At 35.4% G+C, this 72,089-nt stretch overlaps 3 protein-coding genes and 1 non-coding gene across 6 annotated transcripts in view; 3 read left to right on the top strand and 1 right to left on the bottom strand.

Moving 5' to 3' along the window:
* LOC105248624 overlaps positions 1–1,658 on the top strand; it is a 6,754-nt gene extending 5,096 nt beyond the window's left edge. The window contains exon 4 of the mRNA XM_011253512.3: positions 339–1,658. Within this exon, the coding sequence (XP_011251814.1) occupies positions 339–1,211 (873 nt within the window). The 3' untranslated portion in view covers positions 1,212–1,658. The remainder of the gene's footprint in view (positions 1–338) is intronic.
* Positions 1,659–12,626: 10,968 nt separating this feature from the next.
* On the top strand, positions 12,627–55,059 carry LOC105248623 (putative GPI-anchored protein pfl2). Of its 3 annotated transcripts, XM_011253511.2 has the most exons (8): positions 12,627–12,994; positions 39,189–39,244; positions 42,806–42,846; positions 45,673–45,826; positions 45,923–45,970; positions 47,123–47,238; positions 47,501–51,896; positions 52,996–55,059. In XM_011253511.2, exons 2-8 carry the CDS (start codon positions 39,214–39,216, stop codon positions 53,277–53,279), a joined length of 5,070 nt encoding a protein of 1,689 aa, XP_011251813.1. In that variant the 5' UTR covers positions 12,627–12,994; positions 39,189–39,213; the 3' UTR covers positions 53,280–55,059. The 3 variants fall into 3 exon arrangements, with proteins under 3 accessions (XP_011251813.1, XP_025269983.1, XP_025269982.1); XM_025414198.1 differs by lacking the exon at positions 45,923–45,970 and having other exon boundaries at positions 45,673–45,805; XM_025414197.1 differs by lacking the exon at positions 45,923–45,970.
* On the top strand, positions 37,411–37,483 carry Trnaf-gaa. The gene has a single exon. It is a non-coding gene; the product is annotated as a tRNA-Phe (tRNA).
* Positions 55,060–70,903: 15,844 nt separating the features above from the next.
* Positions 70,904–72,089, bottom strand: part of LOC105248622 (collagen alpha-1(I) chain) — an 8,245-nt gene continuing 7,059 nt past the window's right edge. Inside the window, exon 4 of the mRNA XM_011253510.3 lies at positions 70,904–72,089. This exon is cut by the window's right edge and continues 1,305 nt beyond it. Coding sequence (XP_011251812.2) covers positions 71,190–72,089 — 900 coding nt within the window. The 3' untranslated portion in view covers positions 70,904–71,189.

Here is a 72,089-nt window from a genome sequence, read left to right as displayed (position 1 = left end):
TTAATATATAATAATATTATTGTAATTTAATATTTAATATTAATATTAATATTAATATTATAATATATTAATGTATTAATTATTATTATGTATTAATTATATATAAATTTCTATCTTTATTTATTTACAACGGTTATAAAAAATTTTTAATTTTTAATTTTTATCAACGTTATTTAATTTAATTTTTATCATATTAATCAGCATGTTATCATTTCTCGGCTTATCACTTCGTTAGAAATCTGTCAATAATTGTAGAAAGATAATTGTAGAAAGATCCATGAGTAAAATAATCGATATTTGACAATGTGCATATATATTTTTTAATATTTTCTCTTCAGAAACTTGCCAAATTTCACGCGTCGGCTTTAACAGTAAAGATCAAGGATCCGCAATTGTTCGGCGAATTAACCGAGTCTTTGGAAGAAGTAATTTACAAAGACAATTTTGAGACGACGCCAATGAGAATGTGTTCCAATATGTCTATGCAGTCGTCGCTAAAATCATTAGAATTAATAGAACCGCGAACGCAAGAACTGCAAGCTGTCATAGATCACATTGCCGATTATGTTGGTAAAACTTACGATATAATGTACCGGATATTCAATGGGCCGAAGGAGAAATATCACACAATCTGCCATGGCGATCCGTGGATGAACAATATGTTGTTTTTGCACGATAACGACGGCAAAATAATCGATCTAAAATTCGTCGACTACCAGATATGCAGGCATACCTCGATAGCCACCGACATCCATTACTTTATATACTCTAGCGTACAGTCGTCGTTAATCAAGGAAAGCTACGAGAGTCTTATTAGGATTTATCACACCGAGTTTCTCAAAGAACTCCGTCGATCAAACATAGACGAACAGATTTTAGCCGAACTCGACAAGGAATGGCTGGAGAAGGAACTGCAAACTTACTCACTTTACGGGGCGCTTATCGGATGTTTCATGGTGAACCCGATATTGGCCGAAGAGGAGGACGTGTTACAATTTGAAACAATCGGATTCAGCTCAGATAATCCAATGTACAGCTCCGATAAGCGTGTGATGAACGTAAGCCAGAAGAAACTCGACCGGATCGAAAGCGTCACATCCCACTATTACAGAAGGTATGTCTTGGGTATTATTAATGACGACCTCGAACCGATTTCTGCGACTCATAATGGATACGATGGAATTTATAATAGATATACTAAAAGTGTGTAAATACGAAATAAAAAATTGTTCATAACGATGAACTTATGAACAAATAAACTCTAGTGTTTCGAATACATCGAAACGGAAAAGAGGATATATAGTTTTTTAGAAGATTGTATATTTTGTGTATATATACACACGAGAAAATGATTGGAGTTGCTGTGTAATATTATAATAATATTTGAGCTATTTTTATAAAGTCTTTCAACGCGAAATATCTTTCCTACGTTTGCTTTGAAGTCGTAGATGCAATGTATTTCGAATAAAATGTATAATTAACTTTCATATCATATAAATGTGAATATATTATTATTTAAAAGAAATATCTTCAAATTTAAATCACCACCAGAATATTTCAACCCAACAAATATCTATTTTTGAAGTTAAATATTGTAATATATTGTACAAAAATAAACTGTAAAATAAACTTATTGCAATTACGTGTTATCTACAAAATATACTGTTTATATTTAATAATTTGTAATAGTATATAATCTATGTAAATGTATTTTTTTAGTAAAAAATATTTCCTTTTAACGCGACGGCATACATAAGGTGAAGAGGTATAATTTACATTGATTCCACGTTGCTTAAACTATTTCTTAACGATGTTCCGTAACGATGATTGAGTAACAATGTTCCATAAATGGTGATTTCTGCAAACGGCATGTTTCTCACAATACAATTTTGCCGAAATCTATTCGCAATGCCCATCTATTTCACATCGCTCTGCGGCATTATTTCATTATTTCAAAGTGCATATCGCCCTATGATTATTGTTGCCGGCGAGACCGCATTATAATGATGTAATCTTAGATGTTTATTAAGTCTCATCATTTTATATTGCGCGGATAAAGCTTTAATTAATAGCGCTTCACTTGACTAATTTCTTCAAAAGATTGTAAAAATAGATCATGATCAGATGATATCATCTTCATTCAGATCATTTATGCAGAAATGCATTTCTATATTATAAATATAAATGTCAATTAATAATAATTCAGCATTTGCGTCGATCGTACCATTGTACATTTGTAGTGCACGGTTAATACATTTACGTCATGTGTGTTATATGCAATTTAATTGTCACCTTTCTCACGTTCTTCGAAGTACGCTTATAAGAAAAGATGAAGATAGAATATATTTTAATATTTAAAACATGATATACCATAGTTTTACTTTATATATATGTAGCTTATTACGTACAGGAAGTGATAATTGATCGTAGATGATTTCATTAAATATGACGTCTGCAAGTGTTGTTAAAGGTATGTAAGAAATCAAGTAATTGTTTAGTTTATATTTTTAACTACGCATGAAGTAAAGTAAAAGAGCTCTATTAATCGGAAAACAAGATGTTTGGATATAATCGCGAACAATTTAATCATATTAAAGTATATCAAAAAAATTATTTATTAGCGAAATTTAATATAAAAAATTAAACAAAAGTTAATATAACAATATAATGCATATTTAACTATTATATCTATTATTTACTATCTATCCTATTTTTGATCTCCGATATTTTTGATATGATAAGAATATACATATACATATATATATATATATATATATCACAATACACAATATATTAAAAAATAAATAAAATTTTACCCTCTATGCTATCATTTTTATTATAAAGAAATATGTTAGCGTATATTTTAATAAATATATTTATAAATTAATAAACATACTTATATATTTAATAAATATATTTATTAAATATATAAATTAATAAATAATTAATAAATATATTTATTATTAGCCCAATTGACGTATGGTAATCGAACATCCGATTAAAGCGTTGTTCGAGTACTGGAGATTATTTTGCGAAGCAAAAACACACAAAAATTGAGCGGTGATTTTTGCGCGATAAGTTAAGATATCAGTTTCGCCGCGTGTGCACGGGCCAATGTCCCGGGGGCGTGGGAGCGCGTGTCTCTTAATTGCCACACTCTTTTCTTCTCGTCCCACTACCACATCCCTCGGCGAGGTGTTGCATTGTCCCGCGCATAGGCACGCGGAAACGCGCGTGTAATACACCGAAAAGAATATTAAGATGCCGGAAGGACGCGTTCTCTCGCGCCTCGACGTTACGTGGTCCTCCTGTCTTTCTATTGTTGTCCTGGAAAGACATCGATAAGGATCCACGATCCCGCGGCAGGATTGAGGCTCTGGCGACGTAATGTTACGTCGTCCCACACACTGAGAAATAGGAACATTTTTAGAAAGTACGAACATTGACATGTTGAGCGACGCGTATTACCTTCGTTTTTTAATCCTTTCGCTCTCGATCGGTGGTTTAAATCTCCATTTATTATTTGTATAAAGTAATGATTGTTAAAGTAATAGATGGTGATTACGAGAACAATAGCAAGTGAAATATGTAAAATTGAAGAATAATATTTTATTTATTGATAAGCAAATTTTTTAATTATTAAGAAATTTTAATTATTCTATTCATATTTAATTACTGACGAATATTCTGATTACTATATATATTTTTATATTATCTAATTTTTTCTTTTTAAAATATCAATTTTAATTTAATATTAATTTATTGCCATACTTATATAAATTCTAATGACATAAGATGTACATACATATAACATATGCACTTTAATCTCTTTATCAAAATTGTAATTATTCATACCTGAGAATCGCTATATGAATATAATTGTATTTAGAATTCCATAAATATATGCTTGCTAAAAAGCAATCACATTCTTTGTTGGAATATAATTAAAGTAATACATTCGCGTTGTTTTCAAGGATATGAAATATGTAAGTACAATAAGAGAGAAAGAGAGAGAGGATGAAGTTGTGAAGAGATTCCCAAGAGTTCGTAATTTCCTTTATTTTGAAACCAAACATTGCTGAATTAATTCGCACTTGAAAATTATTTAAAGATATGGACAAAAAGATTGCAACAGATTCTTTTCCTTCATGAATGAGTTTCAGAAAGTGCGCAAAGTCGCGAAGGCGGTCTCACGATTTTCGAAAATTTCATTCCAAGACACTCATTGACAGGAAAAAGGTGTCGTAACTTTTTCGTTCACAACAAACGACTAGTTAGTGGTATAACTATGTACGGCGAAGTTCGAGAGAAGACTAACTAAGAGACTGTTTCGATCTTTAAGGCCGGAGATCACTGTATTGCATCGACATGCATCTTGCAGCGTCTGTGTTTCCGTCTCCCTTTGGCCGATCAAGATCCTCAGTTTCCCCTTCGACGAGACGGATCGACGGTAAGATCGATGTGACGGCGATGAACTTTCGTTGGCGATCGGTCTCTTGTCGGTAATATCACGAAAGGGCGTCCTCTTTTCCGTGACTTAAGGAACACTGGTAGATATAATACGCTCTTTTTTTCTCTCCTCTTTCAACGATGTTATCCAATCTTGTGCTGTCCTCCGAGAATCCTCTCTGGCATAATGGATGTCCTTCCATCTATCGGTGACATTTCGCCTTCGAGGATTTGAGATTGGCTAACAAGTCGTAATAAGTTTCGCGTGGAGATTATTATTCTCTTATTAGACCCCGGCTGATTGTTCTCTACATCGGCAAAGCGACCGCTTCGACGCAGCAAATGTATATAATAATAATAATAATAATATAATATCTCTTCTGCCATTAACATCTTAACTCTTACCGCGAGGTCGGGGAAAATCAATTTATTTTTACGTGAAACGTAATGCAAATAATTCTCGCGTTTATTCTATGGGAACGTCGATTATAATACATCATGAGACAAGCTCAATATATAACTGTCATTCATTACTTATAAATGTGATAAAATAATTTGCGAATCTCTCTTTCAAATTTTCATATTATTACATCTCTTAATATATATAGTTAAATATATAAAAGCCTTTATGTAACGTGGAAGATATATATGATTCCGTATTATATGATTATACTCATGCCTTATTTAAAATTTGAAAATATATGCTTGTTATAATCAGAAAAATTGTTGACAGTTTCAAATTTTTATGTTTTCATATAAAGACATTTTTCATATAATAATATAAATCTGCGTTTTAGAAATATCGTTTTATATGAAAGTTTATTTCACATATATGTGTAAAAAAGTAAAATATTTTCATAAGTTTAATAAAACTTTAGACTACTGCTTAAAAATGGACACAGAATTGTATTGATAGCGCACAGACTTATACTTAAAAGGAGTTGCGGAGAAATATTTAGAATAATTTTGAATTATATATCACATAATTACGTTAAAAAAGGTATCCGCGCAGCAATTATTAATTATTATTTTCTCTTCGTAATCAACGCTTATTATTAAAAATTTCATTGCTTCCGTTGAATTCCGTGGAAAGTACATATTTGAAAGGATTTTATTTGAATTTTATTATTTTTTTTTTTTTACGCTTATGCTTTCTGAAATATGTGCGGATAAAAATATCGTTCTGGTTGACGTAGCAGTATATGGTAAATGAAAAAAATCGAATATTCAACCGTAACCACTTTATCGATGTGCCGTCAAAGTGTTTACGACGATAGGTTTTCCGTGTATTTTTCGAAACTGCTTCTCACATCGATGGAAATATTTAAAAGCCTTTTAAAGCTACCAACCCGAGCTTTCGCCGATGGCTGCTTTGCCATGATATGTATAACGTGTTCGATAAAACGTTTCGGCGCACACAACAAAATATTTATTACATGAAGTTTAATCTTTGCTTAAGGCTGTAGTTCGCTGTAGCCGTTGGATTTTATAAGATCGCGAATGAGATATCGTAGGTAATTTTAGTTCGCGGTGCGAAATAAATGAGTTTTTTTTCGCATACCACACGTCACTCGCTTTCTATAGATTAAACATACAAAATGCGCCGCAAATCCTTTTTTATCCTTTATGTTAATGATTAATAAACAGCCGCGTAATTTATTTCGAACATGCCTTAGGCGACTGAATTCGTCGATAGTCGATTAAATTTTTCAGCTATTTATCCAACCATTTATATAAAATGAAAGAGAAACAAAGAATGTTTTACAAGAATTTATGTTTATTCCATTACAAGAAGAAATTATACATGATTTTTCGCTGCTGATATAGATTCAATAATTGAAGCCCTTAAACTTCCGAGAGGGAATAATAGTTTGAGTCGAGATAATTCTATATTTCCATATATAGTATATTATTGAATCTATGAAATTATTCTGTGTTAATTCGTTTTTCACTTCCTGACTTCGTTATGAAGTAGGTACTATAAATTCCTGTACAAATATGAATATACTTTTTACTGTAAAGTGGAATGAGACATCGCGGCTGTGTAATATTTAAGAAAGTAATCAAGAAAGTTTCAGTCACTCAATGACAGTGAGAATCTCGTTGCACGTTGATTACTTTCCTGAAGACATTGGAGGGGATGCTCCTTTTTACGGGTTACTCCACCGAATAGAGCTGCGTTTCTTACGACCTTTTTATAAGTAAACTGTTGACATTCTGTGAATGCTTTGATATATGTATACGAAATAAAACTCGTGGTTTCAAAGCGTCTTTTTACGACAAACAGGTTCAAAGTATTTCAACAAAATGTTTTAGCTTTATGTGTTATATAAGTACAAAGTATCGACATAAGTCGAGATTCTTTCTTCGTAGAATTTACACAATCTTTTTATTTGTTGATCTGGTAATTATACATAAAGATAAAAAACATTAATGTTTTTTTATTTTTATATAATTAATGTTTATACTTAATACTCTCTTTTTGTCTTTATAATATTAAGTGTTGAGATTGTGAATTTCTGATATTTCGTAAACTTTTCATTTCTGTTATTTTTCGCTTCGAATAAGTGTGAAAGAGAAATTTATTTAAATATAGGTTTTGTCAATATTATAATAATATATACATATATATATATATATATATATAATATATAAATATATAATATATATAATAACACTTAATGGTATAAGATTAATATTAATTTTTTTATTAATTTTACTAATTAACTGATTTAATAAACTTCGAATGCCAAGTGGCGAGGTATTCGTGACGAAAACGTGAAGAAGCGGGAGGACAATGACCGAACAATTAGTTTTCATCATGACAGGGAAGAAAGTAAGTCCTCGGGCTGGCTGACGCGACGTCAGCAAGCTGTCGGCTATAATTTATAGCGCGTGATGAATAATTCCCGATTCTACAATCGCGAAATTGAGATACGCCGCTAGCTTTCCAAAATAGAATTGAATGTTCAAGCAGGTTAATACAATGCAACGGGCGCAGAATTCATCGCCGATAAAATCAAGCCGCGGAATGGAATGGGGGATAGAGGGTGATAATAAATCGAATAATGCATTATTAAACTCGGCTAAATAATATGTGGTTTTTGATCCGCGATAATTTCTGATATAATATTGAAAAAGAGAAATTCTCAAACACATATATTTAAATTTATTAATATTTTAATCGATATGTATTTAATGTATATCGATAGCATATGAAATAAATAGTAATAATATTTTTTAATAATATTGAAAACGGTAAACACAACATATTTATATATCGATTTTATATTATATCAAAATTTCGAATTAATATAACTTTAACGGTATAATTTGCATATCATATATATTGGCAACTTTATTATATACAAATTAATTGCTGTATCCTTCCAATAATATCAAAAGCAATATTTGATAATTATGTTTTTATCTTTTTATAGAAATATGCAATAATGACCGCATGTAGTTTTTAAAAATATTAAATTAAAATGCAGCGAACGCGAGAGTCGTTATCGAATACATCATTACTGAATTTTGCACCGCGAGTTATATATTTCAATTAATCACTGAAAGAAGTTTTAATTTAATCGAAAAGTGTTTATTGGTTTAGTTATTAAATATCAGTTGTGTTTCATTCATTTGACTGTCATATCGAGAAAATAATATCAATTTTGTAAAAAAAAAATCATCCACTGATTCGATTTCCAATTCTCATAGTTCCACAGTTTTCTTGTTTAGCCCAGTGTTGTACATAAGAAGATATATGTTTCAAAATATCCTTTCTCGTACTTCAATGTCTTTTAAGTACCCGGCTTCGTTGTTACGTTGCAGTAACCACGTCCGCATACGTTATTCAAGAAAAGTGCTTGCCGCGAGCAGCTCGGATACCTCTGTAATTGGACTTTTTCACCGGGGTGTATTTTCCCCTTTCTTTTTCCCCAACACGTGCTGCTGTTATTACCGGCACGAAGAGGTGAATCGGGAGACAATGGCAACGTCGTTTCGTTTGCATGTATTACAAGGAGAAAAGTACAATATGGGATTACAAGGGAATAACATATTGGCTCTCGTATCATCGTCGCATTCGCAGATTGTAGTCACGGTGGTTCGGCGTTAAAATACAAAAAAGCATATCTTTAATATCGAAAATTGAGTCGTATTATGCAAATGAGTTAACCAATCGAGTGTAAAGCGGTTTCGACTATATAGATATTAAATTCCCAGAGCAGACTTTTATACCGTCCAATCAGTTGCACCTTTACGTAACATGGGATTGAACGTCGAGGACATGATATAAAAGAGACAACCTTTTTTTTTCGAGTAGAAGAAACTCCTGCGAGCACGGATGCATCTTTCACTTCGCGAAAATATATTTTATCGTCGTTTCTCAGATTCAGATGAAATCTTGTTGAATCTTAGATTATAATGATTATGGTGGAGCATGTAGAGGAGGTCTCAATAACATTTCACCGAGCAGGCACTGGAAGATTCCACTTTTCCTGCTGGCTCGCCCCGGTGTCAAACGCCCTCGGGTTAATCGTCCGAGGACGTTTATGCGAGGACTATTCGCGCAGGCAACTCGAATCGAAAGGCGAATCGCGCCAGGCCTCGGCTCGGTTAATATCGCAGATGAAAGTGAGTTTATACCTGCGAGACGCGTCCGTATCGGTAAAAGGATGCGCTCGTAGATCGCCTCTCTCTTTCTCTCCTCGTGCGCTGCGAGAGGAGCAGCGACTTCCTCTCCGGAGCATGACGAATGGAGAGGCGTGGGAGACCGTGTCTCATTCAACAGACCGGGTAGCAACGTTACTACGGTGTGCTATCGGTGTACGTCGCATCACGATCGAAAGCCATGCCGGGGCCGCGATTACTTTTGCGATTCCTCGATGGCTACGAGTACGACTCACGATGCGACGTGACCCTCGCGGCAATTCGTAAAATGTTCCGGAGTATCCAGCCGTATGATACATCGCATCGCCTCGAGGCCCTCGACGTGCTTCCGCTACGATTCTTCGCTGTATCTAAAGACTGAATAGCTTTTCCCAAGAATGAGAAAAAAACTTGATTTACCATCTTTTCTCTCTTGCAATTCTACGAGAGATTTTTCGATATTTAATTTCGGAAATTAAATCGAGATCCCGCAGTAAATGTAGAAAGACGATCAGATAAGAGGAAGGAAAATCTGATGTACGTGATTGTAAATTTTGAGATTTTAACCTGCCTTTTTATTTCGATTATTCAACTATTGCGTTCCTGCATTGAGACTATTCATGCCTTGACATTGAAACGAGAGAATACGGGCCCCTTTTTATATTGGCCTCCTTTGCTCGGCGAACCGCGAGAGAAAGTGCGCGTTGTCCGAGATAGTAAAGTGTTTCGTAAGATTTGCATCAATCTTTAGAAGCGTCATATCCGAATCGAATTTCGAAGCGATGAAACTTTATGACTTCTCTATTTATTGATAAAGATTTTACTTTACTCATTTTATAAGCGTATTATGCGATTGTATAAGACGACGAAGTTGAATCCTAGCGGGTTAGCGAAGTTAAAGTTAATCTATATTACTGACAATAAGAAGAGGAGAAAGCAGATTAGATTGGAAAGAGACTAGCGCTTCAATCACGAACAGAATGATGAGGATTGAAAAGAATATGATTTCTTTCCACTTCCATTTCCCTCTTCCGCCTCTAGTATTTTCTCTCTTCCTTAGACGTTTGATACTTCGAATTAATTATTTATTACATAGTCATTTTATTATTTCACATTTTTTGTGGAATTTTATATCTCGATCCATACTTTCCAATTTAAGCCTTTCGCACCGTCATTTTTTTTATTATTATAATGACAGGATTAAAAATTAAATTTGAATCAACTTGTATGTTTGTATTTTATACTTGTGTATGTAATAATGACGATACGTAACGGCAAAATCCTGGAGAAGAATCCTAGATAAGAATCAGAGAATCGTGACATCGAAAGTTCATAGCGATGGAACGTACGTCCTGAATGGAGCATCACGGCTAGATATAGTCGATGAAACATAAATTGCCATGGCACAAATACGCTAAGAACAAGTATTACGACACGGTGTTTTATCAGCGAATAAATATTTATCTTGCATGTTTAAGAGTATTTGGCATTACGTACAGTGCATTAAATTTGCGGAAGCAAGACTTATAATATCCGGAGGGTAGTTTCAGAAACTTGAGACAAATACGAGCGAACGATTCACAACATACTCAATGCTAGAACTTCGGTTGCACAATATACGTATATATTCGTACGAATTTAATATTATTGCTCCGGTAATTTAATATTTATGTAGAATGGAAAAATATCTTTTAATAACTCGGTTCAGCTTCGAATTGATATCATGAGAAAATATTGACAGTTAATTTAATTGTAGAATATCCACAGAATATTCACAAAAAATTCGATATCGCGAAAATGTAAAAATATTATTATTACATTTTCGCGATATCGAATTTTTTTGGGGATATTAATATATTGAGTTTTTTTTCTAGAATGGTTAGGGATAGTATTGTATATAAAATATGCTCAAAGTATTATATGCATATATATATATATATATATATATATATATATATATATAATGGTATAATTAATTATGTGTGTGTATATAATATATGTATATATATATATATATATACACACACACACACACACATAATTAATGGCATTACTGGTGTTCTAAGATTTGCTTTTAATTGGTCACTTGAGACAAAGTAAAATTGACGCTAATTACGCTTGCGATATAGACGTCTATACAATCGATATTTCTGTATCGAATTCTTTTAATTACCTATTTCATAATTTTCTACCTTTTTTTAGCATTATACTTACTTAATTATATTTTTGCCATTACTTACACATCTTGTACAAGACATGGTATCATTGAAATAATTAATTCGATTTGTTTAACGTTTAAGTCGGTTATTCCACCTTAATAGTTACTTGAAGATGGTTTAAGTAATTCCAAATAATATGCCTGTATTTTTTTACGGGCGACCACACAACTTTCTCTATTACCTTCCTACTTTAGTCCTAAAGATTGCCTAGTTTTTTCGCCACGATCGCGCAACTTCTAATTCTCTTGATCTTAGCTCATCCATTTGGGTTTGCCATGTTCGTTCACACCGCCCATCTAATCAGTTAGAAGGCACGAAAAATCTAGAGAATAAAAAATAAGATATAATAATGAGAATATTTCGCAAAAATTGAAATATGCTGTTATAAGAGAATAAACCGACTCTTTTATACGGGATATTTCAAAATTAAACGATTAAACTTCGTCAGTATGTTCCATGAACAGAAATAAAATAATGTTATATAATTATATAGATCCCGAAACGCTTCATTAAAACGTTATAATAACGAGGATATCAAATATGAATAGCTGTGTAAGAATAGGTCGGCGATATTTATCTAAGAAGGACCAATTGTTCAGCCAAGATCACCATCTTACATCGGTAGTATTTTATCCGTGAGGAAATGTGTGAAAACGATAGTATACCATACAAGAGTTGATTCGCAGCAAGAACTGATAAACAGATTCAGTGATGCATTCATTAAACTAAAGCAAGATAGATATAAAATTCGTAGGATATTAAATTCAATGATGTCAGTCTTGCATTAGAAATGAAGGTATTTCGAAATGGAAAATTAAAACTTATTTTTATATATATTTTTTATAATGATAATAAAATTTCCGTGTGTACTTATACGTGTATATTACATAACATCTCATAGAACATGGACAAATGTTTGATCGTTCACAATTTTGAAAAAAAAAAAAAACCTTATATATAAAATTATTAACTTATTAAAATTATTATCGAATTATATCAAATCAGACGTTAGCGGATCTATTTATTATCAGAAGACGATTACGTGTTCTATGAGCAATTGAAACTAGCGGAATGCGGCAGTTTGATCCGACAGTCGCGGTTAAGTCGCTACCTGTCTGGTGCAGGGGATGTCGCGGAGGGATTGATGCTCAACCCCGAGACGCAGTTCGCCAGTTTCGGGATCGTGACGACGATCCCGCTGGTTGATCAACCGGCCCTGAATGTCGGACGACCGCTTCGCTCTTCGGCTGCGCCGCGCCGGTGGGGATGGAGATCCTGGCGGCATGAGATTCGCGCGCCCCACGGGCGACTCGTCAGTATCGTGCCGCGACTCCCTCGCGACGAGAGAGCGTCCGCTTCAAGTTCCTCGGCTCTTCTCGCTGTTAACGCGCGCTTTCTCTCTCTCCTTCTCTCTCTCTCTCTCTTTCCTTCTTCCGTCCCTCTCTTTATTTGCCACTTTCTTCGCTCGCGAATTCGCGAACGAGATTCGCGCGACGCTCGCTCGCGCGAGTGTGCGACGACGTGCGTTTTCCCTTCGATCCCCCGGTATCGGAGCCGGTCGCGTGTGTGCTACGATTTTTGGAGATTTCGGGATTCCGCGGGATCCCGAGGATCCAGTGATAGTGTTGTCACCATCGACGATCGTTCTCGGATCCTCACGCGGGGTTTAACACCAGGTATGAGATCGTCGTATATACGCGTATTGTTTTCAATTGAATCTCTCTGGATATACGTTTCATTGAAAACGTGCCGTTGTCATTGATAGTTTATTTTTTTTTTTTATTTCAAAAACTTCACATAGCGATACCCGTATATGTATTTGTATTACATTTATACTCACGTACATATTTTAAATTGCTGGAAATATTCCCTCTTGAAATACAAAAATCAAGAAATACGAAAATTAATTGAAATCGGTAAAAATAAATGTAAAGTTATTAATGTATTTAATTATTATAGTATTTATATACATTGCAGATTTTTTGCAATTAATCTTTTCGCAAAAAGTTTTAACTTTTTGTAAAGAAAGTCGAATTTACGAACAGCATGCAACATATATATATGTTATCATTATCACATTATATTCGATATCATGTGAAAATTTGAATATTGATGAAAGTACGATTTTTTATCTGAACCAAATACTTTATTGATTTGTTCGCTGTTATTATTTATCGCAAAAAGAGATCGAAAAAGCGGTTCTATCTTTAAAGTGACACACCATTTTTAAAGGAAAAGATTTCGCGTCCGAAGCAGCTGATTGCGAAACTTTAAATACCGCGTTTGTACGAAAAAATGTGGCAGTAAATTTAACCAAAATTTTAAAAAATGCACTTGACACGAGAATTTTCTGCTGCGTTTAACTGAAGGGTCATCGTCAAGGCAGAGTATTTTCATAGTCAGAGATGTAACGCGAACTGACGCGGATCGATGAAGCATTAGAAAAACGAAATATTTAACAAGAGTTAATCCGCTAAACTTTTTGATTCGAGCAAATTTTATTTTTAGCAATTTGGATATTTTTGACATTAAATTTTTTCTCAGCGAAAGACGCAAAAAGTATATTTCTGTGCTATTTATTTTATTATTAATTAAATGCGAGATGCACTTTTGATATTGCGTTGTTTTTATGAAATAAAAATAACTTCGGCTATATTTTTTAAAATATTTCTTGTAGGTAAAATGATAGTTTTTGCACAAAATCTCGTAAATGCGAATGCGAGCGGAAAATACATAAATGGAAATTTAATGCAAAACTTTTACCATGCGAAGCTACGATTCTGGTAATTAACTTCCACATCACATGAAAGAGATTTTAATTGAGAATTATGTTGTTGTATGCCGACAATTGTTGTATAATTTCATCGAGTGCTCTTCAACGTTTTACCGCTTAATTACGTTTTACTCTAACTTTTGCCGAGGCTTATAAACGTATCAGCGGGTATTCCTGTTGAATCGAACAAACTTTGGCGCGTTTCCACGCGTCTCCCCACACACACACACACAAACCCCTTTTATTATTCTCGTCGACACCAGGAAAGACGTAGTTTTTCAAACGTGCATTTAAATAACGGCCAACCCTGCGGTCTGACCTCAGGAAGAACATTTATCATGTAACAATTTTTTTTCTATCTCCATCAGATTATTTCCTGTCGTTAATCTTTGCAATATTGTTAAGTATAATAAAGGTAGATGATAGATTATTCAGATTTTGCAATTTGATACGCGCAGATTGTAAGCTTAAGCAAATCGAAAGTTAAGAAATATATTCGAAAGTTACATATTATTAAAAATTAATAATATCATTAAATTATAAAAAATTAAAATATAAAAAATTAAAAAAAATAATACTCGAGAATCATTTTAAATTGCAAAGTGCATTATGTATAATGAATTAATCAACTTAGGAATTTAATTAGATAGTACGAATTTAATTAGAAGTATTCAAGTGTTATTTGTAATATTCGACATCTAACATTTCTCTGAAATACGAGGGAAAATGTCGGGGAAAACTCTCGAATATCGCGGTGTATCGCAAACTAAAATTAAGGGAACGCAATGTGAAGTACGTCAATGCTTTGTACGTACATACGTACATAAGAGCCTCGATATGTACCGTACTCGGAATATCATTACCCGTTTGGAAGTCGTCGTCGACTCAGTGGAAGATTATTTACTGCAAAGGTAGCTGCGCGATGCGAGGGAAATTTCGCTGCTCCATTATCGTACGAACAGCCTGACAGATCCTTCCAAAAGTCCTTAGTATTCGCTTTGCCGCCGAACTTTGTGCTTAAGTTGGATACAATGTTCAATTTGCTATAAACGCAATGCTTGTGCTTTTCCCTTATTAATCGCATGAAACAATATTAATTGGATTTACGTTAGAATCGTACGAGAGTTTACATTTTCCACTTTGTGTTAAATTGCTATAATTATCTGATACTTTATTAATTGTGGCGCGCTACGCGTTTACAATTGACAGGTCAAGATCTCTATTCTTCAACAGACGGAATATAATATACAGGTACACAATAACGTGGAAGGTAGCTGCGATGTTAGAAATTTCACTCCCTTATTATCGAGGTTCTTACATACGTACGAAGCAAATCCAATTTGTGTGCGCGAGCATGTCGACAAGTTCGCCTCTGATAGCTCTTAACTTTATCCTCCAGATTCGCTAAAGGATGAATGAACTCTGCATTCTGTTGTTGACGTCGCATTCAAAAATATTTTTGTACATTTTCGCGACGTTATATTACTTATATGTTTCAAAGTTAAATTTTGATTTCTTTTATTAAAAAAAAAATATTTTATTTTATATTAAAAAACCTGGAAAATTTTATTTAATAAAATATGAGAGACACGATTAATGAACAGTATATAAAGTTTATGTAACAGATATAATAGATATAATAGATATAATAGATATACGTTATTATACATTTTGCATTGCGATACATAAATAGGTCTAATTAGAACCCCGGAGCTTTGATTATGAAAATAAACCCCTTGCTCAATTTGATGTCGAACACACAACACTAAAGCGGGACCCCCTCTCCCTCTTGCACCCCCTCTAGGTCGAACTCGTCGAGGTCGTCGTAATTAATTAATCTTGTCTGGCTAATTAATCCGCGCTCGTCGACCAGGTGAATGAGGCGCGCGTAATGCGAGGTCGGACAAAGTTAGATTGTTAAGCAATACGTCATAACGAAATATGTGTATAACCTATTTTTGCACGCAAACTTTTAGACACGCGAGGTGATTTCTGTGAAAATCTCGCCCGCTTCATTCCATCACGTTCCTCTCTTCTCTCTGTGTTCCTCCTCTTATTTCCCTTCACGTTTCGTCTCGGGCTAACAAAAACATGGCGCAAAAGAGAGTCTCACGCTGTGTGCCCAACATCAGGTGTAATTATACAGTGCGGGCGTAATCGCACGTCGTCCGAATACGCGAAGAACGTGAGCTCCTCTCGCACGAGTGATATTTTTTTTTTATTATTAAAGTAATCAAATTTTTTCGTCTCGTTAATTCCTGCTCGTGTCGATTCCAATGTTTCCATTATTTTGAGAACAAAAAAGCAGCTACGTTGGATTTACTTCACTTACACGTGAATTTCGAATCTTCATACACGTACACAAAATATGAATCTGTTATTTATTAATCATTTTAAACCGCTTGAATTGTTAATTATTTTAAACTGATGAAGTTACGTTTGGAAGCAAAAGCACCGTTTTGATAAAAGTTTAAAACTGCTAGTATCCATGAAACGTAAAGCGAAATTCATTTTGTAATTATTTCGCTAGATTTTTTGCTAATCCCGATCTTTCCTTTTAAAAGATACGTTAAGATAACATGTGTATACAATGAGTTCGCGTGGATTCAGACTTTTAAAATATGACATGTCCTATTTTCTAGGGTAACATGCAAAATGTTTCACTTCTTTATAATTATATTTTACGAATTATGGCTCTGCTAACTCTCACATCTATCCGAGAAACTTTTTGAAACTTACAAAGAATTACAAAGTTACCGAAATGAGGAGTGTTCTACGTAGAGATTTATATTTCGTCCTAAATTAAAATTATAGTTTATAATTAGTTATATATAAAATTATAGTTTAATCGCAAAAGAAAGAGAGAGAGAGAGAGAGAATGCAAAAGAATGTCAGCAAGTGTCCAAGTATCGTGGATCTGTAGTGTACAATTGTTTCTTTCATTTGTCTTTACATCTGTCATTTGATACAAGTAGTTTCCAATTATTATCTCTGATTAATCCTGACAACATCGATTCACTTGCCGCCAGTACGGCTCGGCTCCAGATTAGATCCGGATTACAGTGATTAGTCCCGGATTCGATTGTAACCTAGTTTCAAAGTATATGACATCTACAAAACTACAAATCCTGAAAGGGAGTTATAAGATAACACGATAAATCGATCGTTTAATCAGAAACAGCGAGAAATTGATTGTTCAGAGCTACGATTAATGCGATTAACGAATGAAAATAAATCTGCCGGATATCCATAACATCGATGATAAACCCCGCTTTTCTATATCGAAAGTATTATTCACGAGATATATATATATAACGATGAATCTAATACATCAATTTATTGGATTTTGTTTTAAAGCAAAAATGCGTTGTGACTCGAAATCACGAAAATTTCAAAAATGATGATAAATATGACAAATATGGCAAATGCATACGGTCATACTGTACATCATGAAATGACTTTTTAATGATGAAAATAATGTCCTATGGCGAAACGTGGCAATTAATTTCGCGATTTAATAATTCCTCTCTTTATATATGTATGTAGATTTTTAGTCGTGAATTTTTTTGCAATTTTAGATATAACTAGCGTTCATATGTTTCTATATTACAGTATTATGATGTTGGAATGATGATTACGAATATGCATTTGATGTAATTTAATATGTATTAGATGGATACTAATTCGGGTCACGGCGTAATGACGAGCACTGCATCGTTACATCGAGATTCGATGCATTTGGAGTGCATGCTTTCGCGCAGCGCGCATAATTTGCCTCGCCGAGTGACATTAATCGCGCGCAATGTAAATGCTCTTGTTTAGCATTACGTGTTAAGCTCGGTTTGTGACAGAATAACGGAATATTTGTTCGCAGGAAGATTTATTTAATAGCTTTGTGCGCGAGCTTTTTTCCTAGACCGATAATTGTGGTATGTGAGAAAAAAGAAAGAGAATCGATTTCCTCCCACATACATCCCTATCTTTTCTGGAGACTTGCCACGGCCCTATTTAGGGTCCATCCGGCACCGATATTTGGTACAGTGGGGATTTTATGTACTAGAAGGATTTTGGGGGATCGTGGTCACTCTACGGCGTTGTGTTCGTCGGTGGCGTTTCTTACAGAAGGCCAGTCGAAAGCCAGCGAATATCTCCACCGCACTTATTTGACGAGCGACCTTTTCAAGGATCCTCCATGGCAATCGGCGTTGCATCGAGATACCAACATCGCTCTGGAGTCGATTTAATTCGATCAAATGCGTAATTCTAGATCTTTTATGGAATTCATCTTGCATTTCAATTTCCTCGAAATTAGAGCTTTTTGTTAAAAAAAAAAAAAAATAGGGTAAATGCATAACCATGGACATACAAATTTAAATTATCGATAAATAATTTAAATATGAAAACTAAACTTTACTAATAGGATTAACTTTTATTGTAAACTAGGCTTAATCATAAGCTTGAATATCTGGTTTCACCGAAATTGGTGACATTGTCAATTCGTCTCTGTTTATAATTACATACAAATACATAGTCATTTACCGTTCAGTTAACTGATGTTTACAGTAAAATTTATTCTTTGATTATATTTTGTAAGTATTATTTTTTGACAATTATGTTACTTTATAATTATTTAAAGGATTTTTAAAAATAAAGAAATAGTGACCTTAAAATACACACTGTAAGATTCTTTATATTGTTAATATTGTTTCATATATTATATTATTTTCATATATTATTTCATATATTATTTTAAACAATTTATTTTATTTAAATCATACAATGTCCGATATTAGACAGAAAATTGAAAATTATCTAAACTTGAGCAACCGAATTAAAGAAACAGAAAGATAGGGATGTATGTGGGAGGAGATCGGACGTTTCTTTACGCCCATTTGATTAACGAGCGATAGAATTCATCTGTGAAAATATGTGAGGCGCAAGTGGCTGAATCGGGAATCGAACCCAAGTTTTTCGCTTTCCGAGCAACTGCTCTAGATTACTGAACTATTTAGACCTCACACCTAATGCTGCTTTTTAACACAATGATATGCGACTTCAGAGCGATGTTGATATCTTACTCGGATGCAATGCCGATTGCCATGGAGGATCCTTGAAAAGGTCGCTGATCATAAGTTAAAAAAAGAAAGAGAATCTTATAATCAATGTGGAAATTAAAATTTATAAAATTTGAAACAGCATTTCGTAATTAATAATAAGTCAAACTCTAAATTTACGAGTTTTGTGGAAAATGTCGGTGTATCAACGTTTTAATAGGTTTTGAACAGAAGCTTATAAAGTTGTTCATCAAATTAATGCATTTCGAGTAAATTTATGTCGATATTACAAATTTCCATTAAATAGTAATAAAGCTCTCTTAATTAATAAACTAAAATGATTAAGACAGGCATAGAGAGCTGAAGATCATTATTAGTCGCGAATTATACAGATTAAATATCATTCACCGTTAAGGAAATTAATAGTAAACATTAATAGGTTCAAATTTAATAATACATAGATGTTTAGACAATTTAAGAGCGGATGTTTCGACTTATATTTAAATCATCTTCAGCGCATGTTAATTCTCGGAAAGTAAGCAGATGCTGTACGTAGTAAACATATATAATGAATTTCAAATCGCAGTAAAACGGAAGAGAGATCTTACGGTTATATCCAAGGATGAAACAAACCTTACAAGTTTAGGTTAATAGGCCTAAATTTTGTGTGGTTCTAATGGACGTTTGTCAAACCGCAGATCAAAAAAGATGACTTAAATATAAGTCGAAACGTCCGCTCTTAAATTGTCTAAACATCAATGTATTATTAAATTTGAAGTTTCAACCTATTAATGTTTACTATTAATTTCCTTAACGGTGAATGATATTTAATCTGTATAATTCGCGACTAATAATGATCTTCAGCTCTCTACGCCTGTCATAATCATTTTAGTTTACAAATTTCCAGTTTGATAAATAAATTACGCAGGTATCACATATACCTTTGTTTATTGTATCTCTCTGTCTACAGAGCATGCATTTTATTTATTTATAATCCAGCGAATCATGAAATTCCTGCAGCTTGGAATAGTACATTCCCGCAACGATGTTTATTGTCGAACTTTGCAAACCAAAGAAAAAAAAAATAGCGGATAAAGTTTGTTTGTCAACACAAAATAACTACCGTGCAATGCGGCGGCGAATAATATTGATGTCAGTATCGATATGATCGCACATATCGCGATATCGAAGCAAATACGGAATCCACAGCATGCTCTCTACTCCTATTAGATCAATAACTTTGAACATTCAGCGGCATATACCCTCATCGGCACACAGCTGTCGATCGATTCCGACTTCGTACTGTCGTATCGTCATCCGAATACACGAGATTCAAAGACTGCGGAAAAATAATAACGGCGGACTTTTGTTTTCAGTTCCAACGTTTTTCATTTTGCAATTTTTCTAATAAAGACAAAAATTTTTGTTTGTAGGCAAGATATGGAGTTAAGTCGTATAAGATATTCCAAAAAGCTATGAGACCTTTTTCAATTAAAAATTGCGTACTTTTCTCTAGCAAACTTCTAGTCTTTTTTTTAATTTTCATAAAATGTTTCATTATTAAATGTTTAAAGTAAATTATTTCAAATAAAATAGATATTGTGATAATTAGTCTTTGAACAGAATTTCTATTAAAGTCAATTAAAAATTAGCGAACATCAGTTTATTTTTTTTTGCTCGTTTATATTTCTAAACTGAATAGATTTTAATATATTCGTTTAACAATTTTTCGATTTTTGTTTATTTAAAAATGCATATAGTATATTTTTAAAATAAAATCTTTGCTTATACAATTATTATTCAATAATAGGATATTTGATATTCCGAACAAGTATTTCAAAGGTTTCCGAGCATCTGACCCGTAAATTGAATATTGTTGTAAATATTTGAATTGAAATCAGAGTCGACTACAATAGCGCCGTTTTTTTTCTTTTTAACTATTTCGGAAAATTTTTTATATCACAAGAGAGAGAAATTGAATATATATTAATTTAATTTGAAAACTTTTTTCAAAATATAAGTTACGCATACAAAAAAACACACACACACACGTAAATGTATATGTAAATATATTATAATAACTTTGATTTATGTCAGCAAATAATCTATAAATATTAAAAATTGTATTTTTAAAACTACGATTGATTAAAAATTCAGAAGATTCTCCGAGCATTCTCAAGTAGCTAAGAAAATTTGATTTTAAATAAAATATCATGTAAACTCTATCTCCCTCTGAAGAATTTTAATTGGACATTACCAAGATGTTTGCTTCTGAAATTTGGAAGATACCATTTAAGTTAGAAAAAGTTGACTAATCTATCTTAATAATTTAATTAATAATTTAGCATTCAACTCTTGTTATAAACATATATACTAATCATATATATAATAATATATAACATATATAATAATGTATAATAATATAATAATATATAATAACATATATAATAATCACTATTTTGTCGCGCTTTTAAATGCACGTGATTATTTCGAGAGGAAATAAAGGAGGAAGGATATTATCATAAAGAACCGAAAGGAATTATATCCGTGACGTCCACGTCAAAGCGATTACATTTTATCGATAACAGGATTCGCGTCGAGTCGCGGCTCGTCCGTGGCGAAGTGGTAGCGGGGAGATACCACTTTGATGTGGAAACTGGCCGGACGTCGCTAGTAGTATAGCCAGAAAGCGGGCGTCCGGCGATCGTTTATCGCATTAGCGAACGGTCCACGTTCCGCGCGCTCGGTAAATTGGGAATTACGGCTATATCGAAACTTTGATGTAACTCTACCGTTGGCTCCAGCTCGAAGCCATTCCCCGGTTCAATTTAAGTACGAATACGCGCGCGATCGCCAAGATAACGCCCATCTACCGCGATTATTCAGTAGAGCAAACTCCCGGAAGACCGACGGACAACCAATACTCCGCGTATACATTTCCGTTTGCGTAATCATTTTTGTTTCAAATTATGATATATTCATACTATAATATATCAATATTCAATTATTATTTCCCGCTGCGATAAAATAGGATTCGAAGCAGACAAGAAAATTATCGCATGTAAAAGATGTACTTTTATTTATAATGTCTCCATGATATTTTCCTTTTTAATATTTATAACGAGTAGTTTTTCAATTATTAACTTAACTTATTCATATCAGAATTTAAATTGGATTTTAGAAAATAATTTGTCATTGAAATATTTTATGAAGGATTTATTTAGGAGGAAGAAATTAATCTAGAATTATTAAGAAAATATTCATAATATAATGCATTGATATAAATTAAATATATCGATTTTTAAGAATAAAATGATAGAATACATGGAGAGAAATGGAAGTGATCTATTTACTTTGGATGTATATGTCTCTTTCCTCATACTTCGCTCCATCAATCTCTCTCAGTTAATCCTAAAATCCTGAAATAATTATCGCATTAGCATTACAAAGGAAAGAGAAGATACGTATACGTTTTAAATTAAGATGCCTAGGTTTGCTTCGTTATCTAGCCGCCTTTGTTCCGACATCAGGCTTCCCTCCCGAACGACTATCAGAAACGTGAAACTCATTCTCGTTGTGCCCTAGAGAATCCTCCAGGCCACTGTCGCGTTAATTAAGTACATAGTGTAGTGTGACTCGCTTAAGACGTCGTCACAAGCTGAATCCGAAACTATTTTGAAATGCAGAAATCAAAATCAAGAAATAAGTGATGTCAAATATTTGTTTAAAAATAAATTAATCTAAAATTTCTAGTATATATACATATATATAAGATCTTTAATTAATCTATCGCGAATCCGAGAGTGAAAAACTTGTCGAAGTTAAATTAAGTTACAAGCAAATAGTTAAAAGACAATTAATGGGACATAAGTAAATTAAGAGCCAAGGAGATTAGAATGCAAATTAGTTGCGGAATTTTTTTCTCGTTATATAGGATCTTTCAGATCTATCGGCGTATTTCTTTTCGTACATCAGTATTTTAACAAATTCAAAATCAATTCTCAATGAGAGTATGCTTACTTTTTGCGCATAATATTACATTAGCATAAAATTACACGCATAATGGGGATAATAATGAGAGCAAAAAATCGATGATAAGTGTTATCGCCAATCAATCGCAAGTCACCTCTGTCACATTTTTAATAAAGTTTCTTGGAAGAATTCTGTTGCGAAAGGAGATTTCTTTTTAGAATTTTATTTGCGTAATTTGATGACGTTTAATTTACCGTTAAACTTTAAAAGGGGTGTGTAAAAAAGTCCCTCGAGGTTATACATTGTGAATAGCCGAGTGTACTAAAAGGAAATCGTTGTTGATCTCGAGATTTCCCAAAGCTCTCTGTCGTGGATTATGAGCTTTTGAACTTGAATAATTCAATCCAAAAGAATAATTCGATTTTATTATAAAAGAAAGAGAATAATATTGTTTTGGAAAAAAATATTACAGCGATGTAGCTCAATCTATTACGGTAATATATTTATTTATTATTTAGTTACCAAGTCATCTGACAAATTGATTCGTACCTAAAATCTATTGCAGAATAATCATATTTTAAAGATATTTATATAATCATATTTTTGTAAACACAATTAAGAAAACTATGTTTTTTAAATATATATATTAAATATATTAAATATATTAGAATATTATTTTAATCGTTTAATTAGGAGGATTTATATTTAAAAAAAAGATAAATATTTAATATTCACTTTGTTAGAATTATATCAACCTCAAAAATATACAATAGCTTTACAAATTCCGACATTGACGAAAACCACTATGACAGTCAACAAGTTTAAGGCGGTTTTAGTTTGCGAGAGACTGCGTCGAGAGATCAATAGGCGGCATGTCAAAAGTTGACGTGGAGGGAATTGTAGCCAGCGGGTTTGAAAGGGTTAAGCTTCCCTATTATGGTATACGATACCGTCATGTTACGTGCGTGCGAATGGAACGAAATCAGGGGGGTGACGCGTTGAAACTCGCGGCAGCTGATTAGGCGGCGAATTTTTCGAGGTGCGAATGCGCGAGCGCGTGGGAAAGAAAGTCCTTTATTTCGCCGAGAAAGCGGGAAGGCCGTATCATTATGTGCGATTATGGCACGTTGTCTGCCGCATGTTGACGTCTCCCATTATCATTTCTCCTTGTTTTAGTTGGATCGGTGCACGAAGCTGCGTCTCGTTACACGCACGAGAACGCATAAGCAAGCGCCACGCTATCTAAGGAAATTATTACGCAATCGTGCCTTTTTTCTTCTCTCCACGGATTAGATGAATCAACGCGTCGATTAAATTCAATTTAGCGTCGATCGTTATATCGGTGAATCGATATCGCTTCACCTAAAATACAGCCAGCTAACTAATTAATTATTAATTCGTTACTTTGCGGAAAGCGTAGAGACCGCGTTGCAAAATGTGCGGCTGCGGAAATTAGGTCGCAGGATTAAACTTTGGACCTCGTGTCCTAGCCGCATGTTAAATGTAGCCGTTTTCCCATCTCCACTAGTGTTGTCACTAAACGTTGCCTCTCGTACCAGACGAATAACATTCGAAATCAGGAAACTACGTTAGTAGAGAAATGCATAAATGCATTATGTATCGACGAAGCTTTACTTTCGCAATATTAGTCTAAAAAATTTAGTGGCGAATGATAATTTTATCTTGTGGCGACACACATAGGAATGAAAATTTCCATACGTGTAGAGATAACAAATACAATTTCGAAATTGATTACGTTTAGCGAAAAATGGAGCGTGAATAGAGAGAAAAAAGTTAGATTATATCGCACGATTAAAACAACACGATTGCGCCATCTTTTAAAATTATTTGATTTCACAATTTTCTATAAGAAGTATATCACTCAATAATGGTTATCGAAAACGCAAGAAAAACGTATAATAAAGAAAGCTTTTATTTTATGACTGTATAATTTAATTTCTCAAGATGGTGAAATGGTGGAAAACCATGTTGGAAAACAGAGAAACGAAATATTTTAGCATAATTGCTATGACGCGAAAATATGTAACTGTCATATCGCAAAATGAATTTCACTGTGGTAATTATATCTACACACATGCTAATCTTTTAGCGTATTAACGTTGATATAATTAACGTTACTGAACGTTATAATATAACGTAGAACATTATTATACATACACACACACACACACACACACACACACACACACACACACACACACACACACACACACACACACACTCTCTCTTTCTCTCTCTCTTTTCCTGTTTTATCTTCATATATAATAAGTTAATTTGTTTAATATTTAAATATTTTATAAATATATAATCTCACACAATTTAAAATTTATTATTTAAATTTATTCTATAAAATACGGGAATATATTCTTCCTTTTTATGATCAAAGAAGCGATATTCGACATCATAATTGCAAGCACAGAACTATTCAAAGCGTTACTATCGTCACAAACACAACGATCGTCTTCCCATTCAGGAAAGAGATCTCATCTCTATTGAATAATATAATAATTTCAGAGATGATATCTGTCTTTTCGTTCTATTGATGCGAATTTTTTTCCAAAGGTAAAACTTTCATAATTTCTTTGTAAGACGGTATTTCGAAAAATTTTGTGGCGCGGCCTTCCACCGTCTTTGCAGCGATTGCGTCATTTCCCTTAATTCAAAACATGAGATTACACGAGTCCTCCGCAGCTTGCGACACGGTGACTCAATATGAGAAAATGTAATACCCTGAGAGCGAAAATTGGCAGTTCGAAAAACAACGATCTTTAGACTCGCGTGAATGGCGTTCACATCAGAATGTGAATGGCAGCGCACGCGTTCGAAAAATTTGCGACACACAAGACGCTGATATTTGCATTAAAGCCACTTAGAATACTTTACGCTGATGCGACTAATTAGAGAAAATCCTTACATTGAGAAGAATGAATTATTTTCACTTTGCCAGAAATGTGAAATGCTGATGAATTTAGATAGCGGTACGAAAGTCCAATATTTGACGCATAAATGATACTCACGAAATCGGATTTTGCAGCAGCTCTGAATATTTTATTTCTACATTTCCAGTTGGCAAAGTGACCCACAAAAAACAAGCGTATAACGGGGAGAGATGGGAAAACGAGAGATAGATTTTCTCATAATTATGGCATTTTTTCATACGAGGAAATTGCAGTTTGATACTATCGCATTTCGCCATTTCGGACTTGATTACGAGAATGACTCTTTGATTGAATTGCGGTATCGAAGTATCACCGAAAAATAATACGCGTCATTTTCATTCAGCGAATATAAAATCCGCACGTAGAATCTTTAATCCACGTACCGTAATTTAATATCTTTACAATATTAATAATACGTTGTTTCAAATATTTTCATTTCCAAGATACCTGAGAAAACATTTTCAAACAAAAGAGAAAGCTTCCTCGAAAAAAATACACGCATTGTTTGCTTGACAAGAGTCCGATATCTCGATATTACATTTACAAAATCGATCGGCCAATAATTATTGTGTTTGACAGGAACGTGTTTTCCCCTCAAAATCACCGTATAACTATATCCTCATCCTATTGAGGAGAATGTAAAGAGAGGCGAGGCGAGGCGAGACGCGCATGGAACGGGGGAGAGTGCTGGCATTTGCATAATATGGGAATCGCTCCTGAGGCCAAGCCATTGTTCCGAGCGTCTATGCGCGGTGGTGTAGTATGTGAGAAGATTCGACGAGCGGAAGAACATCCGAATACGTAACCCGGCGATAATAATTACGTTCCTGTTCCACGTAGCGCGCGGTTGCTGCTTGGGCAACGCTCTCTTCCTTTCTCCCACACCGAATTGGTGGTTGCTTCGGAGGGATGGGAGGGGAGGGGGAGATTCGCCCGGTACTCTACTTGTTTGAAGACCTCGTTTCGCCACCGATTGATCCGGCGATCTGAGAAAGAGAGCCGCGGAAAAAGAGCGACGAGGGAAGGGGAAAGGGAGATCGAGAAAGATCCCTCTCAGGCGGCAAAGAACGGGAAAGTGATTCGTTTTGACAAGGATCCCAGCCAACCGAAGACAAACACTCCGGTTTCGTTAGCTCTTCGGACGATCATTCATGAACATCAACTGCATCGACTGGAACTTGCACGAATTTAATGTGAAATTTGATCAATATTTTACGGAATGTTTTGAGAGAAACTTTTTTTCGATCGATTATTCGATGAATTTTGGGGTCGATATTTTTTTAATCAAAGGGAGAACTTTTATTTCTATTGCAAGCGTTATTTGCCATCGTTAATGTATGTTAATGAATGTAATGACAATATCGGGCTCTGATTCGATAAATTTATTATTTCCATTTTTTCAATTTTAAACATTCAGAATCATTATACATGATTAATGATATTTAAATAATATTCATGCACGTATAATTTTCATTTGCTTCATTTTGCATTTACACAGAAACGTTAGGTACACATATCTTTGATAGTAATCTGTATATGTGCATACCTAGATGCGAGATGCTTAGATATGCGAGTCAAGATACATCATCTCTACCGAATCTGACAAGCTGTATCAGTATTAGTTCGATGTTCTATGTTCTGCTGATCGTTGCTAATCGCAACTGATCATCTTGTGTTATTTAACACTGCGTGTACTGTGCATAGTTCATAAGATGATGACAACATGACTTCAACGAAAACGATTGAATCACGTTATTTCCATAGATTAAAATATCGTTAAGTTTTTACCATAAAATTTAAAGGGAAGATGTGTAATCTAAGAGTTCTTTCCATTATTTTGCTGTTGAAGCAAACAAGATTGTGCCATAATATATAATCGATAATATAATTACACGATATAAGAGGCAAATAATCTATTGAATTTTTCAGAGTGAAACTTAATCAGGTATTTAAATGTTAATTTTAAATAATAAAACGGCAACGCATTATCAAAACATTTTACATAACCCGAGATGTTTAAAAAAAATTCCACAAAAACTAATATCGCGAGAACTTCGCGATCTAATTTAACGTTTGAATTAATATTAATATTAGTCCGACTGATCTCTCGGGGGGCATTTGATATTCTAGTCACGCGCATCGCGCACGTAGATGCATCGCGGTCCGCGACATTTGCATGGGTTAATAACATAAGGTAACGTATAACACACGACGCGTCTCCATTAGCGATGCTAGCTACCGGTTGTAGACCATTAGTCGGGAGCTATCGAGATGGGGGAAATTAAAATACTGTTACGATTACGAGCTTAAAGGCGGGTCGTAAGCGGTGGCAGAAGGTCCGTGAACCCCAATTACAGTGACCGGTAGCGCGGTAACATAACGGCTCGTTACGAAAGCGCGCCGATGATTACGGAACGGGCCCGAGGGGGAGGCGCGAGGGATCCCATCGTGACTCGTTGCCCTCGTTGTTGGCTCAGGTGATTTCGGCTCCGATCTTTCGGCTGACCTTTCGCCGTATCATAATCGCGGGCGCGCAAATCGCGACTTTTTATGCTAATCCGCTCGCGACGCGAAGCGAATCTCGTAACAACGGACCCGGGTGTATCGGTCCGTAAGATCGGCGTCCTCCCAACGTCCGCGACAGGCTGAATTACACGGTACGCTTTCGTAAAATTCGGCGCGATAGTGCCTTATTGCCTTGAAACGAGGGGGGGGCATCACTTAAGGCTGGAGCGCGCGATTATCTTCTTTCTCGAACCAACGACGACCAAATGCCATGGCGATCCCAGTAAAGAAAATGCGGCAGTGCGACTTCTTCTTCGGGTCCTTTCGTGAGGAGGTATGGAGGAAGTAATCACCAGCGCTGATTGCGAAAAACCGCCGACCGACGCCAATCTCGTCCTTTTCACGGTTGCTTGCACGCCGCCATCCTCGTCTGCTTTTTCGCTGTGCATCATGTAGAACGGTAATCGATCATTTACACTGTATCGATTAACTCTCCCCCGTGGGATCGAGCTCCGAGTGAATTTCCCTCCGATAAAAATGTGTCGAATATAGAATTTAATACAGTATACATCTTCATCTTATTTCGACACTTTTTCGGAAATAAAATACCTCAGTTATTTAAAGTGCAATTTTTGAAAAGTTATTATTAATTGGAATATATAACATCAAAGAAATAATAATTAGTAAATTATTTATTGGTATTTTATAAAAAATATAATAAAGTCGCTGAAAAAGTGAATAAATAAACATATATTAAAGAAAATATTCCATGAAAACAAATGATTTTTTTCCTGTATATTTTTATATTTTTTTGAAGTATAATAACAAGACATTTTTAGTTATTAATGAATAAATTGCTATAAATTTGAATTAATTAAATTATTTTTACGGAATTTGTCAGTTACATTTGTTTGTATTTATTCAATGATATATTTCCGTATATTTACAGTAAAAACAAATTACAAGAGATCATACATCAAGCTTAAAAATTACTACTATAATTGCGAACTAGTAGACCTCTGTTATTAGTACTAATAATAGAGCAATTACCATTCTTTGCTTTAATTAAATTACTAATTCGATGGTTGTAGCTGTATGATTAGCATTGTTAAGCGATGTTACCGTATAATCAAATCATCATTACGTTATTTTCTTGTTTCGAATTTGTTTTTTAATAGTTAGGAATTTGGTTCAAATAAATAAATCAAAATTAAATCAAAATCGGCACATAAGAGCGGAAGTTGGAGCGCAGGGAAGAAACAACACTTCCTTCTTATTAATTGTTGATTTCAAACTAAAAGCTACAAAAATAACGAACATTTCGTATCGTCTTTTGAATTTGTTTTTCTTTCCTTACGCATAAATATTTTAACTCTTGCAAAAATTTAAACATAAAAATGTGTGCATCGCGATTTATTCACATTTATAACTATTACAATTTTATTTTTTTATCTTGGATCGGTTTCTTTTAATTAATCCTCCTTTTTGCTCTCGGGAAGCTATCGCGAGAGACTCGACGTGTAAAAATAAAAACGCGGGAGGCTGCTGTGACCTACCTGTATTCTTTCCCCATCGTTATTCAGCGCGGAAGACCAGATAGCGAGGATAAGCGAGCGAGTGCATTGCGTCGGAGAAACGCATGGACGAACTCAAGTGTAACCTCGTAAACACGGGAGAAATGTGCCGCGACAAAGAAGAGGAAGATCGTTCGAAAGTAACGCCACGCGGAAACGCCGGCGACGTAACAATTATCTCATCCGCGTCATTACTTTCTAAGTTTCTAATTAACAGCGGCGGCTCCGGCGGAGTATCACTTATTAGAGAGGTGTTAAGTACAGGAACGGCCGTCACGTGTGGAAATCACGAGGCACACCGTAATTGCATTTTGCTCGAGAAAAATCGCCTACGCGTTCGAAGGTTTGCGAGTATTTTCTCGGCAATTTCACATTCGACAATTTTCACTCGTTTTTATTTCATGTGTTTTTAGGATAAATACACGTTTACGAGTTTCCTAGTGTATCCTTCATGTTTATTATTGGATATATACAACGGAGATTATTTCCAACAGATTGTATTCACGTGTAAATCGTTTCTCGTTGAAAGCCAAAAACATATCGTCCGTATTTTTTTCTTTTACGAATTGGTGCTGTGTACAATTTAGAGCTGTGCGAAACAATATTCAGGTCCGAAATCGATGCGTGAAATCGGTTCGAGTTAATCCGAAACAATTGATTTCGAAATCGATGGCGTTACTCGATTTGCAACACTCCGGTAGAATTAATATCGAAGTCAGCGCATGTATTCGGTTTTGTTGCTATTAGTTAGATCGGATTAATTAATTCCGAAATAAGAGGCTGCTCCATCTATTCTCCATTATAAACTTCACTTAATAAAGTAATTTAAGTTACTGAAGAAGTTATGCATAAAATATCAAGATTATTATCTTGACGAAGTAAAGGAAAATAATACCGCAAATTTTCTAGATGTTTCCACAAATTAAAAATTGTTTCGGAAGAGCTTGACTTTTTCTTCAAATTTTTCGGTTTGTCTCGAACGTATTTTTCTCTGTCCTAGATATTCAAACCGCATCATTAAAATGTTGTGATATTGAAACTTGATGTTAAACTTTATACGTTTTTAGATTTTAATTTAATTCTCTATATTTCCAAGAGATTTCCAGGAGAAAGCGCATGACTTCTGAGACATTTTGCATTCACATGCAACTACATCCGTGCATTGCGTGCGCAACATTAAGCGCTTCATTAATGAGCAACGAAGTGCGACGCAGACTCGTAAATCGAGACAGAGCAGCAAATGTCGCACTTTCTCGACTGTTTGTGGACGCTTCTCGCCTCAATGTTCCTCGATAACTGGAGATCAAATTGTTCGCCAAAGTTACTAAAGAGTCTCTCTCTCTCTCTCCCTCATCATAGGAAGGCAAATGCAATCTCCGCTTCATAGTTGAGTTCAAACGCAAAGATCAAAACTGATACAATTATCGACATGTTGAACTCTCGATGTCGCGGAAAATGTGCCTTTACATTAATTGTGTGTGGCATTTCCACTGTCAGGAATAAACGTAGAGGCAATTTTCAGGTGTTTACCGCTTGAAATTTTCAATTCGCGGATATTATGCTGGGGTTACAAACGCCGTCAATGAGCAACGCAATTAGAGTGCCTATACGTGCGCTTAGAGCCCGAATGCTAATAGCGATTCCGAGCAACAGAGAGACGAATTAAAATAATAATCGGCCGTCTGCAAGAGTACCGTCGAGAATTCGAAATTCCAGACCGTCCCTAATGACGGCCCGGTCGCTCGTAGTCGTGACTGCGACAAATGGATTCCCCGCCTTGGCGAGAATCCTATCCGTCATCACCCCCGCTAATCGAGACATCACAACGTGAGATTACGCGAGATTATATGCGGTCGTCGATAATCTTTAATATTTCGAATTAAGTGCTTGCTCAACGTGACTTAGGGTGTCCCGCAGATTTCACTCTCTGCCTGAGAGACTGCTGTTAAGTGATTTTGCATGCCTCGCGATGAACGATTACGAATAGCGCATGCAAAATGTACTGTATACATATATAATAATATATTGCATAAGCACAACAATGATTTAAAACCTGGTAAAATTAGTCTAATTAAAACAAATAGTATATATCTTTCTCTCACGTTGTATATATAATTTTATTAAAATTGTGCAAAAATCGTACATCCTATGTAATTTAAATTTAAAAATATTATTATTCCGCACGCAATAGGCGGTAGTGTGTTCTTAAAAGTGGTAAAATGGAATGTGGAACAAATTAATATTTAAACAATGAATTGTTATTTTAAGTGACTTTGCGCGTAATTTCACATTTTGAGTTTCATAAAAAGAAGATACTTTTTCCATAACATACACTTTACATCTGGACAAACTGGAAGCAAAAAGGTCACATTAAAATCATGTATTGCGTGACTGAAAATACCTCAGTTTTCCTATTTTATACGAAATGCGTGTATTTGGTCGTTGTATTGCGCGCGTATTTGATAATACGATTGAAACGCAAAATTCATGCATTTTGTAGAATGAGTTTCGGAGGTATATTATTCTCTCGTATGTATATATTTCACGCAACGAGAGAGTAATTTTGAAGTTTTCCTCATCTGTCTGTATCTATTATATCCGAGGAGAGTGTGACCAAAAGCATGAAACACATAATGTTACGCATATATTCTCAGAATAATTTAACGCGTAATGTTTCAATTTCACGTTTTTCGATTCCATTCGTTTTTTCATTAATAATTAGTTAATTAAAATCTCATTAATAATTTAGCTATCGGAATTACGATCTTTGCACTCGATCACATAATCGGATTATTATCTTTTCATTAATTGCATACATTAGTATTTAATTACTAGAAATCATTTATTAATCTAATACGAGGCTCTCTTATATAAGAAGTATTCTCTCTGTCTTTTTCTCTCTATGCATATGTAGAGAGAGAGTGAGAAAGACATATTACTGTTACTAGCATAATTCAATAATATGATTAATGATCATAATATTATAAAATTTATCATTTTTATCATATCATACTTTTTATCGTGCAATATCGTGATTATTTTCATGACATTCCAGAACGAAATAATAATAATATTTGACAAATATGCGCGTTAATAGCTTTTCTAGACAATCGCTACAAACGAATCCCGCTTGTTTTCTACGAGCGAGATTTTTGTTGTTATTTTATCGATTAGGTGAATGAACGCACGAATGTCGAGCGTTTGCGCGAGAATGTTGACGAATGCATGTTTCGCAGTCTTGTAGAAAATGGCAATGATCTCATGCCGATATTTCATTTATTCGGTGAAATATGACTGGACTGCGAGTGCACGATATTGAGCCAAAGATACGAAAGTGTTTTTGCTCACGGCAAGGATCGTTCTCAAGGATGATCCCGCGCTCGTGCACGAGCTGGCTCGTCTATGAAAAGGTGAAAGTTGAGCGAAGCATCGTACTGGAGGGGTTTTTCATATTTAAAGGTCAACGCAACTGATGATCGACAATAACTGCGACGTTTCTTCCGCTTACGTGGCAATTTTATGTCAATTTCATCGCTACGTGACGATATCGAGACAAGAATATATATTTTGGAGGGACGTTGCAATTTTTTAATAAAACTACGAAGAAATCAATATCCACGCGCAGAATTAAATTATGCAATATTTCGAATAAAATAATAGTTTTAGGGAAAATCCAGCAAATTTTTAAAACTCTACTATTAATTACAACTTTATAAATTTGTTAATAAAGTTTACAAAAAAATCAATATCCGCGCGTAATGAAATTATGCGATATTTCGCAAATAAAACAATAGCATTAGAGAAAATCCAACTAATTTTTAATCCAAAGCTGCACGTTTGAAATTTCAGTTGTATTGTCAATTAAAAATGAAAGTTTCTTTTAAAAAAACCGATATTTTATAAAATTATTAATTATAATATTTTAAACATGTATTATGAATTACTACTTCATAATTATAGTTTATATTATAATAGAAGATGATTATATTACAAGTAAAAAGTTGATAGACGTTTGTTATGTCACATTTTTACTTTTTGTTATCTTAATTTCCCCAAAAATAACAATTATTATGTTGAACTTTTAGTTTAAAAATCAGATCCCTAATTTTAATAATTAATCTTAGCTCGTAATCTCTCCCGAGTTAGTCTGTCTCGCTAGAAAAGTATAACGTTAAAAAAATCCATTAATTTTTAATCTGAAGCCGCAAGTTTGAAGTCTCAGTTGTATGTATTGTTAATTAAAAGATTAAAGTCTCTTTCAAGCCTCTTTCGTATTTTAATATTAATCGCAACTTCGTGAGTTTCGATCGCGTATTATAATGGAAGATGATATATTGCGAATAAAAAATTGATAGAGTCGTTCATTACTTCAACATACTCCTCGCTTTCCCGAAATCTTGATAATTAGGATCCTTATTCTTAAAAAAATCAGATTCTCGATATTAATAGTTAATCTTAACTCGTAATCTCTCTTGATTCGATCGTTCGTTGCTTCATTATTGTGTTTGCAATTTTACACACAATGTATGCGAAAATTAATTATTGATAAGGGATATATGCGGGTGAAGAAAATCTCGGAAAACGATGCGTGAAAGCGAGACGTCGGGTCGTTCGACGACTTTAGAGACGGGCCTCGACGATTCTGTCGGCAATTGTGCATTTTTCACTTTCTTTCGTGCGAACGGGGTCCATTAATCGTCTGCCATATCCATTCACTGAAAAAGAGAGGGCCGGCTTAAAAGCGCCGCGAGAGCGCGTCCGCTTTTCCTCCCACATCTCGCGCGACTTTTCTCGCCGGAGCGCGGATTTTATAACAACGCATCTCCCGCTTGACTCTGACACTCTCGCACACATGTGGAGGGAAAGGGGAGCTTCTTGTTAATATCGAACGAAAGTAAAAACTTTCATTCGACGTTGAATGGCGGTCGGGCGCGCTTCCTAGGAAGAAGATCTGCGTTACGTATTCGATCGCGTATGTATGTAGCTTGTGGTACCCCAGTGAGGTCGCGACACTTTACGAGAGATACTTGGATAACGCTCTCACAACTTACTTTCAATATGTTTTCAGTGCATTCACATAGAGCGTTATTCTGTGGATGCTACTTACAAGTGTCCTTAAATAATGTTTGTAATAATTACAAGTGGCAAATTAATCCCGATTCTGATACACTGGCTGGCGAAATTAATCAAATTTTTCACAAATTCGAAGAAACTATTATTTATTAAAGATATATTATATTTTAGATATATATTTATATTTCTTCTTGATAATGTAGCTATAGAAATCTCTCTTTCAATCTTAAAAAGAGAGATTTCTATAGCTACATTATCAGGAAAAAATACAAATATACATATATCTAAAATATAATACATCTCTAATAAATAATACTCAACTTTTTTTCTCTCTCTATTATATTATAAACTTTTATAACGTTTTTATAAAAAACTATTTGATCAATTTTGCAAATAGTATTTTAAATCATATAGAACTAGAATGTCGATTTGACTAATGTATTTGAATTCATTTTATAATACAATATTCTTTAATTGAATAACATTGAAAAATATTAAATACGGGAAATATTTTCTAGTTTTAATATTTTTGTTGTTCTTTGATCATGTGCGTTTATAAGCTTTCTATTATTTAGTTAATTGATAACAGAAACGATAAATTGTGTATGAATATTTAAACATGAATGTGAACTTTAAGCACAATTTGATTCGACGAGCGTATCTATAACATAAAAGTTATTATCATTGAGAAAACGATACTGGAAATAACTAATCTTTTTTTATAAATACCTTATGGGAGCCATTTTTCTTTATAATCCCATAAGACTTTCTGGATAGTAGGTTGGAACAGAAATTGATCGGTTGTTGGCCTACATCTTCAATTTCCTTTTGTTCCTTAATGTGCAGGTTCTCGAATCTCTCTGGAGGTTTCCTGCTCAGAGAATTTGATTGATTTGCTACGATTTCCGTGGAATTTCAACGGAGTTCGGCGATGCCGACTAGAAGCTCTTCCCTAGAGTAGATATAGATATTTAAGGATCAAAAGAGAAGATTAGCTCTTGGTCTCGGTGAAAGTACGTCATTACGACGTTCATCGTGATCATTGGACTTTGCTTAAATTGCATTGGAAATAAGACGCCCATCTGTCGATTTCCACAGTAATTATGAGATCTCATCGTGACGAAAATTGTAGGCGGCGAAATCGTGATTGTGGTGACAAAAAGAGAGGAAAATTATTGGATAATTTTACATCCTACAATTCTCAACATTAATCACAAATTATTTCTGACAAATTTGAATGTCACTAAATTATATATTGCTTATCCATTCACTTTGAAACTAAATAAGAGATATCACGTTATGAGATATTTTAATATTTATTAATATTTCGTATATTAATAAATATTAAACCATTAAATATTTTATTAAACCACATTTATTATTATTATGTATTTTGCTTTTGCAAAATTATCATATTTAAGTCAATATTATTTATTTCTGGTAATGAATATTTGTTTTTTAACAAAGTTAAACAAAAATTTATTAAACTTGGATTGTGAAAAACAGGAAATATTGTTTTCGTTGTTTTTAAAATTAATTTTAATATGTACAAACATTACTAATATTTTACACACATACATACATATGTGTGTGTGTGCATACATAAATTATTAAATTTACTATCAGTTTTATTAATAAAATGACAAAAAAGTTATTTTATTTAAAAGCTTATTTAAATGAGTATTATTTATAGTAGATTAACCGCGATCACAATTTTTTCGATATTTTCTCGATATTTTAAATATTCTAATAATTTTTCTTCTCTTTACAGTCTCTTTAAAACCAAGTTTAATAAATGGAACAGAATTCATAATTTTAAAGCTGAGAATATTAATTAGTATTTTTTAAAACTCGTTTATTTTATTTCTCTTTATATAGCGTTGATAACGCAATATTGATAATTAAATTGATAATTAAATGTTGATAATTAAACACTGATAATTAAACATGCACAATTAAACTGAGATAATTAAATATTTCTGATAATATAATACACTATATTAATATTATAAAATAGAACATAATTACAATTCGAAATAACTCAAGAGAGGATTAGATTGAAAATTCCCTTAGTTTGATCTTTAGCAATCTACTTTTGTTGTTAAATTAATTTATATAATTTATGCAATTCACAAAAAGAAACCGTCTTATTACTATCCTTTAGCAAGTCAGTTAACAGAAGCCGAAATAGCTCAGTTGGGAGAGCGTTAGACTGAAGATCTAAATGTCCCTGGTTCGATCCCGGGTTTCGGCAGGTTACTTTTTTTGCACACTAGATAATTGACAGAAATGGAGACGGATTCGATCTTTATTTAAAAGAAAAACTATTTTATATTTCACTATATTTTTTATACATATAAATCTTTTTTTTTTGCGTTGTAAAAATTTTTTTATTTTTTCATATATTTTGTCATTTTTTCATATATTTCTTACTAATAAAAAATACTTTAATATATTAAATGATAATTTTGAAAAATTTACAATTCCGTATATAATTATTAAATTTGACATATACATTGGAGTTTTGAGCAAATTTATATGACAAAATTAATTATCGAGGAATAAATAATTACAGATATTTTCTCCGCTTTAATTAATTAATTTGCTAGATCTTTCAGCTAAATGTTAAGATCCTTAAGATCATGTTTAAATAAAATGGCTATTAATAAATTATTACGTATACGAATCAAGAGATTTCTCTTTGTGCTTGTATTCTCTTAATGCTTGTAAAGCCGTCGACCTAGCCCCAGGCGCCGATTGTATCATTCGCGTGAGCAAGGATGCGATTATATCGATAATAATGGTTCTCGATGCAGAAGTCAGCAACGCGTAATTCACGATTCAACGACCTGTTCATTGAGTCTGAATCGGTGAGCTGCGTATATGTTCGGTAACTAAATTATACGCGCAGATTGCAATTACACACATTCATTGCACGTTCACTTGCTTGTTGACGATGAGGCAAGATATTTGACGCGGCTGACACATGTCGCAATAGCCCCATTGTACGTTAGAAGTATTAACATTAAGCTTCTCTCACATTTAATAGATTATACAGAATATTTCAAAATCGGTGTGTCGCTTCTCTCACGATGTGTCTTTCACGAATCCTTCGGGAAAAGGATTTTTTTTCTCCATAACAGGGATGTGTCATGCACAAAAGTGTAAACACTTTTTGAATAAAACTAAAAATATAAATACACTCTACTTGAATAAAAATAAAAATACACTCTATAGTTTTTTTTTAATCTTTTCACAGTTTTATATCCTTTCACAGAGAATTATCTCTTTCAATAAATTACTGTTACAATGGAACATGGAATTCGTGTTTGGATTTCGATATGACCAAAGTAAATATTTGTTGCGAAATATTAATAGGTATGTTCATCAATCATTATCATGGACTATACAGCGTATATTACCTAACGCTGTATTGCATATTTATCGGTCATAATTATGTATACGCCCGTTCCAGATTCGAACTCTTCGATCTGGACCAGTTTCCTACGCGCACGCGTTTCCCTCTTGAAATTTCGACAACTGCCTTCTCTTATCTTGTTTATTACCTCATCGACCGACATAGACCGATATTGCTCACGGCATGAAACGCGCCGCTCTCCTAGAACAATTACCTTTTAATTAGATTTCTGTTTCGGAAACACCGAATATTTCACGAAGCTATTCTAAACATTGATGCAGTATTTTAGTGTCCATTTCATTTGACATTTTATTTGTAGAGAGAGAAATATTGTAACCGATTATTTCTATTAATTTGATTATATTAACATTCATTTCTTTTTTCATTCTGATTTAAGAAATTTTTGTTTCGAGAATACTTATCATTAATAAAATTTAAAATTTTGTTATCATAAAATAATATTATTATCGTCATAATATTATTATTGTAATTATTATTATTATATCTTGCTCAAAAAATAATATTCCGATATTATTTGCAGAGTCGTGGCTGACGATCTATCAAACATGTTGCGGCTTATGGTCCTATTCTTTCTATGTAAGTATATTTTGAATTTCTATATTATTTTCCATTAATATGTAGATACAATTTCGATAAGTCAATATTATTGGAGAAACCGTAATAAAACAGGTATATTTATCCAATTGATCCTGCAATAATAGGATAACAAATATAACAAATTTCTATATTACTGATACTTATAATATAATTTTAATTGAATAATCACAGAGATTTTATTTTATAAAAGTTTGTAAAAATCGTGTTTCTAGAAAATTATTTTTTATCGATACACATCTCTTTTATATTTATCTTATTGTTAAATAAATGATACATTTAAAGAAAAATAATTTTTTTCTGTCTGAAATTTTTGTTTTTAATAATTATAGTTTTCTTATCACGATTTTTTTTAGATGTATAAATCCGCTATAAAAATATATGTAATATGGAAATATTCAAGAGATAATTTGCATTTATATCGAGATAAAATAGGTTTTTAGCAAATTACTACATCCTTTACAATGTCAAATATTACATGCAATCTATCGACAGAGAAGCAAATGCATATTGATATTAAAAGCAGTGTCATCGGATCAAACGTATATATCGCGCGACACACACACGTTCCTCGCAAATCGTAAGCTTCATTCTTCAATGAATCAATTCATTCCTGACAAATAAACGAAATAAAAATATCCTCTTTCGAGCTTGTACGTATTCAGGTCGTTTTCTTTTTCTCGTCCTTTATCTTCTTCACGGTTGTCTGGCATTTAAAGGATCGGTGGGAATACGAGGATACAATCGGCGAAATGGCATTTGCGCGCGCGTGTGCACCTTGGTGATGGTCATCGGCCATCGGTGGTGGACAAACGATTAATGTCACAATCAGTTTTGCCGCGCAGGTGTATGTTTTATGCATGTAAGTGAGAGAGATTATCCGATATTTTTATTTATTATTTTTCTCCCTTATCGCCACCGCTTATCTATGCTTCGGTGGCCGATAATTATAGACCAATCGTGCAGCCATATCTCTGACAAGCGTGGGAGAGCCGTGGCATCCTGTCGCGCGTGGATAAAGTCAAGGATTTGCTTCCGTGGCGAAGGTGAATCCGACGGAGGATCTCTCTCTCGCTCTCGGGATTTATGGCCGTTTATACTCGTCGTTTCTCTCTTCTACGCCGAGGAGCACGGCACACAATCTGCGGTACAGGAAGATCGATGTTGTTGACTCACCGACCATTCACGCGGCATTTGTCACCACGCTTGTCGTTGCCTCTAGAAATATGGAAATTTTATTTGCCTTCTCCGGGAATTTGCGTACAAAAGGCTCTCAGGGAAATGGCACACTTAAGAGCCGCGTAAGATAAAACCGTGTGTGAGAGGCAATTAAGTGATATTTATTAACAAACTTGATTGTGTTTTCGACTAAATTCCCACAGTGTTTTTAAAAATACGCTGCACGTATATTTAATTATAATGAAAGTTTTTTCATCTGTCGTTCATTAAATCTTTTTCGTTCCTTTCTCCAAGAAATTAACGTAATTTTATTTTATATAATTTTATTTTATATGAAAATAAATAATAAGAAATTGTTAATATTATCTACATGGATTAAAATAATTCTTTCAAATGATGCGGATAATTAGAAGTAAACAAATCCCATGTGAAGAAGAATCTAGTAATTGAGAAAAAAATAATATTAAATCTCATTAACGATATTTGATCTTGTATTTTCCGACAGGATTTTCCGTAAAATTTCATGCGCCGCAACGTGTTACTCTCGCAATAATGTAAAATGGAGAGATATTGGATTAAGTGAAGGACCTACTGAATGTAACGTTTGAGAAACCTCTCGTCATAGCGTAGTAGAAAAGTTGGCGACTACTTCGTTGGAAATGCGCGATTCGATATCCGGAACTTAGCGCAAGTATGCGCGGAAAATTTTTCATCGCCGCGAAAGTTCGTCGCTTTACCTTCATGAAACTTTGCACGTTTTCCGCGATCTCGTAGAGAATTTCGCGGAGCAAGTTACGACTTCGTCCTATCACTTTTTACCCATCTTTAGTACTCCGTCGCGTCCTAACATTTTCCAATAACGTTCCGTATGGCTTTATTTTCGATGTCGTTAAGTTTCTCTTTATCTTCTCGGGGAGCTTTTGGAGTTTCGAGTGCTTGGGCCATTGCCAGAATCGACAATCAGGCCATCGACTTTCGGTTGAAAAATTATGTCTCATTTGTGCACAATTAGACAAGATTAATAAATATGTGATATTTGAGCAATTTTCAAACTATATTTATACATTTTTCAAACTATATCCGCACACACATACAGCGGGAAGCATCTTTATGAGAGTAGTGAAAATATTTGTATGCTTGGAATGACGAAGAGTATGTATAGTATTGCCTGCTTTATTAAATACCGTGCGAATTTCTAATACCAGCGCGTCAAATGCGCAAAACATCAAAGGCGATGGCCCCTGAACTCCACCCCAGAGCTTTTACGTTCTGTTTATATAACGTGTCACGGCTGTCACGCGCTTTCTCTCGATTACAAATCCTTTTACGACTGCCATGGTGGTAGTTTAATTGAATATCACAATATTTCCTCAATTTTCAATAGAGCACATTCTTACAATAACTCGATCGAAGAATAAAATCAATTCAAAGTCGATTCTTGAATGTAGAAAAATAAATATTATAATTATATTATAATTATATTATATATTATACTTATTCGTGAAACATTTCTTTTATTTTTTATTCAGCGAAGATGTTTGAGATAATCAAACATTTTTTTAATTGCAAATATTTCATATCTATCAGTTATCTCGAGTCTTATTTAACATAGAAATATAAAAATATTGTAGTATAAAAAAAAGAGCGAACGTTTTTTAAAAATAAACGTTTCATGTTTCCTTCACTTCCCATAGTTATTTTTTCATTTTTGGCATTCTATCGATGTATAGACATGTATTATGTATATGTGCATGTGTGCGCAATTGTTCTCCCCTACATATATCGTTATTTCCGATACGCATATTCAAAATGCTCTTGAAAAAAAACCGTTTCAACTTTTTCGTTGTTGAATATGTAAAGCGCGCCGGTTGCAGGTAGAATAGAATGGCTCATAAGTCAAAAATAAATTTTGATAAGTTCGATATAATGTTTTTCTTCTTTTCCTCTTTCTATTTCCTATTTTCGATATATTTGTATCAGCGGCTGTGATCTTGTTCCGCGTATAGTTTACCCGTGTCGAATAAAGAAAAGAAAGAGAGGTCATGATGTACACAATCTCTATCATAATACCCGCGGGATTATACGGATGTATCGATCGTATGCGATCCTGCCGGGTGTGCTTTGTTGATAAAGCTTCTTTATTCAACGATGAAAATAGCCTGGACGTTGCTGTCGTCCACCATTTTCGTAAGCTTGTAGTACGAATGTAGCGACTACGCAAATATATGCTATGGTCTCTATAGAACAACTTGTGTATAGAACGTTCGGATTATAGACGACCGCGACTCGTTGACCTAATTTCGCAAACAGGGCGAAACACATGATGGTTTAATCCCAACTCTAATTCCTGCTTCCGACTTTCAGATATCGCTGCCACTTACACACCTGGCCACTGCGAAGCAAGGGTAAGTGTTATTCTTTCTCTTTTTGTTTCTCGAATTTATACGAAATACACGAAATAAAAAAGATATATCTTTCTAATATTTATTTTTATTTTTATTTCATATCTTTATTATTTATCATTGTGTGAGCGTAATTTTATTTAAAGTGGATACATCTTTTTTACACAAGTGTAATCGATATATGTTTATATATAATATTAATTCAGAACAAATGTTAATAATCTTATATAAATTTCTATATATTCAAATATATTCAAATAATTCAAATATAATCATGAATAAAAGAATAGAAATCATTTTTGTCACTGAAAGCTCCATTTACATATCAAAAATGAATTTATCTCATGAATATAAAAATCTTTTAATCTTATCAAAAATAAACCATCTTGATTCTATTAAATATTAGAATATCGTACGAAATGCACTTTTAACTTTAAATTATAAAATGTGCTATTTATATTCAAAGGACGTCAAATATTCTGATGTTGAGAAAAATAGATTGAGAAGCTATTTTTCGCAACATTTTTTAGAGTATGAAATTATTTTCGCATCATTAGTCTAGGCTTGAATCTATTAATTCAACTCTTCTACTAATTAATTATTTTTTTATATACATTAATTTTACATAATCTCTTTCTTACCTATTCATGCGAAATTACTTTTTCCCGTTGTAATTGAAACTTTAGTTAAATCTGAGATTAATTTTATAACTAACCTCGCGGATTTTGTATAACTTTCAATCTTCATTCGCTCAATTTCACGAAAATGTCATTTAATTTACACTATATAGTGATAATTTCAGTACAGTACGCGATATTTTCCAAGTTTAATATTAAATTTCCGACTTTCGTACAACTCAAAGTTGGCGCACAAACGATGAAGTCTTTATATTCAGGAATTATCCCTCTCGCTATCGGCTTTCGTAGATTCGCCGGACGCGAGTTTAATCGATAGTTTAAAAACACTCGTCGGAATATTTATCGTGGATTCCCTCTTAATTCTGTAAAGAAGTAGTAAAAGCGACCGAGAACGCAATGTTCTCGTAAATATTCAAGCGGTGCTAATCTGAAGACCGTGCGATTCCAATCAGGCGGCTCTTTGGACGCCGAAGTTAATTAGGCGGGCTAAGTAATTAAAGTCCCTGCGGCCCTTATTTCAAGTAATGCAATTTAACTTTCGTGGAATTTCATGCGGGCGGTGTACGCGACGGTTATTGCAACGATTTACGATTCGCGAGCGATCGATTCGGAAGAGGGCAGTGGTCGCCAACGTACACTTTTTTTCGCATTCGTTTACATAGGTGTAACGCGGATTTTAAATTACGCGCAAGGGCAGATGTATAATTAAAGAGAGAGACAATTCTCCAGCGAAAAATCGCTCTCGAGTGAAATTACATACAATGTTCGTCGCTTTGAAGTCGCCCTAAGCGTCTCTAATAAATGCGACAATGGTCAATACAACCGGATCGATACGCAACGCGCGTTTACCGTGATTTACGCGAAGCGTAACGCGTAACGCGTAGGGAACGGCGTGCGGGGGGTCTGTATGTAGCGAAATTTAATCAAACTTTCGGCATCCCGTGGGATATACGAGTTGTGCAGTATCGAATTTCATCGCGTGTGCGGGATATAATGGCGCGTTCTCTCGTTCGTCGCGTTTTCGTTCCCGTCCGTCGTATAGTTTCGCCCATGCAAAATCGATAGCGCTTAATGCACTCGTTGAACTCGTTCGAGCGTGCGAGTGCATAAATTGATTTCTCTAATTATTAACACTTCACTATACGAGCGATTCAAATGTCCGTATATATCTGAATATCGCGAGGATCTGAAATTTTTTTTTCTTTTTTTTTAGCGGGCTTCTCGTATTCTCTAATATATATAATCTAGCGGACTAAATCCTGGCTTCATTTATTCGTTTTTCGTGAATCTCGCGAATGGCTACGTCGGTGAAAAAAAAGATTGCTAACTAGGATTGATACATTGACGTTCTAACCACGCTTGACTTTATAAGTTTCTGATCAAAGTTATCTTGATGCTAAAATATTAACTTTGATGAAAAATGTTAAGATGATGTCAAAATTGACACAGATTTAATTTAATGAAGCTAATAATGAGTTGAGACAAATTTGGCTTCATTTATTCGTTTTTCGTGAATCTCGCGAATGGCTACGTCGATGAAAAAAAATATTGCTAACTAGGACTGATACATTGACGTTCTAATCACGCTTGACTTTATAAGTTCTGATTAAAGTAATCTTGATGCTAAAATATTAACTTTGATGAAAAATGTTAAGATGATGTAAAAATTGACACAGATTTAATTTAATGAAGCTAATAATGAGTTGAGACAAATTTGGCTTCATTTATTCGTTTTTCGTGAATCTCGCGAATGGCTACGTCGATGAAAAAAAATATTGCTAACTAGGACTGATACATTGACGTTCTAATCACGCTTGACTTTATAAGTTCTGATTAAAGTAATCTTGATGCTAAAATATTAACTTTGATGAAAAATGTTAAGATGATGTAAAAATTGACACAGATTTAATTTAACGAAGCTAATGAGTTGAGGCAAAAAATATCATTTTCTCCAAAAAGAAATGAATAAGAGGCGTTTATATTCATTTATTAGTATTATTTATAATCTTAAATGTTTTTCAATTATAAAATATTGATATTTAAAGAAACGCAGGGATCGGAAGAGATGTAATACAATGAGAAATTACAATTCGAGTTTTGAAAGTAACACACTTTCCGAGAAATTCGCCGTATGAAACTCGAGTGCTTTTCTGCAAGTAGTTTTACTTTCTAAGAGTGTATTGCCTTGCAGGCATCGCGAGATGTCGAGCATGCGAGACTACCAGAGTTCCTCACGGAATTGGACCTGTCGAGTCTCGAGGCATCCGAGGAAGACGTCGAAGCGCTGAAGAAAATCGTGAAAAGGCTGGCGCCCGAGAAGAACGGCGAGTACCAAGTTTACCAAGGTTCTCTCAGAGCTATCCTACTAACCTCGAGACTACATCGCTAATATTTTCTTTTCCGACCTGACTAAAGCGACTCGCTTTTTCTTCCATTGCCAGTCTTCTTCGGTAACGAGGACCTTCTCAAGGAGTGGCTCAAAGGAGCGGGTATTATTATCTTGAACGTGCTTTGCCCTGCATGCTTCATCTTTCTGATGCATCTATTCAAGCACGAGATTCTTCCTTTCTATCACTTATAAAATCAATTGTTTAAATTCTGCGTTTTTAAAATAATTTTAGAATATTTTAAAACGCGCGATGTGTAATATTGTAATTTATCTACTTTGTTCCGCGCTTATTAATTGCTTACTAATTGCAGAGTTTCGGGTAAAATCGTAAATTACGAGCGTAGATCATAAATATGGATAAAAAGTTATGAATAAATATCATACATCTTTGGTCATATCTTTTATCCAAGCATAAAATTAATATTTGTTTATTCCATTTTTTTCATTCTATGGCGTTTCGCATGTTATCTTTTCTCATGTATACATTTGCATCATGTTGTATATTTGTTTTCTGCACGTAAACATAACGTACATACATGTAAATGCTTGGTGCGCTTCTGCAAGGGATGCATTTATGCAGATATTTACTGTAAATTTATCGAAGGCTTGTTCGGCTAGATTTGAAATATTCCGCAAAAGGGAAACGAGAGCATCCGATGCCTGCGCGTCGCTTCTAACCATCTCACCGAAGCGTCAGATATTACGTAAGGCCGTGTAAGCGAAAGTCATTGAGTGCGTGCGAATATCTCGGGACGATCGGACTGCGTTTCTGCTTTCCCACGAGGTGCAATTTTTCGTTTTACGACAATTGTGCTTAGGACGCTTCGTGACTTTCCGCCAAAGTGACAGACTTTCTAAGACTTCGTGCGGCTATTCTTCGGTCGATTTGCTGTTTCTCCAAAACCGTGACGTAATCGCACTGTTATCGTCCGATAAATTAAATTTCAAAAATATTTTCGCATGTATGACGCCACACGACAGGTAATCTATCGCTCATTTATCATCCTTCACAGAAGTGCCGTGATGCGAATTTTAATACACAATCTATATCGCTTCAAAGTTCTCGTTCCGCGGTTGAATTTTGCGGAAAAATCGATGACACGAGCTCGCATGGCTCGTGAAAGCACAACTGATTACATCGCAATATTCATACTTTGGAAGCACGTTCACGAAAACGCGGACTGGGAGAACCGTGTGCGCTTTGATAACACTAAGCGTTATAAAATTTAATAACGCTCCATTTTGTACTCAGACGTGACAGGACAGCCCGGGGTGGATTATCCAGCTCTCACGTCGATCCCAGCCACTTCATTCAGCTGTCGCGGTCTAAGAGGGGGATATTACGCGGATTTAGAGACAAATTGCCAGGTAAGTGGCATCGATATTGTGTATCTCGCTTACAAGATAAATAGTTTGATCAAAACTTTCCTAGAGATGCGCTCACGGATCTGAAACTTGGATAATTGTAAAGGATACTTACAGAAAAATGACATAAATAAATAATAAAAAGTAATCAAATTTAAAAAAATAAAAAAGATTGAAAATTTCTCTGTCTTTTCTTTGTCACTCGAATTATTTTTATAGTAGTTTATTTAGTTAATGAGAGGCATAATATTGATGCTAATTTCAGGTATTCCACATCTGCGACAATGGACGAAAGATCTCGTTCTTGTGTCCCAATGGTACCATCTTTCAACAGTCGCAACTTATATGCGACTGGTGGTTCAAAGTGGACTGCAGCAAGTCCACGGAACTGTACGAGCAAAGCGCCGAACAATTGGCCGAGGAGGAGAAGAAACGTGCGGACGCGAGGAAGATGAAATCTGAGTATCATCGTCCAGTAGAACAGCAGGATAACGCGGATTACTACGAGGCTCAAAACGTCGATTACGACGGCAAGCAAAACGGCAGAATGAATCCATACGGCCAATCTCCCGTCAATCAGAATCAAATTCCGGCGAAGCAGGAATTCAAGTCCGCCCAGCACTTCAAATCGAACAACAATCGAGATTCCGGTCGTTATTTCCAGGAAAACAACGCGAATGCACTACGAACTAACGAGAAAACGAGTCAAACACCCGAGAATTTCAATCAGCAACCGAAACAACGACAGTATCACGACGGTGGCTCGAATTATTCGACGAACAATAGGCAGAGAAATCAGCTGGTGAACACGCAAGGAGACAATAAATTCAACTACGAGCAGGGGAATAAGTTCCAGGATACTCGACAGAATTACCAGAGTAATTCGCAGGATTACCGGCCGGATCAAAATACGCCGCTCAACAACGAGAAGCCAGGATTTAGAGGTACGAAGTCACGTCCGTCGACGCGAAACAATTTGCTCGGCTCCAATCAATCGCAGAAGTCTACGCCGATTTATATGGAAACGACGACCTTCCGAACGACGACCGCGGCACCTCCGAAGGAATATCAGCAGTTTGCGGAAAGCGCCGCATTCGTGTCGAATCGGGGAAATCGCTTCAACTCGGGCAGATCCGAGAGCAATCGGCAGTTCTATTATCATTCCTTTGATTATCAGGATCATTCAACTACGATCGATTATCGCGATCAGGAGACGACCACTTTGACGCCGGAGAGAAACCAGGAGGCAGAAACGGTGTCTTTCACGCCGAAGACGAACGCACCTTCATTCCCGGGACCCACATTCGCTCCCGTTTATAAACCCAAGGCAACGACATTGCCGCCTTATGAAACAACTTTGCAATACACGCCCACCACCGAGACGTCCTTCTACAGCACTTCCTACTACGGACAAGACGATACTCCGGAAACTACCGTTTACGCCAACACCGCGACTGTCACGTCGTCTTCTGTAGATGAATATTCGACCACGGAGTCTTATGCTACGCGAAACGATCTGCAAACTCCTGCCGCGATAGGGAGGGTGCCACCGCTCGCTGGAAATCATCAAAATCAGCAGTACGTTGCTCATAGAGTAACCAATCAGAGGGACACCGATCGCGACACAGCTTCTTACGCGACAACGCGTCCGTATTTAAATACAGAAAGCTATCGACACAATGTACCGGTTAATGTCACGTCGACCGTGAACCACGAAGAGAATCGCAGTGGGACGACTCGGTCCAATTATCAAAGCGAAAATAACATAGCGGATATCGAGACTAAAAGCACAACGAGGGATCCCTGGCGCGCGTCTTCGCAGAGCTTCCGGCAAAACTCGATCAGTTCGACCGAGAAGCCATGGAAAAGTACGAACGTTTATCAGCCGATCGGATCCACTAGTAAGACCTTGAGTCCCTATGACACGAGTTTCACTTACAAACAAGGGAAAGTACTGTCTACCTTAGGTCCTTACATACCGTTCACCAAGAATTACGTTTACTCGACGATGACCACGACTCCGACGCCGAAACCGTCGGCTACCGTGCCGACTTACAGCTCTACCTTGACCAATTATCGCATAACGGCGAGCAATCTTTTGCCCAAGATGAAGTCTTCGTCTCCAGTAACGAGCAAGCCTAGAGACAGAGCGACTTATCTGCCTGAGGCGAGTAGCAAGCGACCAACGACTTTGGAAGACAGGCCTTACACCGAACGGGAACACGCGCTTAGCATGTTGCATTCTCTTCAGGGTTTGGAGAACAACGCGAATAGTCTGAGCGAGATCAAGAAGAGTGGATCCGATCGAAGCGCGCCCCTCCCGCCCGGGCCGTCTACCTTACATTCGTTAGCCCTGTACTTTGCCACAGCTAGTGACAATCTTGACTTGAACGAGACAGTCGAGTCCATCGCGAGCGTCGAGCATCAAGATGGCAGAGAAGACGATTATTCGCGCAACGCGTCTGTCGAGTTACCCATCAACATTCTCACGCAGCACACCATCGCGTCGTACGCCGAGCTGTTCAATCTGAACAATGCCCTCGAGGGAAACGCTACGATCGCCGAATTCGCGGCAGAGATCGATAATGTCGCCAGCGAGATCAATGACGAGGACGATGATCTCGACATCGAGCAGAGCGAAGGTCCAGTGAACGGCGCGAAGAGATCGAATAATACTAAATTGCGCGAGCTGGCCCAGGTCTTCACTCACGCTTTGTCGGCATACTTGCAGGATCCAGACACTTTTAAAAAAGTGCTCACGGAGATTAGGCCCACGCAACCTCCGACGACGACACTCGACGACGGTCAATATGAGACGACATTGTATCCGACCACAGCAGAGGAGTACTCGTCGGTGACCAAAGAGAAGGATGAGGTCCTGGACTTTTCGGATGACACGGATGCATCCAGGAGGCGCAAACCGTCTACCGTATTTCCAACCACTTCGCAACCGCCCACGACCACCGATAGATCGTACTTGACTTATTACACGACGCCCTACGAAGAATATTATTCAACGAGTGAGACGCGCAGACCGATCTACTATCCGAGTACGACGTTGTTACCACCTGGCACTTCATCGCGTGACTCGGAAGATTATATGGAATCGTCGACGCAGAGTGGCAACACGTTCGCCTTTGAAGTCAATCGCGCTTTCACCACCACTACAGGCGACATTAACAATTACGACAGCGACACGAGAGATTCGACTGATCTGTCGCCGGTTTACGATAATTATTTCCCGTTGGATGAAGACGGAAATCGAGATAAGATCAGCAACTCTCGCAATAATACAGCGAGAACCTTCCAGCCATACGGCAAGAACGTCAAGCCCAAGAGCGCTACGCCTATAAGTAATTACGTGTCGTCGTCGACGCTGGCGTCTTTCCAGCCCTCAGGAACGATCTCGTCCAGAGGTTCGGCTAGCGATAAACCTGTCCAAAACCTAACGCCGCCTCACTACCAGCGCTTTGGTAATGTGAAGGTTTTCGAGGTGTCCAATAGCATCGTGCCTAATCAGATACATTCGACGACACCTTTGTCCAGGAGCAAGCCTTCCTACGATACACCTAGCACTACCGTTCAGCCTTTCAGGATACGTTATTATGATTCGACCACGATGCTGCCCGAAGATCGGAAGACCAGTCCCGAGTCTCTGGTCACGGCTCGCAGCTCGTATATCAAGTACAGGAACAGCTACAATCGTATAGAGGGCAACCGCGCGGAAGGTACTCATAAGCCCGTGGAAAATCCGTCAACAACGGCAGCAACGACGATCCGAGACAACGTCGGGACACTAGATCCGATCACCGCGACCGTCGGCGATGTCATTCCGTATACTGCTACCGTTACTCGCGCTACCTCCGGCAAATCATCGTCGTCCAGCACGTCGTCCACCAGGCAGCCCAGTTCGCTGAACAACGATCACTGGACCTCTTCGCCCATGGTCACCCAGTTGTGGGAGACGACGGTGTTCGTGGATCCTCAACACATCAATCACGGTCTACAATCGAGTGTGGACATTGCTAGATCGCCCACTACCGACAACACCATCGAGGGGGAATCGGAACGCACGGCAGCGACTACCACCAGATCCCCGACGTCGTTCACCGAAGTAGACCTCGACGGGACGACGGAAGAACGGACTACCACTAGTACCCCTAGTCCCTGGCAATGGGCGACGAATGGCAACGATTCGCCGATAACGTTCACTCTGCTTCCGACGACTTTTACCGCGGAGAACACAGCGACTCCGACGCCGATCATCACGACACGATCCAGCATCACGACCACAATAACGTCCTCGGTGACGACTAATTCCGTTTCTCGAGACAATCGAGCGTCCACTTTACTGCCGTTCCCGACGAATGCGTTGAATACCACCGAGAACGAGGTGATCAAGGCGCAGGAGATGTTCGGGAAACTGAACGAGACGAGTTCCAACACGCTAATGCGAGTGATGAAGCAGGCCGATAATAATGAAACGGTGAGGCAGCTCGTGCTGTTGCTGATAAGCCATTGCAATGGACCTAGAAACAAGACGACGGAGCAGCAGAAAGAACAGCTGTTAGATGCTCTTCTAAGATTGCCAGTTAACGAGTTTAGTTCCGAAGAATCGCGAGAGATCGTCGCCGGTATCAGCAAACTTAATCTTCCTAGTGGTACGTTATACTACATTCATTAATGATCATTTAGAATGTTATCAAATTTCTATTTTAATTCCCGGCAACATTTTCTACTAGCAACAATAATGTTTTATTTGCGTAAACACTGATATATAATAACTGACATATAATAAACACTGACATATAATAAATATATATTTATTATTATACTGATATATATATTCATTATTATACCAATATATATTCATAATTAAATATATATTCATTATTATACCAATATAATAAATATATATTCATTATTAAACCGATATAATAAATATATATTCATTATTATATCGATAAATATATATTTATTATTATACCGCAAATTTTACAATTAATTAAAACTTGTAGGAAACTGAAATATTATTAATCATATAATCTCTTTATTATTATCTTATTGATGAATAGAGTTTTCAACATAATAAATGTCTTTCGATAACTTTGATAGAATATTAATGTAAGAATACAATAGAATGCTTGGAAAAGATGAAAATTAATATTAGAATATCAAAATATAAAGAATTTACTGCTATTTTTTATTACTGTCTTTAAAATTTCGCTTATAAAACAAGATTTTATTAATTTTATAATAAAAAGATTGCGAAATTTAATATTAAGATAAAAAGAGTCTACCATTTTCTTTTATTATGATTTTTGTGCTATCCTTTCTTTATTAATATTTCAATAAAACCTTTTTGCTTGTGAAATATTATTTCATTAATAGTAATTTTGTTTAGAAAATTGCGCTTTTTCTTTTATTATGATTTTTGTGCTATCCTTTCTTTATTAATATTTCAATAAAACCTTTTTGCTTGTGAAATATTATTTCATCAATAGTAATTTTGTTTAGAAAATTGCGCTTTTTCTTTTATTATGATTTTTGTGCTATCCTTTCTTTGTTAATATTTCAATAAAGCCTTTTTGCTTGTGAAATATTATTTTATTAAGTAATTTTGTTTAGAAAATTGCGCTTTTACTCACAATATAATATTTTTTATTTTCACCATAACTTTCACATTTTTGTAATATATCAATTTATCTCTTTCTACTTTAGTAACTTAAAATGGATTCTATTTTTACGTTCTGTTTACAGGAAAGACACGAGCGGTCATTTTATCAAACTCCACGACGAAGGCTCCACGAGCGTCGTCCGTGAGACCAACGCCATCCGCACCATCCATCACCACCTTCCGTAGTAAAACTGGACGGAGATTCCGAACGACCACGGAGAGTGTCCACAGTTTTGCTAGAAGATCGGACGATGTTGTTCAGACGGACGCAAACAATTCCTTAGCGGAGGACGAGACCATCGTGTCCGACAACCGAGCACTCGAGCTCCTCAGGTCGCTCTACACGATAGCAGCCAAGTGGGGCTGAGGGATCACACAATCGACGACCGATCGGAACTACGCGCGCGTCGGAAGACTCGCGAGATGAATATCTCGCTGGAGTATTAGAAGACGATCCATCTGTCGATACGTATCTCGAAGTAGATCGTTGCTGTCATCGCGTTATCCCGTCTAGCCTAAATTCGAGGAGGGTTCGTAGAGCACGAACTCGGTCAATCGGTTTTGATCTCGGCCCATGAATCGACATGATAAAGAAAAATCTGACGTACGAATGTTTCCTTGAGAGACACGATGATATCGTGCTTCTTATCAATTTGCAACGTGTGATTATCGTTGATTTTGCTATTTTTTGAGAAGAGAAATTCTTGTTCTATTACAATGCTTGATATATACTTACTACGCTTGATTTTTAGAAATTAGATTCGAGCTAAAGTTTCGGTATCTTTAGTCTCGGATCGATAATTACGACAGCGAAGTTCGATTTAACTTGGGGCCGAGATTGACACCCGCGCTCGCGGATATTAAGTAGGTCATGTAACAACCGGTTTTCTCAAAATGTAATCTGTAAACGGCTGCTTGGTACCCGCGATCGAATGTAACTCGTATCGGTTAATATGCGGAGTCCCGATCGATCATCGATCGATAATATCGCGGTATAATAATTAACCGGTTGTAGTCCGACAAGTTGAGATTATGTATTTGTTCTCGCCGTCTCTTTTATTAAGAATAAAACATCGATCGCCTTGAAATATCGGTAACTGTTACTTGCAAAAAATGCCTGCCATACTCTTCGTCCTTCCTGTTCAATGACTTTTGCGTGAATGCTATCGTGTATGAATATTCAATTTAACTCTCTCGTTATCAAATGAAATAATTTAATAAAGAATTAATAAAAAATTTTAATGAGAGATAAAGATTTTTTTTTTATTTCATTGACAAACAATTTGACGAAAATTTATGTAATCCTTCCATTTAAGTCTGCTCGATCCTGTCATATTTGGAATAAATAATTGAATTTGATTGTTGATGTCTACAACACGAGAGAGACATACAAAGTGGTTATTATACTCGAAATTACTCGTGTAAAACAGTGAATGTGCATACCAGCATAAAGGGATTTGTATGACTCATCCGCTTCGTTCTTCTCATAATATTGCCAAGTATATCAAATTGCTATTCGTGTTTGTTAAATAGCACGAAATTGGCGGAATGTGTGATGGAACGTGAATTGCACCGTACGCTTATGGTTATTCGTACCGGTTTGACTCTAGACGTGACACAATTTCGCCCTTTCCTCGCGTATCTTTCCAATCCCAGGTCCTCCTCTGAAATTCGCGTCAGCTCTCAGATACCGTATTAATTCCCATCAGTGGAATTAAATTGATATTCACGGGTTGTGTCGTACGAACCCTCCGTCGTCCCGGAAAAACCGCTGTCGAACTGTTGTTACGTTCAGTATTATGAAAAGACTCCCGGAAGAGGATCCGCCCAGCATCCACAGTGGCGCGGATTCGCCAAATTATTTATTCTATATCTTCGCGACTTCTATCGCGATTCCTATGTCCCGATTAACAGTAAGCTACTTGTATCTTTCATGAAATTACGGTGTTGGTAACGTTCTCTTTCGTCTGGGCATTTCGAGATCGGCGATGCTCCTTCGTCGCGATCCCGAAATGTCCAAACGGGATTTCTAGGTCATTATTTAAGTACCGCGACTTTTAGCGACTTGTAGCCGTATCGACTTTATGTAATATACCTTTGTACAGTATGTGAATAAATATACAGGGTTTTGTTTACCTGTGTTTTGCCTGTCAAATGTTCCTCTTATAATACTTTTATTGATACTTCTTTTATACACATTTCTTTATTTACACTCTTCACATTCTACATGAAACCGCGTCACAGTTCATTACCAACATCGTTCTTAAAAAAGTGCACATGCTATATTTATTGCGTTAAAATTGTAATAAATGTGCAAAATATGTCGTTTGATCCTAATTCAATTATAATAAATGTTATATTTACTTTTGATATTTGTGTACTTTGAAAATTTAAAGATAGAATTTTTAATAGACTTTTAATTGAGATTTAATTGATTCATAAAATATGACTGAATATTTTAATATTATATTTTAGCAATTTTTTATAATATCTTTGATTAAAAATTTTGATGTTTTTGGTGAAATATGTGACATAAATTTAAATTCGCTGCTTGTGATAAGGAAAACATCATTAATGAACTAAAATACCGAAGTAATTAAACTCTTTAGGAAATCATTTGCGCCTTAAATATATAAATCGTTGTAGAAATGTCAACACGAGAATGCTAATAATTCAGAAACGCAGACTAATGAAGGCCATTAATGTTTTTGCGAGAGGGTCCTCGAAAGAAACGACCATGATCCTTGACAATTGCACAAACGTCGAAAGGAGAGAAGAGATCTTTCCTCTTTGTCCTGCCTTGTCATACATCCTCTTTTACATCCGGTTATTTGTATACATATGCACAGACATGTGTTTATTTGCAGAAGTTTCACAATTTTGCGAATACTAATAGATGATCGGAGATGTTTGGAATTGAGTTAGATAATAGGAGACACTTCAGCATTGAATTTAAAAATAATTTAATGTGTATTCCGCAATCGATAGAATCTAACAACATCGTAAAAGAGTCGCAAAGAGATTTCCGTAACGCGTCATAAAACGCCTGAGAGAGTTGGTATCATTTCGACCGATTTAACGAAGAGACGAGGTAAGTGAAATATCGTGCGAAATCGCAGCCGGGTCGAAGGTCATTGCAAATGACTGATTAAAATTTCTAGATGTGTGTATTTCGTTGAAATCAAATCATTGCAAATAGAATGCCAGTTTTTTTCTATAAAATGTTACAAGATTATTCTAAAGATTATAATTTTCCGCATCGTTTTCGATCGCTTCAATAACTCGCCAGAAGCGACAGATCGCGAACTTTCCAACAATAAATGGTAAAATCAAATGGTGAAATCAAGACAAGCAGAAATAGTTCGTGTTATATTTTTATGTTGGATTATCTTACATAACTTTTCTTATTTAAAGTCATACGGATGATAGATAATTATAGTTTAGTAAATCTTTTTAAATATTTTAAAAATAAGATAATATAATCAAGCCATTCCTCTAAATATTCCTTCAAAAATATTCCAGAAACAGATTCCCAGTTATCTTCCACAAAAATAATTATTTAAAAATTTCAGAGATTTTTGGATAAAAAGTGATTTGAATAAAATAGTCAAAACGTGATTATAAACGAATTTAAGTTGGCCAACTTTTAAGACATGGAATCTTTTGAATTCAGGTATATATCCTGTGGCGCAACTTTTGCCTTGCAATGCGAAAGGACATCCGCCTTCAGCAAGACCGAGACCGATTCGCCGCCTCGACGCAAGATATTCAAATTAATGTCCGGAGATTGGTATCCGAATGAAGAATTACAAGAGGCAGGAAGAAGATTCTTGCCTTCTCCCTTGGAACATCTTGCTTTTTCCGCAAACGTAAACAAAACCATCTGGAAACGTAATTATGCTTGAGCGAGCATCGTGTTCATTCATAAAAATGTAATATTTATGTGTAATGATATAATGAATAATTATGATGTAATATTCAAGATATCTCTCAGAACTTCAGCTTCACTTTCTGTCGCCACTTCCTATATGTAATACTTCTCTTAGCTTTTATGAAAATCTATCTTTCCACAAGATTCAAAAATATGAATACGTTATCGTATTAACGAGAGATTTATTTACATAATCACAGCCTGTCAAAATTATCGTTAAAAATTTGCAAAGGATAGATAAGCATTATTTTCCAACATTCACAAATGTACGTAAAATAACGCTTTAAGACCGAGTACGTTCAAATACCACGCAAGATTCAAATATGAAGTAATGATAGTCACTATCGGAATAGCAATTTTGCGTAATGGACGGTAACACCGTGTGAACATGTGCGAATGCTAGTGACGGCGAATCACAAACACACTGATCCTTCTTTGAAACCTGTGAAAAAAAACTGCGTATAAAATGAGCAGAACTAGATCGATATATAATCTGTCGTAAGAGCGACTGATTTGGAAATTCACTGGCGGGATAAAAAAGGTCAGAATTATTTATTTCTTTTGGAATGAAAGATGTTGATTCTTTCGCTCGTCTAACATTATACACTGACCTAGTCCTTTTCTGGACAAAAATTGCGTAAGGATTTGATTATGTACCAGTAATAAATATGCATGCTTTTTGCAATATTTATAGTTCATGCGAATTCTCTCTCTAATTGTTTCAATAATTGTTTTAATTGTAAAAATACAATTTTATTATTAGATACCTATTTTTTTGGAAAATTTCTTCTCACAAGTTTTAATTTTTACTTAGCATTATTTTAAATACTAGTGCAATAATCAGGAAGCTCCTTCTTCTTATTTTACAATAGATTCTTATTTCACATAATTTATTCTTTTTTACAAAAGTAGACAATTAAATGTAATTGTTTTACATAAAAAGGGCTTAAATAAATCTTTCTCGGCAGGTTTTTCCAACATTCGGATGACTTTCAGACGATTTTCATAGCCCATGCGGGACATCTGAGATCGAGGCCGGTCCGATTCCAAACGTGGATCTCCCGTACAATTATCTTCGCGCTCTACTGGTGAGGCGGTAAAAGGTCGTCGTTGATGCAATCGACCACGATATACCCTGCAGAGTACGCGGTTAGATTACGGCGTATTGGCCAATTGCCGGAGCTCAATTAACGCTTTTTAGTTTTACGAGTATTTATTGGTCGGTTTGTAATGTCGAGTGACGAGTGGATTATTGTTTCGATATGAATCGTTTATTCTGTGCCTCGTGCGGAAGCTTGACACAGAATAAACGATTCATATTAAAATTGTGCGTATGTTCATCGATATACTTATATAAACGCACATATTTATATGATAATCGTGCGAGGAGCATTGACAGTTATATCGTTGTTTACGCTATTCATAAATGCAGAAAATATCGTTCTTAGATACGTTTTTCGATAAAAAGGAAAAGAGGAAGCATATGTGAAAGAGAAAGTAATTTATGTAAAGAATTTTTTGAATCCAATTTTTATCTACGGTGGACATAGCATGTACATGTATCCTTCTTAATAAAGCTTGAATAATTTTTCATTTAGCACATTCGTGTTCTTTGCATTCATCGCGTGTTAAGAAGATTAAAAGGTTAAAGCTATTAACCAGCTATTACAGTTAAAGATACAATGTTTTTTAGAATCAAGGATTATGATTTACATTCCTGTTGATTATAGAGATTATATTACTAGCTTTTAAGTAGAGTTTTATTTAGCGAGGTGCCATCATTAAATTTGTTAAAAAATTGCCGCAGCAAATTGCATTAATTGTTTTAATTCTCTCTAAAAAAAATCGAATTAAAATTCGTAACAAGATATTTTCTTTCCTCTTAGCAATCATTAAAATATGCAGCCATTAAAAGTCTACGTGCGCACATGCCACTTCGTAAATTATTACGACGGTTAAAATGAGCCTTAAGTGTCTATGTATGACGGAGTTGCACAAAATAAATTTTCCGCGCGCATTTATATAACTGGGATAAAAGCACACATCCAAACATTAATGATGATAACACGAAAGCTCAATTACATGCGCCCAAAAGGTATATTTTGCGATGGACCGCGTGCCATTTCTCCGACCAACGCTTTCACCGCATATGCATACCGATTCGGATCACTGCTTCTTTTTACTACTGATGACAGTGTGTTACCGAATCTCGAGCGATCCTGAGATAGAGAAAAGAAAAAGAAATAATAGTAGGGGCACGATTGAAGTAATAGCGCAAGACGAGCAATTAAATCGTAATCCCAGAATCACTCTTCCTCGATCACTTTCGTCGAACGCAAATGCCAAATGATTCTTCTTCGTCTACTTTACGTATCGAGAGGTAAAGTGAATCTATTCTAGTACGTTAGAGAGCATTCTCGACTTCTTGATTATATCTCTTATGAACGAATTATTTCTCATATAAAGATGTTCTTTATATGTGTATTTAGTGCCGAATACGCGTCTGTATCATTCTTGGCATACGATCGTCCAGGGTTGGGCATTCACGTCTTTTAACACATGGGAAACAATTGGAATGCGGTTTTGCTCAATACAAATCAACGGAGAAAGTTATTATAACGAACGAATAATGTAATGACGAATTGTTGAAAAAAACGAAGAATTTGTAACTGTAGAAAAATATATATAAATAATTAGAATACACATAATCTCTTTTATTATTGTGGGGGAGGAAAGGATATTTTATTCTTTAAAATAAATGATGTTTAAATTATCAATTAATATATAATTTGTATAAAGATAAAAATATGAAGACAATTGAACTTTTAAATTAAGTCTCGAAGATCCTATTTTTCGATTTAAGCTCTTACTTTATAAATGATACTCGGCTTTTTAACTCAATACTGTTCTCCAATTGAAAATCAGAAAAGCGTATTGCTATAATTTCTATAATTCCATGCAATTGAACAATTCTTCTCACCTCAGTAATCAAATAAAAAGTCCCGCTATTCTCGTCGAGAAATCAATCAAGACCGGCTTTATTTCAACAATGAAATTAAAAGGCCGCCGATCCGGCCGGAAGAGCAAACATCGTTCCTTTCTCTTCGGAATGATTAAGAAGAAGCAGAAAAATCCTCCTGTGCACATCCCGTGGCATTATTCTCCGCGTCATAATTTATGCGAACAACGACATGCGGCGATCCCGGCGTTACCCCCATCGATCATCCTCGCGATGTCCGCTGAAGCCGTCAAAATGGAGGAGGTTACATCTCTCGCGAAGACTAGTCGCCGAGGTTGCATCCGTCGACTCTAACGAACGAGCCGCGGTCCATCTCTAAAATAGAGGTCTATTACGGTCGGTGAAGCACCGCGCGCGAGACTTTCTCCCCCAATTCCTCTGCATTCCATCGTGGATCGCTCGTTAGCTTTACGATCCCGTCTCCTCGCGGATGCATGCCGACTGAATCCTCCTCTCTGGTTTATCTCCGAGAGGCAGAGAAGCCAGGTACATCCGCGACCGCACCGCTTTAATGGAAAGTATGTCAACTGTTCGCGCGCGCTCGCAAGAGGAGAGGATGAATCGCGCGATCAGATTATCCGATAATAATATCGGGGAGAGTCTTTGTTGTGGCGATAGGGAGCAGTCATGCGTGTCTCGTCTAGGCGCGAGCCGTCATCAAGGGGTGTCGGAGGATAACGAGACGAGGATCCCTGGAAGATCTCTCGATCAACCTGTAATTATTTATTTTACGCATGGTATAGCTGCTATAAGAAATAAATAATTTCGTCATTCATAATACGTGCTTCAGGGATGAGGTAGCATTTCATTCATTATAACGAAAATGGGTTAATTAGCTTTCTCGCGCGGATTAATTAAAATGTAGATATCTTTTCTCTTTTCAGGAACAGGTATATTTTTACATAGTCTATATAAGGGAAGTTTTTATTTTTATTTATGTTTGCTGGAAAGTTGAGCCTCTCTAGAGAAAATAGAAAAATATATTCTGCTTTTCTCAATTGATTTTATACTTCAATAAAAGTTTGACATTCGGACGCCAAGAAAGCATCTAATTGAAATTTAGAATTTGCATACGAATGTGATAAACCTGGAATTTAATTTCAACTATAAGGACGAATTGCAAATATTCATTAAGGAATCTAATCGAGGCACAATGCGGACTTTCTAGTTCCTTCTCTACAGAACACACTTAAGTTTGGAGAAGTTAGATGTATGAAAAGATAAGTATAATAGGTCCACAGAACGCACACGCAATCACAATGATTTAAGATCCTCGGTTAATCTTATGGTGTGACGTTGTACACGACGTTCACGCGATTTACGCCGCTACCGTATCATTTGTTACGGGATACATTTCTCGGCAAAGCGCGTGTCTATTCATCAAGTTTATTAGCGATTATTCGCAGCTACTGACGCGCGTCTCTACACCGAAAAAAAAAATGCACTTCAAATTTTTACTCTCGTCAACCGTAAGTATCGCGAAATAATCCTGATGGATTATTCGTGGATAACAAAAAGTATCACGCGAGATAATTGACTATAACTAATTCGATGATGGATTATATTTATATCATCTATTGTTTGATTTATGACTTTTTTATTTTGATTTTAAAGTTGGTTTCAACTTTTGCATTCAATTTTAGATTTTTTATTTTAAATTATTATATTTTTAATACACTAAAAAATTCAAGTTGTTTCAATTTTAACTTTAATTCTAATTTTAAGGAACTAGAATCACAACTAAAATTATTTCGATTTAATTTATATTTTTTATTTTTATATGTATTTTATGTTGCTTTTTTGTTTATTTATTTACACATTAATGCTATGTCTGTTTTTATATAACTGTAATTTTAAAAAATTAATTTAAAAAACTAAAATAATTTTAAGTATGCTAAGTTTAATACTATTATTATTCCATTCTTGCAATTTATTTTATGATAATCTCATTTTATTTTAGATACCTTCAGACGTTTCGATTGTAGACATTTTATAATAAATTCTATTTATACTACACAAAATAAATATAAAACTGAAAATCATGCAAAGCCGAAGACAGGATTAAGAAATAAATAAAAAAAATACTTATATCATCGCACTAATGCAATCGCACAGCTTAGAATTTCTCTCATCAACTAAGTCCCATTTCTATATTATGGAATTCGAACGTCATAACGCCGAGCGCGCCACGATAATCGATAATTCCCGTTGTCGTAACCCCTGGGGAAAAGTGAAATCATATGTTTGCACTGTACGCGGAGGAGCTCAGGGCACAGCATACGGCGGGTTATTACCGTATCCGAGAGCATGTCGATTGATCGCTGTCGGGCGTTCGCGTTGCCGTACATCTCCGTTCCTATAAGACAGGTTTGCCATTAAGAACGATTCGCGCGATACATAGAGGAATTTATTTTATGCGCCTCGGGTATCAGGATCTCTCGCGTCTTTTACGAGCCTTTTGTTCCTTAATGACGATCGGCGGCAATATGACGCGCGACTACGCAATCGTGCGATGTATGCAACATACGCCTGGCCTGTTGGACGAAAAAAAATGTCTGCAGTTTTTGAAAAAATCAAGATTGCAATTCCCCTTCTGACTTTCCATCTTTCGTCTACAAAATTTTTGTAAAGTATGGCAATGTTGTAATAATCGATATCCAATCATCGCGAAAATAATAGAGTTTGTGATTGAGAAAATTTGTACAAAAAGTATACGTAAAGATACGTACATGAAAGCGTTATCGGATTTTCTTTAAATTCTTTATTATTTATTTTAAATAATATTCTTATTCAAGATTTTTTGTTGAATTAACTTGTAATTCTCATAGAAAAAAATGAAAAAATAGAATTTATAAACTTAATCATAAAGGAATTATGAAATATAATAGATGAATCATATACACATGCATAAAATTGATTTTTAAAAGTAGATTTGTTTATTGAAAACTTCTTTATATATTTTGTGCTTTCTAAAAGTAAAATAAAGAAAAAAATATTCAAAATATTTCACTGCTTCATTTACCTATTCAGAATGTTTTTTTTTTTATCGACCGTTCCTTTTATTCAAGTTTTTCAATCACAAATATTCGAGCATTAATGAAAACTGTCTTCCTAGTTGCAACGAAAACCGCAAGATTAGTCGATATAAACGTTGCCTTTTACTTTTAATAATAGTGATTTATCGTGCACGTCGACATATGTACATGCGTGCAGATACTCGTAATGAATTCGTGATCTTATAATATCCAGATGAGCCGCGGCGATCATCCCCGATTAATATTCGCAGAATCTTGCTTTTCATCGGCCGTAATTACATCGTTTAAATAAATGCGTTACGCATGCGAAAATAAATAAATATACGAAGTAAATCTCATTACAAAAATCTACTTGGTCGTAAGTTGCATAATATTCAATATATTAATTTTACGAAATTTTCTTATGGAATGTTACAATTCCCACAATTAAATTTTACGTTCATTTCATTATTTCAGTTCTAGAATCGAGGCAAACTCAGTTCGACGTTATTTCATTTCAATCATCGTGTTTCGTCGGGACGTATAAACTTTTAGTCGAACACATGATTGTGATTGCTCGTCGGTACCGATAAATCGTCACGGTGAACGTTTGCCCCGATTACATTTCTCAAAGTATAATTTGACTATAATCGTTCGATTCGTGGTTCTGATGTACCCGAAAGTTCATTACGCGATATGATGCAATCTGTTCGTTTGTGCCTCTTGTAATCTGCATGCACCGAACGCAAATCCAATGAAAATGAACTTACGGATCGGCGATCGCGCGAATCGCTTAACTACCAGCGGAACGATTTGTTCCCGCACCATTGAATTTTTCACGTTTCATCGCGAATGAATGATCCATGTAACAGATCAGATAATAAGCAATTGAGCAAACCACATGATAGTCATTAAAAGACCATTAGCCCGCACACTCCTCCATAACTGCCGATGAGATGTTTTCCTCATTCGAGGATCATCGCTGATCGATGTCGCCAGCAGTTACGTATATGGTTCTTTATTCCTTTAGTTTTAAGTTTTAAAGTCTTCAAATAATATTTTTCGTATAGTTTTTGTGATGCATTATGGTTTCTTTAAAGACATCTCTAGCGTAAACGTAGTCAAAATTAATACGTGACTATTCAAAAATTTTATAAAAAGAATAAATAATTATATTTACGTTGTTTAACATTTATTTCATGAATAAAACTATACTTTCTTTCTTTTTTTATTGCATTCATATAAGATTTCTTATTTTGAAACATATTTTAGTTTTTTTTTTAAATCATGCTTTGGACATGATAAAAAAAATCATATTTTTACATTATAAATATTTTCGTTTTACAATTTAATAATTTGTTCATATATTTTTAGATAAAACATAAAAATCGAATTATACTAATGATATCTAACATGAAAGCTGATCAAATTGATACATCATAAGAAAAACGAAGAATAAAGCGAACTAAACCTGAAATTAAATTGTTTTGTAAGATTTAATTGGAATCCGAAGTGTTATTAATAATTATAAAAAATAAATTTTGCCAGAAGGTTTTTCAATGTTATCTAACTCTGCGATTAAATATTCTATCAAGCACCTGCTAAAGAAAAATCGAGTCTGCATTCATCGACGTATGCAATAAATGACTATTATTAAGAGTAAAAGCGCGAGCGTTTGCATCGATTAGTCTTACGTTTCATCACGACTGAGGAAGCATCCCTCATTAACCTTTAAATATCTGTCTTATTGCGGGCTTTGATGGAATAGCAATTCAAACGCGAATGGTCACTTTAATAAAAGAATCTATAGAACAAGATTATATATATTTTATGAGAGTATTAAGAACCATCATGAGATGAAGCTCTATAATATAATTACATCGCTACTTGAAGTATGGAAAAATCGGCGTTTAAAGTCGCCGGATCTAACTTCTCTGAGACTATGTTAAAATGTACCTAAGCCGGATAGAGCCAGGATCAATAATGGCTTGTCTTGATAAGAAGGGATTGCATGGCGTTCCAGAAAAGAGGGAGCGAAAAACGAGCTGCACAAGCGTGTTTTCGTTCCACCTTTTGTTAAGTTCCGAGTTACGCGTACCGTTTGTCGTCGTTGATATCGTTTGTGCCAACCGATATCGATTCTTGCCACACATCGTTATGTGTATACGATCCCACGTGAGCGGTTTAACAGGCGAACACAATATCCTTTCAGAAAGTCATCGACTCCTGCAAATTTCCTCAGTGTCCGTATGCTTAAGTAAATGCCTGTCCATGTTTTTTCCTCTCGCGCCGCCGACTTGAACGATGATTTCTGCGGCTCGAGAGCCTCACGTAAGACACGTTAGTCACGCTCGCAAGGCTGATACATCGATCGAACGGTTTGTCCCAGTTTCGCAAAGATCGGATCATGCTATGGTCTCTGCGATCGTCTCTATGCATCCTGAATGCATCGAGAATTCTCGCGCTTTCTTCTGTCATCGGCTCCTGTCTAATGTAATGGAGAAAGCGCTCTGTCGTAATATCAGCATCTAATCGTATGCCTCCTTTTAGGTTCCTGGTAAGTTAGGTGCAGAGGCGCCGGATTGCCTAGTGCATTTATTATCGCGAGCGCGCTTCGTGTGTTATGGGGGAAAGATTACACTGAAGGCTCCGCAATCAGGATAGCCACGTGCTCGTAGAATGGATTAACACAATGCTACAGTCTAGGAAGAGCCTCGCAGCCGGATGATATACAGGGTCACAGTTCGATCACGGCAATAAGTAATTTACATGAGCAAACAAGCTCGAGTTAAACTTCTGTCAGATTCATTACGAAATCTATCAGTTCAAGTTGGATCATTACGGTAAAATCATCTTTCAGAAAATGCGAGAGCAATTGAATCTTGTCGAATCAAAGACTTATTTTAAAGACGATATATTGAGTTGAAATTTCATAGATATGTCATTGCTTTATTTATAAATAATTAAAACGAATAATCCAAATTTCTTTTTAATTATATATACGTATATATCTTATTAATTGTGTATCATGTCATCGTATATTTATGTTTTTATGCAATATATTGATCAATGATTATTTTTAATATTAAAACGTGCTTATAAATGCGATACTTTTCTTATTTCTGTATCAAGCCTCTTATTCTCAGGTCGTGACCCGAGTTAGGAAACACGATTAAAGTGTGAATCAAATCACTGGTTAATTCGGACCGCACGTCGAGCGACTGACCGACGCCGAAAGGTACAAGTAACATTTTGCTCAATCTCCGTTATTATTCAACTTAAACCAAGTCATCTTCTTCCCGATCATTCTTCGTAACTCGATCGTTTCTTCAAAGACCACTTAGCTTATTTGTAATAAGCTCTGCATATTATACAGACCTTTGTTGCGGTATGTATGACAGTGTGTCGCATTGTTCGCGGAAGTCAAATTATAGGTCTCGACAACGCGTCCATTGCGTACTAATGTGCCGCGATCGACCCTGACAATGACGGTTATTGACCCCGCGAACCGGTTCCGTGACGTTTGGCGTGGCACGCACTGATTGAAACCCGTTTGGCCTTTTCTGATCGTGCTTCATCATAATTACTACCTACCGTCATAAAATTTCCGATTGAAATACCAGGACAATTGTTTTACATTTATATACCAACACATTATCTCATTAAATTAATTCTACGCTGAATCGTCATTTGCAACAGAATTTTCGTAGCATAAAAAATATTTTCTTCTAAAAAAAATTTTTTTAAATTTCTATATAATACAAAAGTGTTATATTTTAAAGAGACTTTTCAACTTTGTTAAAACATTTGTATTGAAAAGGCATACGTATCATTATGCACGATGATTGGGCAGTTCGTAGAAAGATACTTCGTATGACGCGTATAATTTTATTTATCATGTAAATTCAAAAGTCCAAAGAGCATCGATCTTGTAGCAGCGCCATGAGGCAAATGCTTTTTCTGATTTGAAAAATTTACAGATGCAAAATTCATTGCCTTAAAGTGAATTGCCGAACATCCCATCGTAATACATGGTCATTTGTGCAATTTACAATCTACAGAAATTGCATAAATCCCCTTGCAATATTGGCTATGCCATCTGCTGCTGTTTTTCGTCCTATTTCTCGTGACAGCAGGTTTCATCGTCCCTATCGTATCACAGAGATGCAATAATGCATCTCGGTAGTTGAAGAGCTGACAAATTTCGTCATCGCCGCGTCGGCGTGCCCCATCGAGCGATACCCTGTATAAGGTATACGCGTATGTCCCGAGGCGGCGAGCAAATTGCAAAAAAGATTACGTTTTGAGTGTGCATGCGGTTATTATGCAAGAGGAGAATATTAATTCCTAAAAGTACAATTTACCATTAACGTGCGTCACACTGCACAATTACACGCTAATATTTTTCACTTTAAGCTCGACAATTACTCGCACGCAGCGCTATCCTCTTTTAAATTCTCTTCTTGACAAAGTTAACAAGAATATTTATTTTCCTATTGTATTATTTATATACATTTATCATTGTAAAAATAAAAATGATTTCCATTTAAATTATTTTAATATACGGAATTTTCTATTTTCATCAAAATATTTCATACATATATTTTGCTTATTTTTATGTAATCAATTTATATATGAAACTATATAATATATCTTTAAACTAAAAATCAAATTGTAAAAGTATCACGTAAATTGCGTCTGAAATCTTCTCCATCTAATATAATCATCTTTGAATAGAATTCTCCTGATTCGTCAGTTATTCCCATTATGCATAGGAGAGTTTCATTACGTACGCCAATTAACTACACATACGGTAATGATGGTTAAGAAAGAGACGATAGTAGATGGGATACATTTATATACACATATCCATACTTTCCCGTAACGAAAATAGTCAACGCTACGTGTCTATAAAGGAATCGGTTCCACTGCGAAAGGTCAAGTCGTAAGTCAGATCTGTTAACAGGTGATCCGTCACTATCGCCGTTCGAATGGTCTACTTTTCGAGCAGGACGGTCCGCGTGCCATCCAAGGTTGCCTTGCGTCACGGACCGGTAATTTCCAGGTGAGAGCGAGCGCGGCGCCTTCTCATTAATTTCCACATTTTTCGCACGATCGTCCGCTTTGCCGTTGCACCAAATATGTAAGCGCGAGACATACATCCGCGGGACCTTCGTCGTAACGCGCTGACGAAACATAATCCGCGATTTACCTATTATGTATTCACAAAGTGATTCATAATATATTACGTTATACATTTTCAATCTGCATCGTGCTGTTATCTTGTAATACTTTGATTACTCCCTAATGCAACGAGAAGAAGATTTACTTGGCACATTATCAGGAAATGGGTCGATGATAGATTTTCTTAAAGTTTCGTGAGTTTAATTTTAGTTACAGAATATTTGATGTGGAGAAGCGTGTACTCCCATATTAATAATTATATAACATTAATAATTACTGAATGCTCCTTTCAATTAATATTTAATTATAAATAAATTTGGTCTTTTATCTTTCTTTTGCCAACTGCAAAAACAGTTACCTTCATAACAATAAAACAGCTCGTTTAATTAGTATTAAATTTTAGTATTAATATAGTATTAAATTTTAGTATTAATTTTAGTATTTATATATTATTTATATATTAAATTGATCGTTTAAGTCGATTGATGTTAAAGTCTGCGATATATCTAGCGACGATTCGAGAGTTTATGATTTGTAGTTTTCGTTATCGAATTGTTTGTAATGTGGACTTGCTGCATGTGCAGTACGTTTCCGACGCAGCAATGCCCACAAATTACGTTTCTAATTTGCGCGCGTTGTTAATTAGCCATTGACCTTTGTTATCTTGCCGCAAGGCACGTATTCCAGACCAAAGTTTAATTGGTCCTGCGTATAACTCCTTTCATTACAAACTACAATAGCGGGCGCTTGATTGTACGCGCGATAATACTAAGACCAGTAGAGTCATTGTGCTATTTCGAAGATATACCGATATTACACGACACGCAATACATTTTACGCATCTACTATTTTCATTCGCACCTGACACCCGCGCGCGATGATTAAGTATCATTTTCCCCCCTCTCGACGCGTCACGTAGCGTTGAAACAATCCAACGAGAACGATGTGAATAGCAGGATGAGGCATTTCATACGACCCAGTTACCTATGTCAGACAATTTAAGACGCGTGAACGAACCGCAGAGTATAGTTCTCGCAACGTTTATCTAATGTAACGTCACTACCTTGGGAATCCGCAAAATCATTTGCCCGTCGAATGACTCGGCCCGTCAGAAAACAAAAGTCTCGCCTTATTATGAAATACACGCAACTATAAATCGCGAAACGGTGATCGCACGTAGGCCGCGTATACGAATTTATGTAATCCTCCCCCGACGAGCGAACAATTTGAGATGACTAATTATAGTAATGAGGGGAAAGGGAAAGGCAATATGTAGTAACGCGTGTGTTACTCGTCTTGTGCGGGTTTCAGTAACCCGCGGGACCTATACTGAATAGAGACAACATAATTCTTGCAAAGACGTTTCCTTTATTTCGCGCATAAAATATACATAATGGCATCCCACGTAGGAGTCTCAAACCATTGTTAAAAAAATATAGATATATATGTATATATATATTTATTATGTCATGCGATGCTTAATCATATATGACAATGATATGCTTTTTTCTCAAAAAGGGTCAGACCTTTACCGCTTCATTATATTTAGATTAATTAATTAATAATGTATAGTTTTAAAATACATATTATTTTATCGAACAATTATTGAAGAATAATTGTAACACATTTTTTTATAATTGATAAGAATTCGAAAGAGAAAGATTATTAAATTTTTGCCATAATTTACTTGTAATATTGTGTCTAATATTGTGCTTCCGCTTTAAGATACTCAATCTTGAGATTTCTTATATGATATTTTCATAAAAAATATATATATTTATTGCATTTAAATATATTATAAGCCGTTTATAAATTATTCATTAAGAATATTATTAAAAGTATTATTCGTTATATGTACTGCTTATAATCCTACAAATATAATATGTACTTGCAGCTCAAATTACAGTAACAAAATAAATCAAGTGTAATTTATACGTTTTATAATCAATAATTTTGTAAAATATTAAAACATCATTATATTAATATATACCTTAAATATATTATTAACTGTATAATTTTATGTTTAATTTTGTTTTTCTTTACGCAATAAGTACTTTGTTTTCGGTTCTTAGGCATTTTAAATCTTTGCCTATATAAATTTGTGTTTTAGATATGTATAAAGATAAATATATTTGTAATTGTATTAAAATTGTGTTATTATGACACTTCGTGTAAGACATAATTGCCTTATAAAGTATGAAGCTATACATTTGATCTCATGTGTTTGATTACATTTAATAAATTCTTATGTTTCGTATGAAATCTCTTTCAGAATATCCATGACATCTGTATAACGCCAGGTTCAAGCTCTTTTGATAGTAAGATCGTAAAAGTTATAACATTCATATTTTTATTAAAGCTGAATAAATAAATATGTGTTATAATACTTACAAAAAAACTGCATGTATTCAACGTTAGTGTCCTTTTATTAATTTTGATATAAGTTGATTGATAAAGTCTCTTGCAATATAATAATGATACTATTAATAATTGTACTAGAAATTAATAATTAAGAAAAGAATAAATAAAAATTAATATTTTTAGTCACAATTAATAAGATTTGATTGGACAACGGCAAATACATTCAGCATATATAATATTATTCATAATTTTACCATAAGGTTTCCATTAATACTTCTTGTTAATGCAATGTAATATTAAAGTTTAAAGTATTTTTTGCACCAATCGCGACATGTGCTATTGTATTTATTCTGAATAATAATAAACAAATTGAACCATGTAAATAATATATTGGAAAGTATCATATACTAAAGTTAAATTTTTCTAAACTTATAAAGATACAATTTTATAAGCATTTTTATATATTTATTTTTGCACGCTCTATTTAATAACTATATAAAGATGCTTAAATTTTGTATAGTTGCTAGTAAAATAAATATTTTTTACTAATAACATTGGGAACAAACAATATAAACTTTTAATTGAATAGATGGAAACCTTAGGATAAGTAAACACAAAAGCAGAATTCGCTATATATTAAAATGGATGCAATACGAATAATCGATACCTAAATTACGCAAGTAAAACTGTACGCATATTTACACATCTCATCCAGCATTAACAACGGTGGGAATCGTCGTTAGATATCGGCTGGAAGTTTAGTTTCGATTATCCAATCCGTGGCGGCAAGTACTCACGATCTGGCTTCGGGGGACCTTGTGGCGGGAATGGACTCGTCCCTGGCCCAGTAGGTCCGCTTGGTCCACTTGGAAACGATGGACCGCTCGGTCTACCACTAGGATATCCTCCTGGTCCACTAGGTCCTTGTGGACGACCACTCGGTGTTCCTGGACCTGGGTAGCTCGGCGGTCCAGGAGGTCCTTGAGGCTGGCCACTTGGATATCCTGGAGATGGTCCACTTGGTCCTGGATAACTGGGACTAGGTCCCTGTGGTCTTCCTGAAGGTCCAGAAGGTCCCTGAGGTCTTCCACCAGGATATCCTGGTTCTTGAGAGCCTTGAGGTCCTGATGGTCCTACCGGTGGAGTTAAATATCCGGGTCCTGGACGACCAGATGGACCTTGAGGTCCTCCCGGTCTTCCTGGAAAACCGCTTGGACCTCCTGGACCCATTGGCCCACTTGGATAACCTGGTCCAGTTGGTCCTGACGGACCTGAAGGTCCTCCTGGATATGTACCTGGTCCCGATGGACCTGAAGGTCCTCCTGGATATGTACCTGGTCCCGATGGACCTGAAGGTCCTCCCGGATATGTACCTGGTCCTGATGGACCTTGAGGTCTTCCCGGATATCCGCCTGGTTTTGATGGGCCTTGAGGTTCTCCTGGATATTCGCCTGGTCTCGATGGACCTTGAGGTTCTCCAGGATAACCTCCAGGACCACCACCAGGACGTTGCGGTCCTCCCGGATAACCCGGGCCACTTGGAGCACCAGGAGGAGCACCTGGACCTCCTGGATATGTACCAGGTCCAGGAGGTCCTGAAGGTCCTTCAATGCCGGGTCTTTGACCAGGTGTTCCCATAATAGTATGATCGTAAATGTTTTCATTTAA

The sequence above is a fragment of the Camponotus floridanus genome, unplaced genomic scaffold (genome assembly GCF_003227725.1).
Source record: "Camponotus floridanus strain SB8 unplaced genomic scaffold, Cflo_v7.5 scaffold111, whole genome shotgun sequence".
NCBI classification, from domain to species: Eukaryota; Metazoa; Arthropoda; class Insecta; order Hymenoptera; family Formicidae; genus Camponotus; species Camponotus floridanus.
The sequence above is the reverse complement of the archived record's forward strand: the minus strand, read 5'-3'. Positions and strand labels throughout refer to the sequence as shown.

Coding starts and splice junctions, on each gene's coding strand:
- LOC105248623 (XM_011253511.2), top strand. CDS start 39,214: ATGTTGCGGCTTATGGTCCTATTCTTTCTAT. Junction 42,847..45,672: donor CTGGCCACTGCGAAGCAAGG/GTAAGTGTTATT, acceptor ATTGCCTTGCAG/GCATCGCGAGATGTCGAGCA. Junction 51,897..52,995: donor CAAACTTAATCTTCCTAGTG/GTACGTTATACT, acceptor TTCTGTTTACAG/GAAAGACACGAGCGGTCATT.